Raw genomic sequence first — 72,089 nt, forward strand, 5'->3', positions numbered from 1 at the left:
AGAACTATTTTTTCTGTAATCTGGAATAGGCGCAAGGTACATCTTGCGTCCTTGCGCCTTGTAAGGTGCTTGGACGCAAGGTACATCTTGCGTCCTTGCGTATTCGTGATTGTGGACGCAAGGTACATTTTGCGTCCTTGCGTATAGATGGATTTGTGACTAAACGTTCTTTCTGTTTCAGATCTTGATCCCAGTACACTTTAGACACCCAGAACATTTCTTGCTGCTATCATTAAAGTTAGAAGAAATGAAAGTTTATGTGTACGACAGTTTACCCGATCTTGCAAGTGAACAGCTACAACATGTTGTCACAATGTTGTGTGAAAACTTGCCCGTCTACTTGCACGCGATTGACTACTATAACAAGACGCCAGAATCACAGCTTGAATATTACTACCAAAACAATGAGAGTATGGAGTTGATGATTGAAACTGGTCGTAATGTGCCAGTGCAGACAGGAGAAACCAGTGACTGTGGTGTTTGGGTGTGCATCCATATGGAGAGACTGGTGTTTGCATGGGAGGGGCGTGATGACATTGGAGATCCAAAAAAGGCTGCACAGGAATATAGGAACAGAATGGCAAGGACGTTCTTCCGTGCACGTTTTGATACACTACCGCCACCACCAAAGGAAAAAGAGCAGACAAAGGATGCTCAAAAGGATGCTCCAAAGGCTGCACAGGTTGTATGATTGTTATTACTGTTTAAATACTAATTAATTAATTAATTAAGTTGTGTAATTAAAAGTGTGTAATTTTTTGTATAATTAATAGTCTAGAATGGGCGCAAGGATGGATTTGCGACCGTGCGTATGGTTCAATGTGGTCACAAGGTCTATATTGCGACCTTGCATGTTGGGACAATGTGGTTGCAAGATCTATCTTACGACCTTGTGTATTGTTTTGCGTACGCAAAGTGTGTATTGGGTCTTTGCGTATTTTCTAGCTAAACCCCATTGTAGATTATCACACATAAAATATATAAACTTCGAGAATTTATTACAACGATTGATACGACATAAAAAACATACAATAGAAAAATAAACAGACACTTGGATATTGGTTTACTAATTATCGCTCGCTAGATTGCACGTTGCATAAAACTGAGACTGATAAGCATGAAACGCTTCTTTGTCAGTGAGTTTCTCCTTACCCTTCTTCGACTTTGAAGTTGAGGCCGATGTTTTTACTACCCTTTTCGTGGTTGGTTCACCAGTTCGATCAACTGAAGATCTGCACGTATCCCTACTATGACCTGCTTCTTTGCAACGAGTACATGTTCTTACTGTTTTTTCGGTGTCTTCACCCGTTGACAGATGACGTTTTGTTGATTTTGGGCGTCCGGGAGCTCTTTTCGGCTTAATGGGAGGGTTTACAATTGGTAGGACGTTCGGCCCCGGATCCGACCATTCAGACCGATGGGGCAAAGGAAGGATGTGTTCCATATACGTATTTATATAAGTTTCTGTCGTGAACCATGAGATACAAATTGAGTAACATCAGCCACTCCAAAGAGTCGTGCTGCTGCAATAACATGTCCGCAAGGTATGCCTGATCCCTGCCACTGCCCACATGAACAAACTTTATTTGCTAGATTAACGAGGCCAATTTTTCGTCAATCGCGCACTTCTACTAGATTGTTTGTCGATGGAATTGCTTGCCATCTTCTTGACTTTTTCGTCCTCTTGGCTAGTTTATGTTCAGCATGTGGAGTAACAGTTGAAGTAAGACTAACCGATTGGTTGCGATGTTTGAAATACCAATCTTGTACCGAAGCGCGAAAAAATTCCAATAACATGCAAACAGGTAGTTTTCGAGCATGTACGGATAGTGCATTAACAGACTCTACACTGTTGCTAGTAAGGTATGAATACCTAACATGTTCAGCTCTACTTCTGGACCATTTGTGGAACCCAACATCACTTAAAATTTTGTAAGACCCTTTCAATCTTCTTCGAAATACATTAAGATGATCCTCAAAATCCGACGCACGATAAGCTTTGACCATTTTCCAATAATGCCATTCAAAATATTTGAATTTGTTGGATTTACTTTTAATGCTTGCAAACAAATGACGAGCGCAGAAACAGTGAAACGCTTCGGGGAACACGGTTGAAACACCATGTGCTATTGGCAAACCTCGATCAGAAATAAAAGTAAGCTCTGACATACGATCACCCATTCCACAAGTCATTAAATGGTCTCGTAGGTTGCCCAAAAACCAATCAAAAGACTCGTTTGTCTCGCCGCCAGCAATTCCATAAGCCAATGGCAAAATTCCATTATTGCCATCCATCGCAACAGCAACTAAATTTGTACCCAAATATCCTGCCTTCAAATGTGCTCCATCGACGATGATTATCGGGCCACAATGTTGAACAAATGATCGAACCTGCAGGAATGAACAATGTTAAAACAAATATTTTTTAATAGATACGCAAGGAACGCAAGGTCGCAAACAAATGGTAATAGTGATACTTACAACTACGCCAAGGGAATAATAACACATCAGAAATCTATTTTCTTTGTCTGTGATCAAATTCGTTACGCTTCCGGGGTTGTGAATCTTAATGTTATATAGGTAAATAGGAAGCATTTGGTACGACTCTTCACTACTCCCACGAAGCATCTGTAATGTATGACATTTGGCCCTCCATGCTTGATTGTAAGATATGCTGACACCGAATCGGTTGCGTATATCCGCACGTATATCGTTTGCTTTATATTTCCGGTTTGCAGATTTGAATGAATCCACAAGCATACTACCCAACACCTTTTTGGTTGCATGTTTATTGTTTCCCATAATTAGTGTGCGTGAGCATGTGTGTACGTCATGCAGCTTCTTTACCATAAAGTTTTCAGTGAATCGTATTCTGTAAGCACTACATTTCCACTCACAGTTTGGCAACACACATTTAGCGGTGTACCGAGATTTTTCTGACTTTACAGGCTTTATTTGGAAGTTTTCTTCAAGACATTTTGTAAATAGGGTGTTTATAAACTCTTCTTTGTTCAAGAAAGTTTGACGAACTTTTATTAAATCTGACACCCTATACGTGGTTGGTATTTCAGTCGTATGTTCGCGCTCTTCCTCATGCTGACTCAAAAGAGTTGGCATATTCCAGAACGGATCTCGCTTTTCTTCTTCATATTGGAATTCTGCGTCTCCGTCTTTTCCTCCATCTGAATCACTATCTTCGACCAGAGGTACCTCAAACGGGTGGCTTAATTCTTTAATTTTACATACGTTTTCAAGACCATAGTTATGCAAATCAAACTCTTCTGTGTTTGGAAGTGGCAATTCAGGTTCTTCCACTTCGAAATTGTTACTTGCGAGGTTTTCTTCGGTATCATGTTGTAGTAACAATTGTCGTGGTTGGTGTTTTGGTGCTTTTGGTTTTTTTGGTGTTTTGGTGGTTTCTTGGTTTTGTTGTAGTAGTGGCTGGTTTGTCGAGTATTTTGTTTCTGGATTTCGTTGTGGCTGATGCATTATTACTCTATCGACAATATAAATATCAATAGGAGCATTTACAATTGCATATGGTAATAACTCTTGAATGTCTTCATCATCATCAGTAATATCAAAAGCATGATTGTTAAAAACGTATCTCATTGAAACAACTGCATTGGGTAGGAATTCAATCTTTTTAAGAATATTTTTTAACAATATTCTCCGATTCATTGGTTTTACGGGCGCAATTGGGAGTCTTAACCGAATTCTAAAACAATCTCGTGGCATATATATGGGTATGTTGTTAATGTACTCAAAATAATCCCCACAACATATATTAACAACAAATTTATCATCATTAACACAATTCATAATGACAAAAATTAGTGAAAAAATGGTTAAAATAGTACCTTAACGTGGTATAAGCTCTGCATTGAAAACTTTTGAAATTGTTATGAGACTGTCATTTCAAAGTCTCAGGGTCAATCTAAATATAGGGACAAAATATTATCCGTAAAAATCTAGGATATCTGACGAAATCTTATCCACAAAATCGTATTTCTGATCAGATAAGGTCGCAAGCTCGCAAGACGCAAGGACGCAAGCTTGCGCCTTGCGAGGGCAAGACGAAAGTCTTCTTGCGTCTTGCGAGGGCAACCTGGCAATTATTTTTTTTTTGGCTCCAGCGCAAGAATATGTTTGGGAATGAGCATTTTGGCTATAATCCGCTACTGTATATAAGAAATATGCATTATTATTTCTCAAAATTTGGGGCCCTATAAAACTTTGGGTCCTGCTCAGTTGCACACTCTGAACATTTACCAGAAACTTCAATGGGTTTAGTCCACAACTAACTCAAGAGTTTTTCTTATTATTATTGTACCCAAGGTTACACGAGGTTATGCTTCCACTCATCTTTGTTTGTTACGCTTTCACTCATCTTTGTTTGTTACGCTTCCACTCAAAGTGCCTATCACTGCCTAGATCCAACAACGGACAAGCTTTATACATCTCACCATGTTCGGTTTATTGAGGATGATTTTCCCTGCCCCTCACTCACTATTGCAGTTGCAGGTTTTATCAATCTGTAACCACCTTCGATGTTCTTGTTATTCCTCCATCCTTTACCACACCTATTGTTACTGATCCTTCCCCGATCCCTATGCCACATTCATCATCTTCTCATGGACATGATCCTTCCCCAACCCATATGCCACCAGATAGACTTTCACCCTCACATGAAAACTCGTCATCCTAACCCTCCACTAGTACTTACGCACCATCTATTATTGTTACCCGTACAAAAAAATCACATTTTCAAACCTAACCCTAAATAACCACACCACTCTATAATCTCGTACACTTGAACCCGTGACAGTTACCCAAGCTTTACTTGATCCCATATGGAAAGACACCATGATCATTGAATTATCTGCTCTTCATAAGCTATGTACATAGTGTTCAATCATACAATGCTCACGATCTGGTCAAATGTCGATGAGTTTTCAGATTAAATACAAACCTGATAGTTATGCTGAGTGCTGTCGGGCACGCCTAGTTGGTAAGGGTTTTCAATAACGACCATGGGTTTATCATACTTATACTTTCAGCGTTATTGTTGTTGTTTCGGCAACGATTATAACACTTCTTTGTCTTGCGATTACTTAATACAAGTCGCTTCTCTAATTAGATATCAATAATGTGTTTCTGAACGGGACACTTTTAGAAGAGGTTTACATGTTCCAACCCCTGGCTACACTGATTCATCCTTTCTAACCATGTTTGTAAGATTTGAAAAGCTATTTCTAGTCTCCGACAGGCTCCAAGAGCGTGGTACACTAAAATCGCCACCTTTCTTCTTGGTTATTGCTTTAAATGCTCGCTAGCGGATGCGTCATTATGCATTAATAATTCTCGGGCTGCTCCACTTTACCTCGTTGTTTATGTTGATGACATAGTGCTTACTAGTCCCGATTCACGTACTCTAGATGACTTTATTGGGTGCTTGTCACGCTATTTCGCGCTAAAAGATCTTGGGTCGTTATTTTTGCGGGTGGAAGTAATTCCTTTTACATATGGTTTGTTTCTTAGTCAGTGAAAGTATATTATTAATTACTGGGACGCGCTGACATGCTATATGCAAAACATGTGTCCACGCTGATGGCTAACTTTACACATTTATTGTAACTTCTTTCATAAAAAGGTAACTTTACACATTTATTCAATTTTTTTTCACTAATATATTTTTTTTTGAAAGACAAGGTAAGTTTTTATTATTATCTTGAAAGAAATTACAGTACAAGAGATCACGAAGGGAACTGCACAAGCATTACTCTATTTAAATTCTAACAACAATAACGTTCCCTAGCAAAAAATCCAATCGAACAAAAACTTGCTGAGGTAGCAAGATATAGATCATGACAGATTCAGGTAGACTTGAGGATTCATGAGCCAATCATTCCAATCGATCCGAGTTCCTTTGATTCTACGCGAGATCCAATCGAAGCTAGTAACTTGTATTTCACAAAGAGCGGAAGGGCCATTCCATTGTTTATTCTTGAAAATTTTATTGTTTCGATTTTTCCATATCATGTAACCGCACGTCCATTCGACCGCTTGCCATATGTTTACGCCAATGTTTGAACTCGGTCCATTTATGTGACCATTGAAGGCCTCGGTTAAGCTTAAATTGGTAAAATTCCCCAATCCCCACCATTTGAACACCCGGGACCACAAATCAAAAGCTTTGTTGCAAAAGACCAATGTGTGTTCAATTGATTCCAAATCGTCTTCACAACTAGGACATCACACCGAATGCACATCTATACCGCGTTTATCTAATTCCATGAGTACCGGAAGTCGTTTGTGTAGTACCCGCCAAATAAATACCTCAACTTTTTTCGGCACAAGATTGTTATGCATAGTTTTGAGATTACCCTTGAACTCGAACAAAAACTTCTCCTCTATAATTGAATGAAGCTTTTTTGTCGTAAACCGACCACTCGAGGATAGCCCCCATCTCCAGCCATCTTGATCAGAAACCTGCCCCCTGTGCGCTTTTAAGGCTTGCTCTAAAACCTGTAGGTCCCCCAAAGCCCGCCCAGTTATGTTTCTGCACCAATTCCAGTTAAAGATACACTCGCCATTACTCCAAGAAACCCGATCAGCTACTAATGCGCCCTGATTGGTGTCTAATCGATATAGCCTGTTGAACCGCGACTCCAGTTTCTCCTCTCCTAGCCACCTTTGTTTCCAGAATAATGTTGACATACCATTCCCAATTGCCCTTTGGAAAGAATTTATAAAATTAGTGCGATGAAAGATCCTGCCTTTATGATTTTGCTCCAGGTGCCTGTATAAGAATTATTTACAGCAATATGAAGGTTAAAGAGACCCCCATCAGGCCCATGTAGGCTTGTGATGATTTTGACCCATAATGAGCAAGGCTCATTAAGGAAACGCCACCACCACTTGCCTAGAAGTGCCAGATTTTTGCATTTTATGGACCCGAGATTTAATCCCCCATCCGAATAGGGGAGAAGAATTTTTTTCCACTTTATCCAACATATTTTTTTTTCCCGACCCGTTTTCCCCCCAAAAAAATTTTCTCCTCACTCTCTCAAGCTCACTTAACACACAAGGCGGGGCTAAGAAGATCGAGAAGTAATACAATGAAAGACTCGATAGGACCGACTTTATAAGAGTGACACGACCCCCGAAAGATACCGAACGCGCTTTCCAATCCGAAAGTCTACCTTTTAGTTTTTCAACCACAACCTTCCAATCACACAATTTATTCATTTTTGAACCAATTGGAAGCCCTAGATATGTGAAAGGAAAGGTTCCTACACTACACCAGAAACTACTCGCAATTGCAACCACCTCGTTATGATCTACACCCACTCCATATATCCGGCTTTTGCTCATATTAATTTTTAGTCCCGAAGTCAACTCGAAACATTCAAGTAGATTCATGAGATTTCTTAAGTTTTCATGCTCCCATTTTCCGAAGAAAATTGTGTCATCCGCGTATTGAAGGTGCGAGACAACCACATTATCATTTCCCACCTTAATGCCTTTGAATAGTTCCTTCTCAACCGCCGCTTTTGTGAGTATGTTTAGACCTTCCACTGCTAGAATAAAGAGGAAAGGCGAAAGTGGATCGCCCTGTCTAACACCCTTACCCATTTGAAATTCATTTGTAGGCGACCCATTTACAAGGATTGAGACAGAGGCCCATTGAAGACACGCTAGAATCCATTTACACCATTTGTTACCAAACCCCATGCTCCTCATAACTTCTAATAGAAAATCCCAATTGATCGAGTCAAAGGCCTTTTCGAAATCAACTTTGAAGATCAAACCTTTTTTCCGGGTTCTTTTTAAAAAATCCACCGATTCATTTGCGATAAGCACCCCATCTAGAATAAATCAACTTTGAAGATCAAACCTTTTTTCACTAATATATACATGTTTATCTTTGGACTTAATTCCACAACCTTTAAGTTGGATGTATTAGCTCGATACTTCTAAGTTAATGGCCATTGATAAATGACATTAAATTTAAATGATTATATTAATTTCAAACTCAAGATACATGCATAATGGCAAAAAGCTATAAACAGGTACTTGAACCGAATAGTTTATTCAATTCTCGTCATATTTTATGGGTAAAAGGACTCTCAAAATAAAGTCAACAATAACTATGGATCAAGAATTTTGAAAATGTTAGCTGTTTAACCTAAAACAAACTATTCGGAATAGTTTATTATCGTCATCTTTTATGGGCAAATAAACGAACCAATAAAATAAACTCTACCAAAATGAGACAACTTGTGATGGTTTTGTCTCAGGGGCGTAGCGTTGACTCAAAACAAACGTGTTCTTATCATACCAGTCACGAATCCAGCAATGTAAAATGGTGGGTCCCACGTCAACTTTTATTTAATATTTTGTATGCCGTTAATATGTAGATTAATTCATATTTAAAACTTAAATTTAACATAAATAAATTTTAATATCAAAGATAAAAATTAAATAATGAAATTTTAATCCTAAAAAAATATTTATAATTTACAATTTATTCAGAATATAGTATTCTACTTATATATAAAAAATATATATTATCGTTTGACCATTTTAAAAAATAGATATTCCTGTTAGTTGATCGCTGAATAATCTTTTCAAATCAAACAACAAAATTTATGAATACTTAATCTACTCGATAAGTAGAACCAACTTTATAAATATTAAAAACCACAACAAAATTAAACAGTTTTACTTATATACACGTTTACAAACATTAAAGTAGCGACATACTAAGATTAATCGTGTCTTCTATTGATATGTGAAACTTAAAGCAATTATGGTCATTGTGGCTACGTTTAGTCGGTAAACTGTTTATTCTTGTAGTACGTGATAATACTCGAAATTAATTACGTCATGTAGCTAGTATGAATGTGCAAAAAAAAAAAAAAAAAAAAAAAAAAAAAAAAAAAAAAAGTGGGATCCATTTTTCATAAGTTTAAACAAGGAGGTTATTGGTAGAATGCCACTTGACAATCTTTTCCAAAAAGCATTATATTAAATATTAAGTCATTACAAAACTGAACAATAATATTTAATAATTTAAAACATGAAAATTGTAACTCAAATAATTAAAATATAATCCCATACTCATTTCTTCCTATATATTGCATGCATTCTGCAATCACAATGAATATCCCTCTTCTCATTGTATTCCAACAAAACATGGCTCATAAACTCAGTCTACTGTTTTCTATTCTCATTGCTGCTCTGTTAATGCAGTTTCGAGCTCTTGCCGATCCACAAGTCCCGTGTTACTTCATATTTGGAGACTCGTTAGTCGATAATGGCAATAACAATGGACTTAACACAATGGCAAAAGCGAATTACCCGCCTTACGGGATTGACTTTCCACAAGGTGTCACGGGTAGATTCACCAATGGTCGAACGTTCGCAGATATCATCGGTCATTCTCTCCCTCTAACACTTTCGAAAAAAAAAATCACTCGGTCCCATAATAATAATAATAATTATTGTTGTGTTTACCATATGTTTACTGAATTTCAGTTTTAACCTTATATTGAAGTTAAGTTTAACTATATTAAATTAAGAATAAATGAATGAGAGTCACAAGTAAGCAATAGCACGTTATTGATGTAATTCATGCATGTCAATATTTTCATATACAATTAAGGATCACTACAAGAAATGTTAGAAATCCGTACGTCACTTTTTCGAACGACATTATGTTGTTCGAAAAAAAGTTACATTTTTTGTCAGCTTTTCTGAAAACTTTATTATTTCCTTAATTTCAGGTCAACTTCTAGGCTTCTCCATGTTCATTCCACCTTACGCAACCGCAACTAACCAAGAAATCAGCACTGGTGTAAACTACGGTAGTGGTGCAGCCGGTATTCGAGAAGAATCCGGAAGTCATCTGGTAATATTCGCACGTGTGGATCATTATTATAACTTAATATGACTTCATCAGACCAGTATTTTTAAACTGCTACGTACTTACATCCTCGATGTTATGTTAACCAGGGTGATCGAATCAGCTTGGATCGACAATTACTTAACCATGCATCCATAGTTTCACGCCTTTCGCTCTTTCAACGCAACAGAACATTCACCTACGAATATTTAAAAAAGTGCATTTACATATCAAATATGGGAAGCAATGACTATATAAACAACTACTTAATGCCTAACAATTATCCATCAAGCCGCTTATATAGAACCCCCGATCAGTATGCAGAAGCTCTTGTGCGACAATACTCTCAACAACTAATGGTATGTATACACATTTGATTAATCTCCCCTGCCTTTTAGTAATGGCCCAAAATGTTGCTTGGTGAACTAAAAAATCCAACTTACACTAAAGGGCCATTGACCCAACAGTATCGAAGTGACCCTTCCAACTAGGAGGTTGAGTGTTTGAGTCATGTTTAGGACAATTTGTGTATATATATCGTGGTTAATTTGTTTAGTGGTGTGTGTGAGTTTGCCTTTCAAAAAAATAAATAAATCCAACTTATGGTTCATGTTTTGATTTGTAACGCAGACTTTGTACAGATTGGGAGCAAGAAAGATTGTGATATTTGGTTTGGGTGCGATAGGGTGTGCGCCTGCTGAGATTGCAATGTCCGGTACTCTAGCGTGTGTTGAATCAACTAATAACGCCGTTAAACTATTTAATGACAAGCTTAAACCCCGTCTTGATGAGCTTAACAAAAGCTTCTCTGATGCAAGATTTACTTACATTAACATTACAAGCATTTCGTCACCACAAGGAGGTAAAGTTAAAACACAACAAATTTCTATTTTCGAATTGAGTATATACTGTAATATATAGATGGTTTTTGTTTATAACTTAAATACTTGGATTTGGCTTTTGTAGGTGCACAATTGCCAATTACTCCTTGTTGCCAACTAAGGTCAGATGGACAATGTGTTCCAAATTCAACACCATGCCCTAATCGCGGTTTGACTCTTTTCTATGACGGATTCCATACTACGGAAATTGCAAACTTGGCCCTTGCTTCAAGATCATACGTGGCACTCGCTCCTATGGATGCATCTCCTTATGATATTAGTCATTTGGCTCGACTTTAACTTTAAACGCGATTGTGTGCATGATACATCACATTGTTTTGTGATTCTTTGTATGCAATACAAATAATAATAACCAGTGACGTAATAAGTTCTTATTTCTTTTGGAACTGCGGAATATTATTAACAAACACAACCACACCCTCCTAGTAAGACACTAGGAAGGGGGCAAAAACGATTACAATGGCTTAACAAGCCATGAGTTCCAACTACAATTACATTTGCTTCTACTAACAATCCAATTAAAAGAAAAATTTCTTATGGAATCGAACAAAATATCTTTTTTCAATCTAGGCGAACCATAAAGCACCGAATTGCGAAATCTCCAAATATGCCACAAAGTAGCACCGACAATCACGTAGAGCTTGATCTTAGCGTCAGCGGTGAGACGCATATTATTATACCAATCGAACCAAGAAGCCCATGATGGTGAAATAGGGATGTTGAGATCGACCCAACCACGAATCTTAGACCATAAGTCAAGAGCTAACGGACATTCGAAAAAAATGTGATCAACCATTTTCATAAGGCAATTACAAGTAATACATCCTATATCATCAATCTCCATTCCTCTCTTATAAAGATTCGATCGAGTAGGCAACCTATCCCAAGAGACCCGCCACAAAAAAATATTAACTTTTTTTAGGAATTTCTTTAAATCCAAATGAAAGCAACATCCGTCGATGGCATCATGCAATCATCCAAGTGTTTGCGTGTGTCGCTAACATTAAATACACCGTCTAACGCAACAGTCCATTCCCATGAGTCCAAATTGTCATGAAGAACAATCAGACCCAATTGATCTACTAACCGATTCAACGAAGCTGCATTCATGGGTCCAATTTCTCGAGCCCAATCCTAGGCCCATGCTTCATCAACTACCCATGAACTAAGCAGACAATCCGGGTTTGAATCGAGGTGCATGAGGCGATTAAATTTAGAAGCAAACGACCCGTCTCCTTTCCAATTATCCTTCCAAAATTTAATAGAGTTCCCATTTCCAACTTTAACTCGTAAAACATTAGCCGGAAGAGAGCCATCTGTTTTGAGTTTGTGGAATAGTTTGACAATATTTAACCAAACACCTGAACCTTTGTTATTACCGTAAATACCACCTTCATTTCCATAAATCGCTTTAATGACTGATACCCATAAGGCATCGTTATTCATGTAGAAACGCCACACCCATTTTAGTAATAAAGAATGATTAAAAGCGCGGGTGCTACCAATTGATAAGCCTCCATTTTCTTTCGAGGCTAGGACTTGGTCCCATCTAATCCAATGCATCATACGATCATCACTAGAGCTTCCCCAAAAAAAAAGATGCACGAATTTTTTCCACTTCACTAATAACAGTTTCTGGACATACTTACAAAGAAAGATAGTAAATGCCCATCGATCCGAGAATCGATTTTACTAAAGTTGCACGACCGTCAATAGATAATAAATTTGCTTTCCACCCGGATAACTTTTTTTTAAACCGATCGATAAACCCATTCCAATTATTGACCAGATTCATCGAAGCACCCATTTGAAGACCAAGGTACGTAAAAGGCAACGTTCCTTTATAACAATGGGCAATATCCACCATATAATCTAGCTCAGTTTCGTTCGCCCCAATCCCGTATAAAGCTGATTTAGACAAATTGATAGCCAAACCGGAAGCCCCATGAAACGTATCAAGGACTTGAAGAATGGCTACTAAATTATCTCTTTGCAGTTACAAACAAAAATGACATCATTGGCAAAAAATAAGTGAGAAATAGGAAACGAGTGATTACCCAAAACAGCACAACGTAGAGGACCATGAAGGATTTTTTTCTTTAATGCAAATGTGTAAGCCTTCCATCACAATTAGAAACAAGAAAGGACTTAAAGGATCACCTTGGCATAATCCCCGACGAATTATGAATTCGTTCGTAGGGCTACCATTAACGAGGATCGAAGTACGAGCCGAAGTTAAAATCATTCTGATCCATGATCTCCAAATGAGACCGAACCTCATAATCCTCATCATATAATCAAGGAACTCCCAATTAACGGTGTCGTAAGCTTTCTCAAAATCGACCTTGAAAATCATAAGTTTCTCCTTTTTCCTTTTATACCACTCGATTGTTTCGTTTAAGATTAAAGGACCATCTAAAATTTGTCTTCCCGCTATAAAAGCCGATTGTTCCTTACTAATAATATTGTCTACCACCTTTGCCAATCTATTCGCCAATATTTTAGTAACGATTTTATAAATCACTCCAATTAGAGAAATTGGACGATAATCCTTAATAAACGAGGGATTTTTCACTTTCGGAATTAAAGTGATAAAAGCGGAACCAGACCCTCTCGGCATACGTTTGCTTTGAAATGCTTCAACAACTGTTTTCACCACCTCTACTTTTACAATGTCCCAATACCTTTTAATAAAACCGAAGTTAAATCCATCCGGACCCGGGGCTTTATCGCTACCTCAATCCTAAACCGCTGACCGTATTTCTTCCTCTGAAATCTCTTTCTCAAGATCATTTACTGCCATAGCTGATAGTTGACTTTCTGCTGTCCAATTTAAGTCGATGGTGTGCGTATACTGAGCAGCAAACTTATTAGCGTAAAATTCAACAAACGCTTGTTTTATAGCACTTGGATCTGTTAGCCAATCGCAATTAACCGTAATACCTTAAATCATTTGATCGTTCCTCCTTTGTTTCAATACACAATGAAAAAACTTGGAGTTTTCGTCCCCATCCGCGTCCCATTTCACCCGGCACTTTTGAATAATATCCAGGTCTTCCACTTTGTTTAATGTATCTAATTCTTGCACTAAATCTCTTCTTTCATTACAAATTGCATCAGTCACGTTTCCTTCTTCAATCAAAATATCGATATCATTTAATCGGTTAAACACTTCTTTTTTCCTTGGAATAGTATTGGCCTTTTTGTTTTTAACCCAAGATTTGATCTTCTGCTTCATTAACTTCATTTTATCATGGTAAGAAAGCTCACTGCTATCCATAATTTCTGCAGCGGCATCTTTTATCATCGTATCAAATTCTGAAAAAGTGTACCAAGAATTAAAACACTTAAAAGGTGTAGGACCAAAGTTGTGTTTAACATTCTGGAGTAACAGTGGTAAATGATCGGAGTAGCCTTTAACAAGAGTAGTAAGATTCAAGTCTGCAAAATATTCAAAAACGTTAGGAGAAACAAGAGCACGATCTATTCAACTCATTTTCGAGGCCGATTTATTCACCCAAGTGAACCTTCTTCCGCCAAGAGGGATATCAACTAATCCCGAGTTACCAATAAAAGAGTTAAAAAAATTAGCCCCGTCCGGATGAAAAATCTATCCAAATCTCTCCGATTCCTCCCTAACCTCATTGAAATCGCCAAACAACACGTAATCACCCATGTTGTCATTCATGAAGTTAAGCAGTTTATCCCAAAGCAACCTCTGTTGTCTAGCATTATTCGGGCCATGTAAATTCACCATAAAAAACCAGGAGCTCGAGGAGGACCATTTACCTTTTACAATTAAATAATTCTCGCCACACCAGATACGATCTTTCGTAAAATAATAAGGATCCCAAATTGAAATCAAACCCCCCGACATACCTCTAGATAACGAGCAAGCATAATCAAATGCATAATTACCCCACATCGACTTAACTCTGAAAAGCTCCAACTTTGTCATTTTCGATTCTTGAACCCCTAAAAATTGTACATTATTGGCAAAACACATTTCTTTAATCCAAACCCTTTTACACCTCTTCTTACTACCTCGTATATTTATCGATAATATATTCATTGATTATTAGTTAAAACCCCAATTTGATCGATTAACTGAGCGAATAAGATACGCATTTTTTCATCGTTCATACCTGCTTTCGCTACATCTCGAGACACATTATCAATCTCTTGTGCAAAAACATTTGAATAACCCTTAAAAAAGAGTGAGTTTCATACTTATTTGTATCTTCATGTTCATGAGTGTGGTCCCCTCCATTTTGCACAGGAGTCACCTTTGGACTCTCATTCTTCCTATTCTGGGAATTTGGAATCACTTCCCCATCATGTTCTTTTTCTGTGGCTTTAACGCTTTTTGTTTCACTAATGGATGGGACAGTTGAACCTTCTTCATCCGAATTGTCTAAGTCTTCAATTTCAAGCTGCACTTTCCATGATCCAACTTCTTTAATAGTGACATCAAACACCACCCCATTTATGACCACCGAAACTTCTTCTTCTATATAGCTTTTATTCCTCGTGGCCACGCAAATTCGACCAAAACCAATATCCTGTCCTGCTTCATGATCAAAGAACATGTACCTTCCCGTTACCGCAACTACCTTTTTGAATGCCGATTCTTTCCACGCACATAGCGGCATACCAGAGATCTCTACCCATGCCATTCGTTCATCTACAATGAAGTTCTTAGTAATGGGTTTGATGTAAGCGTAGAGAGATCTCATCATGTCATTCATTTTAAAAGCAGTACACGCGTCGATAGATGGGAACGAACACCATAACCATAGACCACCATGTTGGAGTATGGAGACATTTAAACAAAACTGGAAAAAAAAGTCACTAAAAACTGTTTAAACACTTGCACGGATATCGCAGATTTCGGTAAGCGTGAAACAGAGCAATGCGGCGCATCACTCTATGGATGCGGCGCATCCATGCAGCAAAAATGTACGAGAGTTTTGGATGCGGCGTTTTAAAGGGATGCGGCGCTTTAAAGCTAACCGATGCGGCGCATCATAAGGAGATGCGGCGCATCTCTTGTCTGCCAGCAAGTTGTCAACTTGCACTCATGGGATCTGAACTTGATTGAGTCAATTAGCACTTTAGGTGCTTAGTGGGTTGCTTTACACCACCAATTGTGGCTGTGATCATGCCATTAGTGGGTGTAAAGCATGGCTAGTTGGTTTACCTTTGATGATTACTAGCACACTTGAAGATCAAGTTGAAGTTTCATGGTGTTCTTGTTTTCTCTATATATAGAACTCATTGTATGCAATTGTAACACACCACTCTCAAATATTCAGTAAATAAACGATCTCTAGTTGGTCCGTGAACTAAAGTAATCACACCGATTGCATATAACCACGTTATATCTTGTGTCGTTATTACATTTTTCGCATTTATTATCTTTCGTTCATTAAGTGGGTTGAGTGATCTTGATAGTATCACTACTCGGCTAGTAGTCTTGTAGAATTACTAGCGTTGTTTGGGTCCTAATATCCTAACACACCAACATGTCGTATCGCAACGTCTTCAAAACCCTCTTCTTTCATAATTGTGTGAATACTACCCATGGTAGCAATTTCTTTCAGTTTGATGAGTACCGATTCCATGGAATTATTAATTTGTAGAAGATCTTGATCAAGTAACGTGATTTGTTGTGTGGGCTTTTTGTTCTGATTAATACCCTTCACAGAATTCACATATGAGTTTTCACCTTTGTTACAAGAAGAGTCTGCTCGTCTACCATTATCAGTCATCTGTGGGGCTCGATTATTGGCCGATTGTACCCTAGGATGAGGAGCGTTCATGTACGATTTTTCGTTACGACTTCTAGTGTTATTGGTATTTTGAAATCGTGCAACAGAAGCATAGATCTTCTTGTTTTCGATCCGAATAGTAGATAATAATCTAGCGAATGTTTCAGCATCCTTCGCTTCTTCAAACGATACAAATCCAAATCTTTGACCTTGTTTAGAACGTTTATAAGCTACATAAGTATCAACGATCTTACCATACGATTCGCACAAATTCCACAGACCGCGTCGATCCATCTTATCTGGCAAATTAGTAACGAAAAATTTTGACCTACCGGATCTTTGAACCCTAGCGCCGTCGTTATTGTTGATAAATGAGCGAACACTTCTGGTGCTATTCTTCACCTTGTGGTACCATCCATCTTCTTTCTTTCGAAAAACCGATCTTCCCATGTTTGATCGTTGAATGATGCCGGAAATTGATGAAATCGCCTCCGACGCCTAGTTATCGTTAGCTCCAAAATTGATGCACATCGTTTCGTTTATTTATTGGATGTATAATAAGTTCTTATAGTAGAGCATTTGTTATCTATATGAATACATTATTTGCAACATTCATAAACTACAAAATGCGTGCAGTGCCAAACTTATTAATTTTAACTGCAACTTATATTGGCTTCTTCATTATGATTATGATTAAACTTTATAGCACTACCTTAAAAGTTAAAAGCAATGATTAGTAATAATTCACATAAAAATAAATAGGTAAACGGTGAAAATTATTGACTCCTATTCAAGGAAGACAAGTATGTTACTCAGATGTAAGCACCCTAAATTCCGTAACCATTTCCGACCACTTTTTTGCCAACCTAAGATGTGTTGTTAGTGAGTTTTGAACTCAAGACTTCTTATGAGAATATCATGACATCAAACGGTAGGACTTCTTTTGAGAATATCATGAGATCCAATAAAAATAGGTTCTTATTATTATTATTATTATTATTATTATTATTATTATTATTATTATTATTATTATTATTATTATTATTATTATTATTATTATTATTATTATATTATTATTATTTTTTTAAAAAAATTGTTACACATGTATGCTTTTTTTAATAAATGAGCCAATCACACCGATCGGCTTGCACTAAATTACACCGATGATCTTTATTTTTTGATAATTATATGGATTATCCCTAACTTTGCAAGGATTGCATAGTATCATTAACTTCTGTTAAATCATTTTCGTTGAATCTAACGTGTGGAGGGTAAGAAAGTTTTTTAACTTACCTTAACAAGTAAAATCCCACTACATGTTTTTAATTCTAACTACTATACACTGCCCAGCTTTACCTTCTTTCTGTTTCTTTTAAGTATAAAGTACATCTTTTGCAAAGTTAATCTCATCCTTAAACTTTTATACACAAAAAGAGCATGGGTCGTGACTTCGGCCGAGTACTCTCCTTCAATATATTAGTAATCTTATTACGATCCGCAACGTTTGTAATCTCTTACAAACCACAAGTTCCATGTTACTTCATATTTGGGGATTCATGGGTTGATAATGGTAACAACAATAAACTCGATACCAAGTGTAAAGTCAATTACCCTCCTTATGGAGTCGATTTTCCTGATGGCAATACCGGCAGGTTTACCAATGGTCGAACGACTGCAGACATTATCGGTATATCTCTTTCTATCTCTCAAACATGTATCGTCGTACGCCAAATTTATTTATTTGATCTCTTTCCTTATTCGGTAAAATCGAATTTTGTTAAAATTCCAACAAACATAAAAGAATTACCATGCGTCATACCATTAAACTTAAGCCAATTTGTACATTTTTCCACTTGTATATTTGAAAATTAGTGGGGACTAATTGTTATTGAGTTGTTACATGGCTCTCCGTTGTTCTTACTTGTTCCTCACTTTAATTTACAATTGGCCAATTTAAGGTATTCTATTATACTACTATTACCACCTTAATGAATGTGTTATACTCTATTAATGTGATGTGATATTTGTATGGTTAGAGTTCTGATGACAAATAGAGATGCACACTTTTCTGTTCAACAAGCTATAGTAGATATCTTAATTTGTTTGTCTACCATAGGACTTTTGGCCAACTGGTATGTAAGTAAAAGAACACCCGATCTTGCAAATGTAAAGCATTGGACGGTAAAATGTAGAGGATCATTTCTTAACCTTAGAAAGAAAGACCCATTCCTCTACCCTTTGTCAAAGAAAATCATTACTAAATTTGAGACTGCTTTCAAATAGACCTTCGTCCAATGCCTAGTGGTACGTAAGTAGCTCTCTAATTTACAAGTTGAGTCCAACTCTTGGGAGAGGCTAAGGATTGTTTATATCCGTCTTAGATAGAATTAGCCTTAAAGAAAAAGGAAGAGGTCAAGAGGACCTACGGAAATAAATTGAATACCTAAACGTTTTTCGTTGCAAATGTAAGAGGGGTAGGTATGACGATGGATGTTTCATCCATGAATATGCATATATCCGATCCAATCCATTTATCATAGATATGAATGGTTTAAATGGACGAATAATGGATATGGATATGGATATGAATATTAATGACGTTAATATTTTATGAATCGGATATGTATGATAATTTATCATCAATGAATGTATTAATTATCACCCGATCTATATATACGCACTAAAATATATGCATAAACATCTACATATCGATATACATATACATATAACCAAATAAATTTTAAAGGTATTAACAAATATAAGTGTTTAAAAAGTTACAACTATTAAATTGTTATCAATAACATTAAACGTTATATATTTAGATTGATTTAATCATATCATATATATATATACTTATATTAAAACGTATTTTGTTCAATTGAAGTCATACTCGGCGAAAAATTACAATCAAAACATGTGTGATAAACCAAAAACATAAAGATTTTAACTTTACATTTGTTATAATATTTAATTTACAGAATCGTCATTAGATTAATATTTTATTGAATATTTAATCGAATTCGTTAGATTAATCCTGTGGATATGAATATGGATTAATAAAATAAAAGTAAACGGATATGGTAAAATTAAATGGCTGTGAAAGTGAATATGGTCTGAGAACAAGAGCGCCAGAATCTAGGGGTTGATATTGTGTTCGGCGGTGAGGATTTGGGAGATGAAGGTTTGCGATTTTCAAAACACGATATTAATTTACATCCACCGCCATCGCTAAATTCTTCTCATTCAGTTGCTTAAGAGACCAAAAGTGATTGGATCCTCAACCACAAGTTCATCATCAGCAGGGGCATAGTAGTAATCTTCAACAAGATGCTACTGCGTTGCCTCTGTAACATGTTTTCATTTTCCCTGAAGCTATTATGGTTTTTTTTTATGAACCGTCAAAATTCTAGTTTGATGTTCTTGGGTTACGGCAGTTGCAACTGCCGGTGTTCATTTTTTTTATTAGTGATCTGTTAATTCATGATTCTTTAATTAGTGATTTCACGGCAACACTTTTAATTATAATTTGTTGTTTTATTGTTTTGATACTAGTGGGCAACGCCCGTGCGTTGTACGGCTTGTCCGAATTTCAATTTTTAAAATTTTCCGTATCGAATTGTTAATGTCAGGGCAAGAGTTGGCTAAATACATATTGACCGTGTAGTGAAACTTGATGTTAGTTCCATTCTGGACGTGTTTAAGTAGGATTTTATGCATACCTGCTTGTGTGAAATTGTACATTTGAGTCTCGTGTTATAGCGCATGATGTAATTATATACATGTGATCATATGCTCTTTAATGGTTAAACTACATACATTGATAAGCTATTTGTCTAGATAATAACCACAATAATCATAAGTCAAAATAATCATACTTTTATTATAAGTTGAGCTTATATAAATTATACAATAAATTCATTTGTTACATCAGCAAACAATATGATCAGGTAATTTGTTTTGCATTTAAAAATATTATTCTCTACTAAATAATGCAGTAAAATTTAAATGCTATAGACTTAATATATAAATATTAATAATAATGCTACCTAGATGTTTGTAACATTACCGAAATAAAACTCGTAAACTACCAAAGTACAACAAGTATCTTCACAAAAAACTGTCAAACTTCTAAAATACAACAATTCATATAATCAAGTAAATGAAAATTTAAATGCTATAGACTTCAAATATAAAAATTATTAATAATGCTATTGAAATGTTTGTAACATTACCGAAATGAAACTCTCAAACTTCCTAAGTAAAACAATTATCTTCTCATAAAACTCTCAAACTAAAAAAAAAAAAAAAAAAAAAAAAATCTCATATTAACTATAAAACCACAACCCATTCTCTTTTCAATTGAGTTTGTCTTCAATACGTATGTCTGTTGTGCTCATTATTCTTCTTATTACGTCATAGAGTCATAACTAAAAATGGAGCATCTATATTCTAAAATGAAAAGATAGTAGGTATTTTTTGAGTTTTGGGTGTGATCCTAACACTCATCAAATTAGTGATGATCTCATGAAAGTGGTTCATATATACGCTTTCATTTATCTCTTATTAATATTAGTTTTAAGAGTTACATTTGCAATTCATATATGAAATAATTTCAAGAAAATGAAAAGATGATTTCACGAAAATAAAGTTATACATATATGTGCCATTAACTGACTTTTCTCATATCTTTTATTATTACATTTGAGAGTTATAATCAGTATTCAAAATTTGTAATAATTGCAAGAAAATATAAAGATGTACGTAGGAATTAAGAGTTGTATATTGCGCTCAACCTTTTAAACAAAGTTCTTATCGTTTATTTGGTTAAGGGATTTAACTTTTTTAAACTAATTTATTCAACGTAGGAATTAAGTGTTTAAATTATATTCAACTTTCTAAACCAAGTTATTATTTATGTGCTTTTACTATTCTTATAACATTACGTATATAAAAAGATTATACATATGATATGCAATGATGTTTACCCCTCCATGTGACCCAACTCTCCGTTATCACCGTTCAACTATATTTCATACATGCACAATTAAATAAATACCAGCACATCCGTATTGTATGAATTAAGATATAGATTGAAAATACCCCACAACCAAATGCTTGCAAATATAAAATACAATCGACTCTAATGTGATTCTAATGAACACTAATGGCTACAATCAGAAACGTTGAATTATCACTCTACTTACCAACATGTGCATCACTACGGAATGAGCCCATTGGAGTAACATGTATTGTCGTTACATGAACCAACATATAACCTCTATATTTTTCATCACTCTCTTTATAATATTCGAAAAAGACTTATATATTCACTCTTAATTTTAAATTTCTGTAACTCGATGATTGATATGCATCAGCAAATAAAGAATTGAGTATTTATAGACATAAGACTTAATAGTGTAAAGTTAATTTTATTTTTAATTGTTCATTGAAAATATAAAAAATAAGTATTAAATTTCAAGAAACTAATGAAATTAAATAATGAATTAATAACAATAATAATAGATACATTATGATAATATATTTTATGAATTAAATAACTAATTTGGGCTTTCTAAAAATTGAATGTACAAATTAAACCATCATTACACGATTTCAAAGTTAAATTAGTTATATATATATATATATATATATATATATATATATATATATATACTAGGTTTTTGAGCTCGTGCGTTGCACGGGTGTGTAAAAATCCGTGCAAATAAGTGTAATTTGCAGTTTATATATATATATATATATTTCTTTAAGTATAATCAATAAATAATATATATATATATATATATATATATATATATATATATATATATATATATATATATATATATATATATATATATATATATATATATATATATATTCTAGGTTTTAGAGCCCGTGCGTTGCACGAGTGGGTAAATAACTGTGCAAAATCAATTGAGTTTATCATACAATTACAGAGTATTTTTTCAGAGCTAATATTTTCAATAAAATGATAATAACTGATAAAATTATTTAATTGCTAACACTTTATAAAATAGTTAGTGTATGGAGCCCGTGCATTACACGGTAATTAAAACATAATTAAGATCACTTTATAATTTTGCTATAATAGGTTTTAGAGCCCGTGGTATTGAAAAATTTTAAAAATTTATTTTTATTAATAATATTAATTAGTAAATAACTAACTTAGTTATTTAATTAATTTAGTTATTATTCTATTATTAACTACTCATTATTAACTAAATTAATAATTAATAATTAGTAGGATAATAAAAAAAAAAAAAAAAAAGTAAACGGAGTATATTATATCTTATCTAAATGTACGAAGTATATCTTATCTATTTATATCTTAGAGAATTATGGAGTAATATTTATTATTTTATATATTAATTGTAATGTATACAATTGGAATTAAACGATAAGTATCCTAGATAGTAACGATAATAATAGATCATAAGCCTTGTCACTTTGGCAAATTTAAATGAGGGGAAATATGTTAAAGAAAAATATCTGTTGAGATTTACAAATTAGTCATGAATTGGTTGTAGAACTCGTGTATTAAGAGATCAAACCTTCCATTTTTTTTTTTTTTTTTTTGGTAGATATCACAACCAAATTCAAGTCTAAAAATACATGGCACCAATTATGCAATCTACCTCACCAAATACTCGGCATATGTATCTATTTATGAATATATATATATATATATATATATATATATATATATATATATATATATATATATATATATATATATATATATATATATATATATCCATAAATAACTTTCAACCACAATCAAGAAAAACTTTTTGTTTTATATATATATATATATATATATATATATATATATATATATATATATATATATATATATATAACTAATAACAATGATGCAAACACATAATATATCAATTTACTTGTATTTATATTTATATTAAGAGTTAAAAGTTAAAGTTATTAATAAATCACAAAGAAAAATGGTTATTATCTAAAATATATTATTTTAGTGTCATTTTTTTCACCAATAATCAACATATTGGTTAAATTGTTAAGTAGAAATCAAATACATCATCATTGTACATTGAGCCGAGGTGAAGAGTGTCTTTTGATATTTTTAGTACATTGAATATACTAAACTAAATATATCAACGTATAATAATATCAATGTTTAATCCATGACAACGTTATCTTACTAAAATCACGTATTGTCCACTTATAAAAAGTTGTACTCCGTATAAGTATAACTTTATATATTCATCAAGAAAACCTCTAAAAACTCATGTAAATATTCGTGGTAAAGTGGACTGATATATGTCTGCTTAAAAAAGGGAAAAAAACATCTCTCAAAATATACATATTATTTGTAGCCCGCTTTCACAATAGTAAAATTACTATTATTATTAGAAATATTTTTAACAATTTACCTATAGCGAACAACATACATAAATATAAATATATAGTTATAACCAAAAAGATTAAAAGTTACCTATTGTGAGGAGGCATACTTAAAAAAATAACTACATACAATAAGGTTGTTTAGTAAGATACAAAATAGATAACTATATAAACTATTATTATATAATATAGTATAATTTTCAATAATAATACGTAATACGTAATGCATAATGTATTTATATTATTATAAATTAATATTTTTTATATTTAATATTTAGTCAAATAATCAATTGTTACTCGTATATCACAAAATAAATCAGAAACATCAAAATAATCTAATCAATCATTTTTTTTATTAAGTGATACTATTACATCTTTATTCTAATGAGTTATGATTACTGATAATTACAATCAAATCAATAAAAAATTATTACTAATATTTCAAATTCAAACAAAACATTTCAACATTTCGATCACCAAAACTAACGAAACTTCATCATACAACCTTGAATAATAATTGTTCTAAACAACATAAAGTAATTTAGTAACATCCAATAATGAAATACCTTGAAAAATACCTAACATTTGTTCCATGCTTTCAAATTAATTAAAGAACCATCAGCACTTTGAAAGCACTAATCTACATAGACATCATCTCATCTTTTAATCAACCACCTGTAACAATAAACAATCACATAGAAACAATATAAAAAGTAACATTAAAACAATGAAAATGAGCAAGTTTGGATTATAACATAATGACTTACTATTGGTGGATATTAAAAAGAAATCTACAACATAAGCCAAAGTATGAAAAATTGAGTTATTTATAAATTGTTTATAGAGTCCTTTTAGTTGCATATATTAATTAGAAAATAAACGTTACATTGAAGTGAATTAATATCAATAGTAATTTAAAAGTCGTACAATCATTGCATTGAAATGATATGATGATAAAAGCAAGTAAAAGGTCATACGAAGTACATTTTCAAGTGATTTAGAATTAGAATAATATTAGTTCTACACTACACCATTCATTAACACGCATGGTTAAAAATCTCGTTTTTTTTTTATCATAATCACTAATATGGAGTACATATTAGTTGATAGTGAGAATTAATGAGATTTTAAACCCTTATAAGTTATTATTATGGGGTAATTTCAGAGATAGAGATTATATAGATATAGATATATAGATTATATAAATATAAAAAATCAAAGTTTACTCACCTCATTTATTGGTCATATTTACTTCCCTATGACTCAATGTATATACGAAGTACATTTTCAAGTAATTTAGAATTAGAATTAGAATAACATTAGTTCTACACTACATCATTCATTAACATGCATGGTTAAAAATCTCGTTATGTTATCATAATTACTAATTTTGAGTACATATTAGTTGATAGTGAGAATTAATGAGATTTAAACCCTTTAAGTTATTATTATGGGGTAATATTTAGAGATAGAGATTATATAGATATAGATATATAAATTATATAAATATAAAAAATCAAAGTTATTCACCTCATTTATAGGTCATATTTACTTCCCTAAAACTCAATATATATATATATATATATATATATATATATATATATATATATATATATATATATATATATATATATATATATATATATATATATATATATTGGTGAGGTTTGATTTTATTTAAAGGGGCTTTGATTTATTAAGAAATTAGGGTTTATGAAAACTGTGGGGGAAAGATGAAAGCATGTGACGCGATTTAACAGAATTTTTAACATTTGACATACGAACGGACTATGTTTACAAACCACAATAACTGTCCTTGTCAACTCATTAAACCAGCTCGGGATGGTTCAGCATTACACCATTCAACATCATCTGTCATTCAGAGGTAAAAAAAAAAAAACAAACGCGTTGAATGCTGAATGGTTCAGCATTCAGCGCTGAACCATTCAATTAAGAGGTAAACAAACGCACCTTGAATCTACAATTGATACAAACCATAGGGAATGTTTCTTTAATTTTTTCCTTTATTTGACACTGCACCTGAGGTACTGAACTACATTTTGGACCCATTTCGATCCATTTCAGCCCGAGTATATAGCTCTGAACGACGTAATCTAATTGGGCCGATACCAAGTGAAACGGGCCATTAGAGTCTAATTATATTTGAAGTAGCCTATCAGTCTACTAAAGACCATTATCCTTTATTTTATTTAATTAAGGAAAACTTACACGCCATATACAAAATTTTTTACATGATTATTTACCGTTGTCTACTGCTTTACTCGAACTCACAAACCTCTTAATTGGAGGAGCTCCTTGATACCACTAAGTTAATAACCGTTGGATGACCATTATCCTTTATTATATTAGTTTAAGTAATTAACATGTTATCACATTCTCTCAAAAAAAATTAATAAATAAAAGGGAAATTGATCAAAATACACCTTTTTAATGTTTTCAACCTGTTAGTGCATAATCCCGAGTTCTATTATGTAATACGTTCTATTAGTTTTGTATTTCGTATTTCAGTCATGTTTGAACATCGTCATTAATACTTTGTATGTGAATTGCTTAGTATAATGTCGTGAAATGGTTCAGAGCAGTTGGTTGGCTGCTCAGACCATCGACCGATGGTAGGGACCATCGGTCGAGGGACTCTCACCATCGGCCGTAGGTTTCAGACCACCGGCAGATGGTCACTGAAGATATATATATATATATATATATATATATATATATATATATATATATATATATATATATATATATATATATATATACGGGTTTTGTGGTTTATTGTAAGGTTACACACCAAAAACCCTTTAGCCGTCGTATAACTCTGTGTCTATCGTCCCAGACCAATCCCCAACCGAATACAAGGCTCTAGGCATCGATTATATCAACTATTTGTTGGTTAGATTGATCCCGATAGTTAATTAAGTATTCGACTCGCCCTAGTTATCGTTTCTGCCGTTAATCTAGGTTAATACGTTTGATCTAAGGTCCCTAGTTCGTCTACAAAGTGGTATCAGAGCGTAGAGTTGCTGATCCAAACGTATTGGAGTCGATTTTATAGTTTTTCTTGTTTTAGGGTTTTGGTCTAAACGGGTTTTCAATCAAAAGTTGAGATTTTTACGTTTAAATCTTGTGTTTTCGAGTCTATTTTTGTTCAAGGGTGTTTTTCTGAGGTTTCTGTCGGTTTTGTTTAAGTCTAGAACGTCAGATTTGATCAAGATTGAAGTTTTTGTCGAAAAACCCTAGTCTTTTCTGCCCAGAATTCGTAAGAACTACCATCGGCCGATCGTCCTAGACCATCGACCGTTGGTTACTACCATCAACCGATCGTCTATCAGTGAACCAGAGGACTGTCTTTCATAACTTAGAACCGTTTGACTTAACCATCGGCCGTTCGTCTTTTGTCCACCGACCGATCGTCTTTTACCATCTGCCGACTGACTCTTCCATCGACCGAAGGTCCTTACGCTAAGATTGTGATACTCAGTTTTCACCATCGGCCGTCAGTCTTAGACCTCCGACCGATTGTCACAGTCCTCCGACCGATCGTCTCGTCCTTCGGCCGATCCACTTTTGAGACAGAATCTTTTAATTGAACTTAAGTAATCTTAATCAATTCTAATCAGTCAAAATGTCTGACACTAATGAACATATGACAAATGAATACATCGCGTTAGTAATTGCACCTGGACTACATAAACTGTTACTTAACGAAAGTGAATCTGGATCGACAAATAAAGTACCTCGACTTGACAATCTTAAAGACTTCTTGGACTGGAAAGTTAGGTTTGTTATTTACTTAAATGGTGTTGACTCTAGACTTTGGGAATGTATTGAGAATCCATTTGTTTGGCCTTGTGGAGGTGATGGTGAGCCCAAAGAAACTCAACAGTTTAGTCCTACAGAGCGTGAACAATATAATCTTGAGTGTAGATGTTATGCTCAGCTAACGCAGGCGTTGTCAAAAGACATTTTCCAGCAGTTCAAAAACCGTAACAAGACCGCGTATACTCTTTGGTTGGCTCTTCAATCTGCAACGGAGGGTACTGCTACTTATCGGGCAACAAAAGGTAAGGTCTTGAAGGATGAATGGAGGGTGTTTGCTGCTCTTCCTTCAGAGTCACTGGGCCAAACTTTGGAGAGATATCGTTTACTGGTAGCAGAGATGGAGGATTATGGGATTGATGTACCTGATGATAAGGCAGTCAGGGTGTTGAAAGATGGTCTTCTAGAAAAGTGGGACCATGAGATTGAAAAGATTCAGAACATGTACAGCACATCAGGTCGTACGTTAACATTGACAGCTTTTACTTCTAAGTTGATGGAGAAGGATATACAGGTAGAAGCTAAGAGGAAGAGACTTGGTTCGATAGTTGCTTCTGCATCCACTTTAGCTTCATCTTCTGGTCATGCTCCATTACAAACAGCCTACACTACAGCAAATGCTTCTCAAATGTCTGCTCTACAATCCCAGTCTGGCTACTTTAATGTTAAATCACAAGATCAGACTCAGAATTCTCCTTCTCATCAGACTCAAACTCAGACTCCTGTGTTTCAAACTGAGAATATCAAGAAGAGACCCATCGAATTAATTCAGGAAGATATGGCATTGGCAGTTATTGTTGTTAATTCATACAACGATATGATTAGTGGACAAGTGATCAATAGTCATCTTGAAAATGAAGACTATGATCAGATTGATGAGGACGATATTGAAAGGATGGATATACTTTATTGCATGGGTAGCATTGTTAGACGGGCTATGAAGTACTTGAAGAAAACCGGACAGAGATCTTTGAATTTGAATCGAGATTCGAAGTTTGGTTTTGATATGTCAAAGGTTAGGTGTTTCAATTATGATGAGCTTGGTCATTTTAAGAAGACTTGCACGAGGCCACCCAAGACTGGTTTTTCTGATCCTTTTCACAATACAACCATTTCAGTTACTCCACAACATGTTATTGTTGAGAAAGAATCTTCGGGGTCTACTCAATCTAAAGCCTTGACGACCACGTATGCTGATGAAGTGTGTGACTGGTCCATAACGGCAGATACACATCAAGCTAATGTTGTGTTTGTAGGTAGAACTGAAGCTGAAATTGAAGAAGAAAGAATTGCTAGGAGAAATGCAGGTTGTACTGGAAAAGATAATCCGAATTGCACCTGCTATGTGTGCAAATGTGATGCTAGAATGAAAAGAGCTGAGGAGATTATGAAGTTGTGCCTCAGAAAGAGGATTAAAGATCGACTGTATGATAAGTTTCGCCAAGCTCGAGACCTATCAGATTTTGAGTTTACGACTGATTCTTCCTATGAGGATGAAGAAAGAAGTTGTCATGTTGGTACTTGGTTCAGACAAGAGTTGGGACACTTGCTCAACTGTGATCTTAAGAGTGGTGACAAGAAGATTGTTACAGTTCGGAGTCCAGTGTGTTCAGACGAAAACGAGAACAAAGGAGGTTATGAGGCTGACTACGCGGACAGTACGAGTTCAGAGTCTGAATCAGAATCAGATGAAGACACTCAGGTTGGAAGAAATACCTATGCATTTATGGCCAACACATCCGGTAACGATAAGGTATGTAATGATTCAGTTTCTAAATGTTCTAGATGCGTTGATTATGAACAGGAAATTGAGAGGCTCGAGTGTGTAATTTCAAAGCTTAATGAGATATCTGTTACATGTGAGACCTGTCCTAAGCTTTTAGTTGACCTTAAGGATCTTAGATTGGAGAATCAGACTAATAAAAAGAACTATGATGATGCACTTTTCTACCTTAACAAACAGAAAGACTATGTTGATGTTATTAAGTCTTTAGAGAATCAGGTAGGTCACTAAAAATCAACTGTTATAGATGATGGAAAAGTGATTACTATGTATTTGGGCCAGATAGAGACTCTTAAGGCTGAAAGGGATTCATTTAAGTTGAAATACGAGTCTGAAAAGGCTAGGATCGACAATTGGCAGAGGGTGTCTTATGTGAAACAGACTTTAAATCCTCCTAAAATGCAGGGTTTAGGTTACAACCAGGTTGCCCTGCCACTTTTAGGTGAGTATATTAACAAACCAGTTGAGAAAAGTAAGGGTCATGTTGTAGAACTAGAATATGGTAAACCTAAAGAATCACCTGTTGAGAGTACAGTTAAGATAGTTGCGTCGGAGAAATCTTTAGATGTTGTCTATGAAACAGAGTCATATACTGATATCGACACTGAGAAAGACAGCAAACCATTTGAGCTGGTCACTAAACCAGTTACCATTCTGAAAAATCCTGTTAAGGCAAGTAAGATGACTGAGAGTAAAAAGGCTCAGTCTAAGAAAACTGTGACTCCCAAACAGAATAAGAAGAAGAACACCCAGGGAGTGTCACCTAAGTTTGTCAGTAAGGGCAGATTAGATGAATCAGGTCCTAAGGTAGAACAATCACCAACAGAGGCAAGTTCCAAATCTGGGGGTGTGTCCAAGTATGTTCCGCCTGGTCGTCGACAGACTGTTAAGCAACAAGTCTCGTCATCCCCTACGACTAGACAACGTATTGAACCACCTAGAAGACAGTTTTCACCAATTAGACGCAAAGTGTTTAATTCTCATGATTTTGATAATATTAACTGCTTTAATTGTGGGAGGTTGGGACACAGGGCTATGAATTGCAGACCCATTCGATAGACACCAAGAAGTAAGGTTGATCTTAGTCCAAATTGGTTCTTTAATAGGAGATCACCGTCACCGGTGTTTAATTCTTTTTCAGTGCAAACAAATGATAAAAAGGTTTTTCAAACTAATGATTATTATAGAAAGCCATTACCGAATAACACAGTTTGGAAACCTAAATCAGAAGTTAAAAGTGTTCAGCATCCTGAAGGTCCTTCTGGATCTAAAGGACAATGGGTGGAGTTGCCAGTTGTTGGTGTTGATGGGAAACCCACTGCCATTAGGGCATGGGTGGCCCTTTCTAACTAATCCTTTTACTTTGATGTGCAGGTCGCCTACAATCCACGCTGCAGTACTTGGATTGTTGATAGTGGGGCGTCCAGGCACATGACAGGGAACTTGTCTTTGCTGTCTAGTGTGAAAACAGTAGATAGAGGACCAGTTTCTTTTGCAGGTAGTGAAGGAGGATTTATTACTGCTCAGGGTGTTATTGCTAATGAGAATGTAAGCTTTGATAAAGTTAACTATGTAGAGCAGATGCTTTCTGTTTCACAAGTTGCTGATAAGAAATATACTGTTGCTTTTGATGATAAGTTTTGTTATATTTTAAGAAAAGAGTTCGTAATTCCGGAGGACATGATTCTGATGACTGCTCCAAGGTGCAAGGATCTCTATATCCTTGATATGAGTAAGGCTCATGTTAAGGCAGCTACAGGCCATCAGGCTTTTATCTCTAAAGCTACTGAACGGGAGTCGATTATTTGGAACAAGCGTATGGGTTATCTGAGTCTGAGGAAGATGAATAATCTAGTCCATAATGGATTAGTTGATGGTGTGAATGTTAAAAGTTTTCATATTCCTGAGGTTTGTCTTCCGTGTAAATAGGGGAAGCAGACCAGAAAGTCACATACTACCAAAAAGCATCATTCTGTCAATATTCCTTTGGAGCTGTTACACATGGATCTCTTTGGTCCAGTTAATTGTAAAACTCTCACTGGAGAATCATATTGCTTGGTAGTTACAGATGAGTATTCCCGGTTTTCGTGGGTTGTGATGTTGAAACTCAAGTCAGACACGTTTGAGCATATTAAAGTGTTGATTCTGAAGCTCGAAAGTCTGTATAACTTGAAGGTAAGAAAGATTCGTACTGATAATGGTACAGAATTTAAGAACATTCAGATGCAGCTGTTTTGTAATGAGAAAGGGATACAACAACAGTTCAGTCCGACTTATACACCTCAATCAAACGGTGTTGCTGAACGAAAGAATAGGACTCTAATCGAAACCGCAAGAACTATGCTAGCTGATTCATGTCTTCCAATTGTTTTCTGGGGAGAAGCCGTGAGTACTGCGTGTTATGTGATGAACCGAGTTCTGGTGGTAAAGAGACATGGTAAAACGTGTTATAAGCTGTTGCACAAGAGAAAGCCTAATATCAAACATTTTGAACCTTTTGGTGCTCCTTGTACTATTCTGGTACGAGACGCTGGAGGGAAATTCAATTCAAAGGTGATCTCTGGTATCTTCTTGGGATATGGGAATCCAAACAAACAAGTATATAACACTGAGTCTAGGCGTGTGGAGGAACGTTATGAGGTGGATATTCAGCACAATGCTCCACCTCGTGTCAGTAAAGGGTTCGCTTGGCAGTTTGAATATGATAAATTATTTGATTCCTTCAATCTTCCACCCGATGCTACAGAGGAGGAGATTTTAACTCAGGTTTTATTTGATTCTCAAAACTCAACTGAGAATGTTGTTACTATTCCATCGCAGATTCAGAATCCGGTTTCTAGCTTGCAACCTAGTCCACAGAGAGTGACAGATGCTTTTGATTCAAATGCGGACGGGGTAGTATATACAGATGACGATAGTGATCTTGAAGATGATGAGGAAGTTAACCGATCACGATTGACAAAGGAACATCTTAATCCTCTATATAATCAACCACCAACTGTGACAGTACCTGAACGGCCAACTGAAGCAGGAGGGGTGAGAAGATCCAATCATTTTATTTTACCGCCTAAACGTCTACAGGATTATTATGTGGACGCACGTGGAATTCCTCATATTAATATTCCCCAGAGTACAACAACAGAGGCATCAACTTCTGAGGTTTTGACCACATCAGAGGTCCCTGTGATTAATAATAGTTCAACAGCAGCAGATGATGTTCAGACTGAAAGTGCGAATATGGTAACAGCATTTTATTCTTTGCTGAATAAGACAGGTAGGATATTTGTGCATGCTCACTCATGCTATGTATGTCAAATTGAATCGAAAGATGCGTATGAGGCACTGAAGTATGATGAGTGGGTTAGTGCAATGCAAGAGGAGCTGACAGTTTAAACATTTGAAGGTTTGGAAACTAGTCAATCCACCGCATGGTTGTGTGCCCTATGGTCTTCGATGGGTTTTGAAGAACAAGAAGGATGAACAGGGTATAGTTATCAGAAACAAAGCTAGATTGGTGGTAAAGGGATATCAACAAATCCCTGAAATTGACTATGATGAGGTTTTTGCTCCGGTTGTACGACTGGAAGCAATCAGGATTTTTTTGGCATTTGCATCCTTCATGGGATTTAAAGTTTTTCAGATGGATGTTAAAAGCACGTTTTTGTACGGAGAGATCAATGAAAGGGTGTTTGTTGAACAACCACCCGGTTTCGAAGACCCTCATTTCCCAGAAAAGGTTTATAGACTTGAAAAGGCACTTTATGGTCTTCACCAAGCTCCTCGAGCGTGGTATGCAACGTTGTCCAATTACATGATTAAAAACGGTTTTCGAAGAGGTGTCATTGATCAGACACTTTTCATCAAAACTAAGGGACAACATCTTATGTTAGTGCAGGTTTATGTTGATGATATCATATTCAGGTCAACAGATCAGGGTATGGTTGATGAGTTTGAGAAGGTCATGCAGCATAAATTTAAGATGAGTTCAATGGGAACGATTAAGTTCTTCTTGGGTCTATAGGTAGCTCAGACAGATAAAGGCATCTTCTTGCATCAAACCAAGTATGTTGTTGATATTCTATAGAGGTTTCAAATGAAAGCAGAAAGACCGACTAAGACTCCGTTGTCTGTGAACCATGGTATTTCACCTGAGTGTGAGGGTGCTGCAGTGGACCAAACGTTATACAGGGCTATCATAGGTTCTCTAATGTATCTTACAGCTTCTCGACCAGATATCATGTTTGCGGTTTGTCTGTGTGCTCGTTATCAGGCAAATCCTAATGTTCATCATATGTTAGTGGTTAAGAAGATTATGAGGTATTTGAAAGATACACCGAGTTTAGGGTTATGGTATCCATGTGAGGATGGGTTTGATCTCACAGCTTACAGTGATTCTGACTATGGAGGATGCAAGAAGGATTTCAAGTCAACATCAGGAGGTTGTCAGTTCCTTGGCAGCAAACTAGTTACATGGCAGTGTAAGAAGCAGACAGCAGTGGCTCAGTCCACTTGTGAAGCAGAATACATTGCCGCGGCCAGCTGTACATCACAGGTCATCTGGATTCAACAGCAACTACGTGACTACGGTTTGAAAATTTCTAACACTCCTATATATGTTGATAATACTGCTTCCATAGCTGTCACTAAAAATCCCGTAAATCATTCTAAAACGAAACACATAGGGATTAAATACCATTTCATTAGAGACTGCTATGAGAAAAAGTTGATAGATGTTGTGCAGATAGACACTATGTTCCAGAGGGCTGATCTTTTCACTAAAGCTTTTGATAAACCGCGTTTTAATAACTTGTTAAACGAAATAGGTATTAAATTGCTTTCTGATGTGATCCCTGAAACGGAGGTTCCTAACACAGAGGAGCCAAACCAAGAGACTGAGTTGTGAAGGGTTTGCAACTTCTTGTATAGTATGCGTAGCATTGCATGGTCGTTGGTAGGTCATTTGCATGTTTACTTTTCATTTGCATGATAGTTTAGCTTTGCTGATATTTCTGCATGTTTGTTTATGTTTTTAGATAAATTTATGCGTTTGTACAGAGAAAATCAAAAAGCCATAGAAAAAATAGAAAAACCGAAAAACAAATAAAAATTGAAAAATGGAAAATCCATAAAAATCGAAAAACTTGAAAATGAGTTGCTTATTATGTTTGAGGGGAAGTGATTGCAATACTGAACTGACATGTAAGTTGTATAAAACGAGTAATGAAGGATGATTGATAATGTGTTAGTAGACTTTATTGACCTAACTCTAGATAGAGATGATCACACGAACAAAGTATAAATATCATGATAAGGAAATCATGGAAAGGTTTACAGCGGTTGAGGGTAGTCACCTACTTATCACTGAATATGTACTGAGAAATGGTTGTTCAGAAACTCAACAGACGGTTGAGGTCTCCCCTACTACGATTTATACTCGGTAGCAAAAGGATAATTTTGTGAGTCCCCAAGGTGAGCATACTTTGTCTAGGATGCATACTTGTTTCTATTTACCTTTATTACTTGGACCGAAATCCAACAACGTACATATCGGATACCCAAAGGGAGGTGTTTTATCTTGAAGGGTTGAGAAGTGCAGTCTTGTATCACAGCCATAGAATGATGTGTATATTGCAATGTCATCGGGTTCTAGATTTCAATATCAGAAGATTGGTTTTCCGTGAAGTTACTACTAACGTCAAAGACAGTAGTGCATCATCATCATGTATAGTTGTATTTACTTATTTATTTTGTTTGTTTTATTTATGGAGAAAAGGCAACATCAGAAAATCCAAAAAAAATAAAAAAAAATTATGGTTTGTTTATGTTTATTCATTTAAGGTTGTAAATAATTTGATGTGCCACCTAGCTGCAAGAGCATCATGGATCAAGAATTGAACAAAGCTTCAGAGATTCCTAGGTTTTCTATGTCTGCGACAACATATATTCCAATCGGAGACTTATTATGAACATTTTAGTTGTCTACATCCGAGGGAGAGAATTTATCAGATCATCAGATATAGAAAACTTAAATCATTCAGTTCAACTTACAGTTGGTGATCTGTACTTCTTTTGTCTGTGGTATGGGATTGTGTCTATTGACCTGGATAGAGAGAATATTTTCTGGAGGATATCTTAGCGTTACATCACTCAAATATATGTATCACTACCATCCATCCAACATCATACATCATACGATTTCCGTTTAAGTATGGGGTTTATAGCGGCCGGTATGCGTCTTTTCAAAGTATGCAATAAATTTGAGATTCACAAGGTTATCTGAAACGAAAAGTGTAAGTTTAAGGTAGAAGCTCATGGCTGACAGGGTTGCTAGAAACATCGTGAGATGGTTCTGTTCAATAAATTGAAAGTACATTGATGTGATAAGAGGACAGCATCAACATGTTGTGCTCAATTGTTCTACCTGAAACATCGTGCGATCTCAAATGAGGACTGACTTCGTGATCAAAGTCTAACATTGAAAAGTGTTAAGGTAATTAATATAATGTGATCATCGAAGTCTGGGGTGAAAGTTGATAAATGCTTACTGATATATTTGAAAGTTGTTCTGTACGTGCTTTATCAAATCAGTTAATGAACGAACTGTGAAAAATATGTCAATGTAGTTCAGTTCTGATCCCCGAATCAAAAGATTTAATCAATTTAATGTGTCAACTCACAAAAAGATGTGTCTTACTTCTTGAAGTGTGATTCATGATAAGCAGTTTTATCTGTTCCTATGCTGATAACATCATATATTCTTCTTATGCTATTGTTTAATGAAACTGATGTTAGAAGTTATTTTATTTCAGATCTAAAAGGTTAATTGTTACTGATTATGTCTGTTATAATGTGGATAATCATGACACACTAGATCTTGTACAGTTTTTTTTGCTTTGTGTATTTGCATGAGCAGGCATATCTGAGATAGTTTGCATTCATAAAATTAGCTGCATGTGCATTTCTGTTTATGTATTTAGCCAAACAACTCAGTTCTCGGAAAGTTTTACTGTGAAAGGAATCTTATGTTCTCCGTGTTGACGTATACTGTGGAGATCAGTCCCAGGGGGAGTGAATGAGAAAAAGAAGGTAAAGTTTGAATGCGAAAAGTGTTAAGTTTTTAAAAGCATAGACCACCGGCCGAATGAAATTACCCTCGGCCGAAGGACTAAGACACTCGATCGAGTGTCTGGACCATCCGACCGAAGGATTCGACCATCAGCCGATGGTCACTGACAGGGTATAAAAGGACCCAAAGTCCAACGGGTCAGTCACTTTGTGCAAATTGTGTGATTTTACCATCGATTTTCAAGTTTGAGGAACGAGCTTTTGATTTTAAGTCGTAGATACAGCTTTTTATTGTGATTCTAGCGCCGTTAACGAGGAAATCTAACTCGTTTTGATTCAGTTTTAAATCGTTGATTGTAGATTCGTAGTTTGTTTTTTAAATCGATTGTTTTTTTGCTCGATATCTGTTGAAATTGTTGATATATATATGTTAATCGGCCCCTTTAGCAGATATTGTGACCAGAAATTGAACCAGAAATAACAGATTGATCGATTTGAACTTTTTACAGAAACAGATCTGATGAACTACCTCCGGCCGATAGTCTCTGACCATCGACCGATGGTGTCTCACACTCGGCCGGATGACCCTTCACTCAGCCGTAGGTCCCATCTTGATCAGTTTGTAGATGTGCTTTAGACCAACTGCCGTAGGTCTAGACCATCGGACCGATGGTCCAGTCCATCGACTGATGGTCACCTGATTGAACCGATGGTCGTTTTTTATGTTATATTTGAATGAATTCTTTTGGTCTCTGGTAATTTCTGTTGTGCTTATCTAATGCTAGTGCTTGTAGTCTGTATTAGGATGTCAGGTGGATCCTTTGTTGGGCAATGGATGTTTAACATTGACCGTAGAAGAATTCTAGCTAGTGGACGACCCATTTTAGTGGAACAAAAGGTCATTGCTACTCGACAGGCCTATAGTCTTTGGGAACAAATTGGATGTCAAGCATTCTTAGACATTGGGGATTACTACTGTCCTGAATTACTGTGGGAATTTTATGCCAATCTTGCCTTAGAAGATGGTAAGAAGAAGTTTGTGCACTCAGGTCTATTTGACCATCAGTTTAAGTGGACTATGGAGGAATTTTCAAACCTATTGAATGTCCCGCACACTGGGGTTAAAATTTTGTATCCTAGCAAAGATATACGAAAGATTCTCAACAGATTCAGACTATCTGACATAGTTGCAAGGTTATGCAAGCCAGGGAAAGTAGTTAATGCTGGTAGGGTTGAAATTAGTGATGACGATGTATCACAACAACATGAGATACACTTGAGAATCATCAAAAGGAATGTGACCTTTAGGAAAGAAGGAGATAATTTGTTGTCTGGTACTGAAGCTATGTTTTTGTATTGCCTGCTAGAAGGTATTCAAGTGAATATGGGCCATTTTCTCATTCATGTGATGAAAGATTTTCTTGAGATGGAAGAACCATTTCCATACGCAGCTTTACTATATACCTTGTTTGAGAAACTTGGTGTAATTCAACATGAGGAAAAGCTAGTGCCAGAGGATTCCATTATGGGATGAATGATTCTGAATTTATGTTTATGTGTTTGTTTATTTTCAGCTTGTTATGTAATTTGATAATGCTAGCTTGTTAGCATTAATACACTATTCTATGTCTGTATTAATTCTACTTCGGACATGTAATCGGTAATCGTGTAACTGAGATCCTGATCTATTAGTCTTTATAATGTAATATCTTCTGTGATGATCATTTTGTGATATTGTCTTTGTGATGATGATTTGAATTGTGTTTGCAGTTATTTTCATAATGTCAGGTGTTCAAGCTGATCCAGAAAACATTGCACATGAATCTGATACTGAGTCATCGGGAAGTCCATTTTCTATTGATCTTCCAGGATTGAAAGCTAACAGTGGCTCTAATCTCACTGCATGTCTAAATGAGAAGGGTCCTAATGCTGGTAAGTACAAGGGGGTAATTGAGTTTCTGAAACGTTCAAGAGTATTTGCAGCTATCTCTATGCCTTGTACAACATATTACTCACATCAGAAAGAGTTCTGGGAACGTGCAAGAGTTGAGACTGTAGATGACAGGAAGGTAATTATAAGTACTGTTTGTGGTCAGGAAATTCAGATTTCTGAAGATACAATTCGAAACACTTTCTTGTTTGAGGACGATGTGAATATGCCGAAGAAGTTGTCAAAGACAAAGATTACTGGATGTGTGTTAAGATGCAAGTATTCTGGTGATATTACGAGAGCAACGATTAAGAGAAGTGGATTCACACCACCGTATAGATATTTGTCACTTGTTGTGTTGAGGTGTTTAAGTCCGTTGCAAGGAGGGTTTGATGAACTGAGTGAGATCTATCAAGGAATGTTTGCTGCTTTAGTTTTGAAGGTTGATTTCAATTTCTCAGGAGTTATCTTTGATCTACTGATGGAGAATGTGACGAGCAAGTCATATCTGATTTATCCAAGGTTCCTACAAATTATGATCAACCAGCAAACTGTTGATTTGCCAAGATTGAGGAAAGATGCCATTGATTTGAAACACATGACAGATCTTACGTTCAACCGATTGAATCAGGTGAAAAGTGCTAGTGATGGCAAGCTGGTGTGTCATCTTGCTCGAGAGGATTATCGGTGTCCACCAGGTAAGAAGTGGAGAAACGAAAACAGTTTATCTGATCGAGAGCCTGATTTTGAGGTAGCTAACAGTGATGAAGAAGTTGATCAACCTGTGAATACTCAAGCTGCAGGTGGTTCAGGTGCAGAAGGTTTAGTTGATGAGATTGGAAATATTATTCCTGATGTTGGTGAAGAAGCTTCAAGGGGATCAAAAAGAAGAATAGTTGAAGATGAGAGTTCTCAGGTTTCAACTAAACTAAAATTGAAAAGAAGGTTCAAGCTGGTTTATAAAGATGCTGGTGGATCTTCAGCTGGAACTCAACCAGTGACACCGATACCACAGACTCAAGGATAACAAACTTCACAACAACAACAACGTCCGTCGGTGCAACAGTCACCACCCGTGGTTCAACAGGTTTCTCAAGAGACTGTTTCTACTCCAATTCCTAGTGCTCCATTACGTACAGGGGGAGAAGGAGGTGTTAGCTCATCTACTCTTCAAAATTTGAATGATTTATATGTTCAAGCGATGGCTGATAACCTGAGGTTGAGAAAGGAAATGGATGAGAAGGTTGAGAATTTGAAGGAAGAGAATCGTGTGAAGTCCGAGGATGTTACTCGGTTAAGTATGCAAGTTGAATTGCTTCAGAAGAAGGTTGGTGATCAGTCGTTGTTATTGACTGATGCGAAAAGAGAGGCTTCTCAAGCTAGGAAGTTGGCTGAATCTGCTCTAGCAAAGGTTACAGCTTGGGAAGAAAAGTTTGATTTGATTGAATTGCCTGAGGGAGAGACTAATAATCAAATGGTGGAGGCACCTGGTTCCTCCAAAGCTACAACACTGTCAGTAATTCCTCTTAAAATTGATTATAGTTTTAGTGATGTCTTTTCTAAACAGGATGAGCTCAAGCATTCTGTTGTTTATGATGATATAAAAGAGGGAGAGATCCTTCACAACTTCACTAGAGCTGAGCTGTACGAAATGGTGCGTCTAGAGCAAGAAGAAGCTAAAGCTGCTGACGCACAGTCCGATGATCCTCCATCAGAGGATGATTCTTTTGGGCCTGAGATTTCTGAAGATCTTGATGATCGGGATGTTGATGATTTAGTTGAGGATGTTACTCATGAAGATTTTCCTATATATCAAAATGATAAGAATGAAGATCTTCTGGGTTTTGAGAAGTTGTTTAGAACTGATGATGAGATTTTAAATAGAATGTGTAAAGAGTAGGAAAGGACAGAGGTTTTGCCTGAAGGTTTCTTGCCAGTTAAGTATAATGATGAAGTTGTTGAGAAGTTAGAAGCTGATTGGCGTGATATATTGAGAATCAGAAAATACTGTGAGAAACCGAAGCATGAGCCAAAGTATTTGAAAATGATTAATTTGAGAAAGAGTGCGAAAGGAAGAATTCTTTCCTGGGCGTACATTGAAGAATTCAACATGTTTGCGATTAAGAGAGAGTTTGGTGTTGATTATATTAAACATGGTCACGAATTCAAATCAATGCCGTATTTTGAGCTAATGCAGATTGCCAGGTTAAGAATGTTATATTGTGGATTTGGTGATCGATCTTCGTTGCTGGTGAAGAAGATCCGAATTGCTTTTAATTCAAAGAATTGGGAAGGTTTTAGGCCACAATTTCCTAGGATTAGTTTCAAGGTTAATCCTAGAACTGGTGAATCTCGAAGGATTGTGAAGTATAAGCGAGCAAAGACTATAAAGAAGGTACCTTTAAGGAAGTTGCCGCAGAATTGGAGTCAGAGATTCAGATGGTGGTTTTATGATGATCGTTCAGAAGAAGCTGTGATTGTTTTGGATAAGCTGAAAGAAGATGATATTGATTGCATTCGTGTGTTGGATCCGATTTGGTTAAAAAACTGTACCGAGGCTGATATTTTTACATTGTATTACAATCGTATGCTCTATCGTCGTGAGAACAGGGTACAGGCTGAACAGTATGTGAAAGTAGCTAAGCTGTGCTACTTGAACAACATGGTAATCGATCCGTACGAATGAAGGAAATAATGACTGAAGATTTTTGAAATAGAACTAGGTCTTAGGGGGAGTTTGTTGGTGCATAATCCCGAGTTCTATTATGTAATACGTTCTATTAGTTTTGTATTTCGTATTTCAGTCATGTTTGAACATCGTCATTAATACTTTGTATGTGAATTGCTTAGTATAATGTCGTGAAATGGTTCAGAGCAGTTGGTTGGCTACTCAGACCATCGACCGATGGTAGGGACCATCGGTCGAGGGACTCTCACCATCGGCCGTAGGTCTCAGACCACCGGCCGATGGTCACTGAAGATATATATATATATATATATATATATATACGGGTTTTGTGGTTTATTGTAAGGTTACACACCAAAAACCCTTTAGCCGTCGTATAACTCTGTGTCTATCGTCCCAGACCAATCCCCAACCGAATACAAGGCTCTAGGCATCGATTATATCAACTATTTGTTGGTTAGATTGATCCCGATAGTTAATTAAGTATTCGACTCGCCCTAGTTATCGTTTCCGCCGTTAATCTAGGTTAATACGTTTGATCTAAGATCCCTAGTTCGTCTACACAAACAAAATACACTTTTAAAAAAAATTGTCCTTTTACACCGTTCAGTAGACGGGAATTCTGTCTACCACCTTTATCTGTCGTCGACTTCTAGTTTTAACAAGGTAGTCGACGGTTTTTTCGTCGACTACTCAATACATGTGGTCTACAATATAGTAGACGAAGTTATAAGGCAATAGACGTAACCCTGGTAGACTACCTAAAAAACGTTTAAATGTTATCTTTTGTTGCTTAGGTCAATAACACACATTTATATAATATAAATTACAAAAAAAGAAACACATGTTTTCTTAAACCATAACAAGATTGTGACACATAATAAAGACACATATATTAGATTTACATAAGCAACTAATCTCGATAATAACCGTCCGCATCTGTCTTTTTACGATAAATTTCAATTTTGTCAATACTTTCTTCATCGATGTATGTAAGATACAATACAATTCTCTGGCCCGTTACCTTGTGCATTTGTTTTATATTATTCCAATCTTTCTCACACATAAGAAGCCTTGTTTGGTTGTCTCTAACAGTGTCTACCTCCAAATAAAAATTGTCATTGTGCTTCCAATCAATTTTTTCTCTAAAAAATGCAAACAACTCCTCTAGACCAAAATCACCAACATCAACATCTACAAATGATTCTATCAACCCACCTTTGTCATTGTACTAGTCGACACCAACAACAAGGTGTTTCTTTTTTTGTAATTTATATTAAATAAATGTGTGTTATTGACCTAAGCAACAAAAGTTAACATTTAAATATTTTTTAGGTAGTTTACCAGGGTTACGTCTACTGCCTTATAACTTCGTCGACTATATAGTAGACCACCTGTATTGAGTAGTCGACGAAAAAACCGTCGACTACTTTGTAAAAATGGTAGTCGACGATAGATAAAGGTGGTAGACAGAATTCCCGTCTACTGAATGGTGTAAAAAGACAATTTATTTTAAAAAAGTGTATTTTGTTTGAAGGCATTAAAAAGGTGTATTTTGATCAATTTCCCAATTGTAAATAAAATTACAATATCCATCTAAATATAAACATGAGTTCAAAAGGTTAAATACTTGTTTAATTTCAGGTCAACTTTTAGGGTTTGAAGAGTTCATTCCACCATATGCAACTGCAAGCGACAAGCAAATCAGCAGAGGCGTAAACTACGGAAGCGGTAGTGCTGGCATACGAAAAGAATCAGGACGTCAATTGGTAATAATCACCACTTATGGTCTTTAGTGTTGCGATTACGAAATATTTTGTAGCATGTTCTGTTTAATTTTGTCACAGGGCGAGCGGATCAACTTAGATATGCAACTACGTCATCACAAGTCAATAATTTCAAGACTATACCACTTGCGAAAGAACAACAAGAAAATTCTAAGAAAGTGCATCTACCTCGTAAATATGGGAAGCAACGATTACGTAAACAATTTCTTTCTTCCAGATAGTTACAATACAAGCAACATGTTTACCCGCGATGAGTATGCGCAAGTCCTTATACGCCAATACTCTAAACAACTAAAGGTACTTTTCTTGTACATTAGTCTTTTTATAAATTATATTTCTTAATACTTGAACAGAATCAAGATAGCCGGGTGGTTGAGGTCTTCATATCCTCACAAGAGGTCTTAGTTCAAACCTCAATAGCAACATATATTATTATGGTTATGGAAAGGGTCAGAACGGACAATCGGTTAGGTTGTGTACATCTAAATAAAAATACTCCTCCTCGACCTTATAGAACCTTATTTGTTTACTTGCTTACTAGTTTCTTAATACTGGATGTATGACAGACTTTGGTTCGATTGGAAGCTAGGAAGATTGTTGTTTTTGGTCTGGCTAAGTTGGGGTGCAGCCCCGTTAATATAGAAAGGTTTGGTACTAAGGGAAAACCGTGTGTGGAGTCAATAAATAACGCCGTTGACATATTCAATCATCAACTTATTTCTCTTATTGAAGACCTCAATGATAATAACTCCGATGCAACGTTCACATATATCAACCTAGCAAGCATTTTAGCACCACTAGGAGGTATCTTTCGTTGATCGGGTTAAACATCATTCTACCAAGTTCATTACGGTGTATTTAATAAATGTGTTCTTATATTTTCTGGAAAAATTTCAGATGTGCCATTGCCAAGTGCTCCTTGTTGTAAGCTAAGGGAAGATAGGCAATGCATTCGAGACTCAGTTCCTTGCGCTTATCGTGATTTGTCTATTTTCTTCGATGGTTTTCATCCAACAGAAGTTGCTAACATGATCATTGCAATGAGATCATACGCTAAGTTCTCTCCGTTGGACGCTTGCCCGTACGATATAAGTCATTTAGCTCAACTTTAATTTGATTTGATATTGATATATGTACAAGAATTATTGGTACCATGATGAACTGTCACTAAATTGGCACGAGTATAGAATCGAATATGACTATAAGTTCAGGGAAAAATGCTATCATAATGAAATGCTATTTTATACTGTATTAAAGAATGGCACAAGTACTTTCACAGATTCTGTAACCAGTGGCGGAACTTGAACTCAAAGACAGATGGGGCGGATGTGAAAATTTAATAAATTTTTCATTTTCAGCGGGGGTAAACACTAATAAAAATCTTATTTTTTAGTAAAAAAAAATTTTTTTTAGTATAAAATTTTTTTATCCGTTAAATTCAGGTGGGGCGGATACTCCCTTTGGGTTCCACTAAGATCCGCCCCTGTCTGTAACAGGGGGTATAAATTTAGTCTTACACACTAAAGAAAATCCAAATTTATGCCGTTTTGTATTCAGGCCATTGTCGTGTTCAATCGGATGCTAGACACATGTGAGGCTATGTGATATCCCACTTAGCTCCCCTTGACTCCTCCTGTATATTTAAAAAAATGTGTTTTTCTTTTCTTTATTTTATTTTTTTCCCACAAGTCCATTCTTGCTTTTCAATTGTTAAGCTGCTGAGTTCCTTTCGCATTTCCAAGGGTTTCATTGTTCTATCAAATCCACCGTTTTCGAGCAAAATCACAGCAACGATTATCGACCACTGATCATGCGTATATTTCCCAAAGGTCAATACACACGTTCAATACATTTAAAGAGGTTTAAGGATCTTAGAACTTGGCTCTCCGGTCCGGCTACCGTGAATAACCCTGGCCGACATGATGATGTCGGGAGGGTGGCTAAGTGATTAAGTCCACCTTCAATGACGGCCGTCGATCGGAAGGCCCTAAATAAGGTTGTAGGCAACAGTCGTGAAAGAACTAACCTGTTAACCTTAGAAGATGATGATAGGTGTTACGTGAGATGTGCTACGTGAGATCTGGTCTTTAGAATGACGATTAAGGTTAGCATATATAGGCAAACCCTAATTCTAGAATCCTCCACGATTGTGGTAATCCTTTCCATAACTAACTCCCCTATATCTCGGATATAATTATGGAAAAGATTACCGAACTTGGTCAACAAGTAACCGCCATACCGAGAACAAAGTATTCAATGCGCTACCGCACACCGCAGAGATTCCATGCGCTTGCGCACACTAGTGCTTGCCCGCGTATAGCATGCGCTTGCGGGTCGCGGTATCATTATGTCCCCCCAGTTTGGTGTTATGCGACACAAGACGCATGATAGCAAACTATTAGGCAAAAAGAAAAAGAAAACGCAGAGCATTAAATGCTCCACAATCGGCCCGAGACCATTTAATGCCTGTCGCTGCCACAGAAGCCTGTTCAGCTGACAAGACATAAAGCAACATTGATACAGCGCGCGTGATCCACTCGCCCTGTATTGGGAACGGCAACCAATGATGATTCATGGGTTGTAATTAATGACCATTAGATTGAAACACGTGTACGCCAACGATGACATTGCCACCCCACGCTTGCCTATAAATACACGCAAAAAACTTTCATTTCTACTTTTTCAGCCAAATCATCTCCAATACGCTGCTTAAATCAATTCCGATCAAACTACGTGTATTCCGGCAAGTCGTAAAAGGTCAGTAATTCTCCGATCACTCTTATTAAATGACGAAAGCGAATGAAACCTTTGTAGATAGTGTAGTATCTGTCATCGAGCAGAAACACATAGATTCCTTGATTAAACAATATCCGCCATTAGAACAGTATAACCCGGTGCCACCCCTAGCCAATCAACGTGCCCATGAACCACCAGAGAAAAAGGTAGCCATTTATGAACAAGCTTTTAAGCACGGAAGCTTTAGGGTTCCACCGTCAGACTTCTTTCTAAGCGTTTTAGACCATTACCATGTAGGATTAGGGCAGTTACACCCATACGCCATAGGAAAGATAATCCTTTTTGAAATGTGGTGTACTGCGTTAAACAAAGTACCCATGGTCAACGTGTTTTGCCATTTATACTGCCTTGCCACTCATCATAAGTCCTGGTTCACTTTTTTCGCACGCCAAAATTTCATGAAAACCCCCAAATCCAACGCTGGTCAATGGAAAGAAACCTTTTTCTTCATCGACCAAACCGTTGTGGGCACAAAATTTCTGCAGAACTTAGTTTGGTGCGATGGCGTAGCAAAAGATGTAAACAAAACCCCAAAACTGGATGATGAGGAAGCCAAGCTGCTTGCGGAATGCGCAAACACACAGCTCGTCCACCGCGCTTATGGTAATGTGATGCTACGGTTGGGAAAGATATCTGCCCATTGGCCATGGGAGAACCTGCGACCAGCCATAGTCGCACCGAATGGCAAGGGTAGGAATAGTTACACGTACATTTATTTTACGCAGCCACATATGCCTGTATTTAACCTGCGTGTTTGTGTATACAGATATGAGGATGAAGAAGGTGCTAACCATGGAGGAGATTGCGGAAATCTCCTTCCGCAAACAGAATGTGGAGGAGCCATTGGAGCAGGAAAAGACTGGCGAGAATGAGGTATCCGCTTCGCAGACCTCGGCCAACAAACACAAGGCCGCCACAACCCCACAAACGAACCAATCCAAGAAGAAGAAGCTCACCTCTAAACAAAAAGAGGATATGCGGAATGACAACTTCGTTCCCATATAGCAGCCATCTGCAAACCTGCCTCCTCCAGTTACTGGTAAGCATTTCATTACTCATTCAACATACGCATTATGTTTCCTACCTTATGCGTCCTTGCAGAGCATATTGATGATACGCATCAAACACCGCCGCTGGTGAATCCTGACCTTGAAGCGACCGCCACCTCCAAAGACCGGGCCATAGACCTGGATTCAAACACCACACCAACACCACCGCGCGGTTGAAATGACCCGTCCTAATCCATCCGGACAAAGTCCATATTGATTACAAACGATTCACAATAGTTGGTTACATCGCGAGGTACTTGACCTCTATATGTTACATTTTACAAACATTGCATTTGTTTTTAAAAGACAAACTTGCTTTATATCGAAAATTGACGACATGCAAATCATTTCATAATATATTCAACTATAATTGACTAAATAATAATTTTGATGAACTCGAAGACTCGAATGCAACATCTTTTGAAATATGTCATGAATGACTCCAAGTAATATCTTTTAAATGAGCAATTGCACAGCGGAAGACTTCTTTCATACCTGAGAATAAACATGCTTTAAAGTGTCAACCAAAAGGTTGGTGAGTTCATTAGTTTATCATAACAATCATTTCAATATTTTAATAGACCACAAGATTTCATATTTCAATTTCTCATAAACATACGTCCCATGCATAGAGACAAAAATATCATTCATATGGATTGAACACCTGGTAACCGACATTCACCATATGCATATAAGAATATCCCCATCATTCCGGGATCCTCCTTCGGACATGATATAAATTTCGAAGTACTAAAGCATCCGGTACTTTGGATGGGGCTTGTTGGGCCCGATAGATCTATCTTTAGAGTTCGCGTCAATTAGGGTGTCTGTTCCCTAATTCTTAGATTACCAGACTTAATAAAAAAGGGCATATTCGATTTCGATAATTCAACCATAGAATGTAGTTTCGATTACTTGTGTCTATTTCGTAAAACAGTTATAAAAACAGCGCATGTATTCTCAGTCCCAAAAATATATATTGCAAAAGCATTTAAAAGGGGATTAATGAAACTCACGCATATAAATATTGTAAAATAGTTATAAAAACATTGCATTTATTCTCAGCTCAAAAATATATATAAAAAGGGAATAATGAAACTCACCTAATGTATTTTGTAGTAAAAATACATATAACGAAACTGAACAATGTATGGTTGGCCTCGGATTCACGAACCTATATTATTTGTATGTCTATTAATATACATAATTGTAACCGAAGAAATATATATATAAATTTATTAGTTATATTCTTTTTATATTATTAATATATATATGTTTCATAAATTCATTTTGTATATAGATATATTAATTTTGTTATGTTATATGTATTAAATATGTTTTTAATATATATATATATATATATATATATATATATATATATATATATATATATATATATATATATATATATATATATATATATATATATCATTTACATATTAATAACAATAGTTATAATAATACCAAAATAATATTAATGGTGGTAAAAATGATAATGATTATAATACTTAATGTTTCTAGTAAAAATAATAAAGTTAATAATAATATTAATGATAGTTTTTAATCATAAATCTTATAATGATAATATCAGTAGTTTTTAATAAAATGAATCATTTATTAATAATGGTAATAAAATAATAATCTTTGATATTAATACTTAATACTTAATAATAATAATTGTAAAAATTTTATTATTAACGGTAATCTTAATAATAATACTTTTATTAATGATATTAATAAGAATTCTAAAATGTTTCTAATACTAATCTTAATGAAAATAATAGTAACTTTTATGATTTTCATAATAATAATAATAATAATAATAATAATAATAATAATAATAATAATAATAATAATAATAATAATAATAATAATAATAATGATAATAATAATAATAATAATAATATAATAATAATAATAATAATAATAATAATAATAATAATAATAATAAAAATAATAATAATAATAATAATAATAATAATAATAATAATAATAATAATTCTATTAACAATAATGATAATAATACATATTTTAGTAATAATAATATTAATAATTATAGCACTTGTAATGGTAACAATAATTAGTAATAACAATGTTAGTTATAATAATAATCTTAAAATTCATCCTGCTTTATAATAATGAAAATACCTACTAATACTTAGTTACAATAATATTAATCACAATTATAATAATTAAAATCATAATAACAATAATGATTAAAAAAAATTTGGAACTACCTCAAATAAGCCACACAAAAAAAAATGCACCAAGCGAGGCTCGAACCTCCGACCTCTCGTTACCCGACACCACCCTCTAACCATCCGTTCTGTCCTGTCTTTCTGTGTTTATACTCCAGTTAATATTATTTAACCTGACTCAATTGTTTTCCCTATTTCACCTTCTTTGTTTTTCTCAAATTGATCGACCAAAACATGTATCAATCCAAACCAGTCATGAACCAATTTTTATTAGAATATTAATACGAATTGTAATAACAAAATGTAATTGAATTTCAAAAAAAAAAAAAATAAAAAAAAAAGACTGCACCAGCAGTCTGTTCATTGTGAAACGGAAACAACAAAAAAAAAATATTTAACTCATAATTACAGATTAAATGGAACAAATGGAAAACATAACTAATTCATATTTTATGAATACAAAAAGGTTTTTAAGATTCCTCAACAAACTTACACGTTTAGTTGGAGTTTGGAATTAAAAAAAAAAAATAAAGAGCAGCAGTAGCAACGAAGCAAGATGAACACCATTTGGTGATTTTGAAATTAAGGCTGTAATGGCTTGTGATTATAAAATGAAACAGGTCATAAATCGTTCATGAAAACTTTCTGAAATATCAATTTAACTTGAAACATCCAAACAAACTTGATTTTTAATGAAGATCAACCTTTTGACTTTTTGAAATAAAGTTTTGACTTGCAAAATTCGAATTCGATAAGGAAAATTGGGTCGTGAGACTTTACAGGTAGTTTGAATGAAGGATTTCAAATGTAACTGCATTTTTACGTTGCGGAGTTTGATTCAAAATCGAATATTTTCCAAAAAGTTAAGATAACAGAGGTGCCAACGGTTTCTTTATCTCTTTCTGCTTTTAAATTCCAAATTGGATTAGTTGAAATTGATATTTGACAAAGATGATAGAAGAATTGAATGATTTAAACCAATTCACTGAATAATTCGTTTTCCTAAATACATGTAAGTGATCGACAGAATTATTTAAACAGGGATAATTAAAATAAAAAATAAAATAAAATAAAAAATATCAGAAAGGGACTCGATAAGTTTAAAAGCTTGGAAATGATTTGTACAATTTTGTTGGATCCAGTCTGTGAACTGAAGTGGACATATAACAAATTTTTAGATGGCAACAAAATTAGATAAATTTGATAATGACTTTAACCATTTATATTATTAATTAATGTATATACAATATTAATAATTTATAAATAATAATACATTAGTAATAATAGACTTTAATATTACTAAATAAAAATATTAATACAATTTTCTTAATAAATCTGTATTTATTTTCATATTTAGATAACTCTTTTATTTATATATTTATTTTTTATAGATTATAATTTATCTTACTAATAAATATAAATATAACTATAATAATAATACTCCTAATATTACAATAGTAACAATACAAAAAAAAAGATATAATAGTAATAATAATATTACTAATAATAATGATAATAAAAATAATGATTTTTAATGATAGAGTTAATAATAATATCTAATAATAATACAAGTAATAATTAAGATACAACAAGTTACATGTATTAAATTTCATATTAGAACAATAATATTAATGATACTGATGTTAATATTAATAATAATATTAATGTAAATAATAATAATGAAAGTAATAATAATAATAACAACTTATATTATAGCTTGTAACTAATATTTAATATATTAACATTACATATTATAAATTATGTATTATTTAATAACTATATCTATAATAACATATAATATTTATATCTTTCATATATAATTCAATATATATATTATAATAGTTATTTATAGAATTCATACATATTTATATAGCTTTATTTTTATAACCAATTCATTATTTTGTATATTACTTTTCATAATTAATCTTATTGATCTATCGTATTTTATTATTTAAATTTATTATACACACTTTTATTTATTTATATATATATTTTTATTTATTTACAAACACTTGTTCGTGAATCGTCGGGTTCGGTCAGTAGTTAAATGAATCCATGAAAAATATAGTTCAAAATTTTCGAGACTCAACATTACAGACTTTGCTTATCGTATCGAAATCAATAAAGATTAAGTTTAAATTTGGTCGGAAATTCCCGGGTCATCACAGTACCTACTCGTTAAAGAAATTTCGTCCCGAAATTTGAGTGAGGTCGTCATGGCTAACAATAAATATGTTTTTCTTGACAAATATGAGCTGATAAATAGAGTTTTCATCAACACAGAATAATACAGATAAAATAATTCGATTATTCGAAGAGCACGAATGAAACTATCATGAGAGAGGTCCTAACGGGCATCGTCCACCTTCGCCCAAAAACTTGCCCAAATTTTTTTTTTAACCGTTAGTAAAAAAATTCCAACGACTATCCCAACGGTCACTTTTACACTATATAAACACCAACCATATACTTCATTTTATACACTCAAACATATATTTCTTTTATATTTCCATCTTTCTCAAGATCAAAATCAAACACTCCCAACCTGCAAAATGTTAACACTTCCCCCAATGATTGTTTCATTCGATGTTCATTACGGAGGTGATTTCCGTAATCAAATGAAGGAATATGAGTGGGGCGACAGTATTTCATTTGAAGATATCGACATTCGTGATGTTGGTTTACAAGATTTGCTATCCTTTCTGAAGGAAAAAGTTCCGTGTGAATTCACGTCTGTGTTCTTTTATAAAGATGATTATGATGCGGATTATAGGGAAAGTTCTCTGTGTACCGATGATCAATGGTACTTTATAAAAGATACCATTGAAGATCGCGGTAAACACATTTCTTTGTATGCGGTTCTTGAAGATGAAGAGACGTTGGGTTATCGTTACCTCGATGAATCAGCTGAAGCAGCAGTTAAGGCATCAAGAGAAATACCGATGTCTCCGGAGTACCTCACGGATGGTGAAATGACTGGTGAACGCTACTTTTCAGATGACAATTGACGACGATGAGTAGTTTGATTGTAATCTTTTAAATTTTTAATTCTCGTGATGTTTTAATTTTTAATTATTGTAATTTCAGTGTTGTTGTCGAGTTTTATATCTTCCTTTATGTTTCGGAGCTCTTCGTCTTTTTAATCTCCTCTCGATCTCTAGTAAAACGAGTAATGGTCTAGAATTTATAAGTATGGAGTTTCGAATGAATTTAAGGTTATAATCAAGAAAAAAACGTAATATCACGATTTGTTTCGTCAAATTACAAGAATCATTGAGAATAGAGCTATCAAGAATATACTTTCTTGATATGTTCAGAAGTTAATTAGAATGAAAGAGTTATGTAACATGACACATGATGGTGGTATGATCTACTGTGAACCATCATGTCCCATTAGAACTCAGCATGACTTACTGTAATATAATCACGTTGATCAAGTGTCATTATATTATACTAACTCATGCTTCAGTTCCCAACATTACTTCAATAACATTCATATTTTAAGTTCGTAAATTTACAGAATATAGAAACTAACAGTTTCTATATAATGTAACTCTGATAGCACTACTAGATTAATGATTTCAGATAAGAATAGTTATGAAAATATCTTCAGAAATATGGAGGATATTTATAATGAAAGATACGATAATATCTCAGAATATCTAAGATCATAGGATGATAGAAACTATTGTCTGCAAGGGTTTAGAATAATGAGCAAGATATTCATTAAAGACTTTAGCAGACATTGAAGCATTTGGATTCTTTGAAGTCAAACTTATTCTTTGTGATTTGTCCACGAATTTCTTCATAGTTTCGCATAATCTGCTTTTCGGTACTAAATTTTCTATTGAATGTTTCCAATATAATGATACACAGGAAGCACGTAGAGGTATATAATTTCGGACGAGAATATTTATGAAAATATCCTCAGAAATATCGAAGATATTGATGATGATATTTTTGGAATTTTTAAGTTCGATGGTTGATGAGGAAGATTTTCCGCAAGATTTTAACATGAGTACAGAGCAAGGTATTCGTTGAAGGTTTCATTGGATCCAGTATTACCTGGATTCTTTGAATATATGGTATGGTCCTTGTATTTGTCCTTGGTCTCTTTCGTGGTTAGCTCAATCCGTTTTCCAGTTCCAACTTTTCTGAGCTTTTCCAACCTACTATTTTTTATCATTAAACTTCCGACGATTAAGGTCGTTTACGGTTGTCTACAGTTTCTGCTGCTTCATTCCGCTTTTTCAACATTCAGAGTATTGATTTGTAGACTGAGTGCTGTTCAGAGTTTCAGAATGAAAGGCCGTAATTCTAAAAGATAAATGTCATACATATAACTGTTGATGTAGATATAATGTGAGTTTTCAAAGTACTGATTGCTGATTCCCGGTAATTGGTATGGCAGTTCTCGTTACAAGATGCCGATGAGTATATGATAGAGTTTCAATGAATAAATATAATGATTTGTCAGAGAGATCTAAGCCAAGAAGCAATGAGGTTGCTGGTACGTCTGCTGGTAATATGGTGGAATATAAAAGAATTCTCCGATATCAAAAGGGTAATCGTATATATATCAGGATAATAGTAAGGTTACTTCGAATGAAAAGTCGAAGTTGAATTGCTGGAGTTGTGACAAAATTGGCTACTTTGAAAAGGGATCGCAAAATTATTTTTGCTAATAAATGCCAAAGGATCTAACGCGGCTACGTGTTAAACTTTTACTCAGTTGTCGAGAGTTTCTCAGGTGCATAACTATATGCATAAATCTTTCCTTCCGTAGATAAAGTGCAGTTGATTCATCCTATCGATTGAGGTGTTTTCAAGAATCATGAAAGGTTTGAACGCAGATTGTAATCGTCAAGATACAAATGAGATTTAAGATGAAATCAAGTGGCAAACTTGAAGAATTGTTTAGTTTCATATGTTATAATCAATATTTTAATTCATTTTTAATTGTCCAATCTTATTAGTTCACAGTCGATAGTCCACAGTTGACAGTTCAATAATTCATATATATTGTTTAATATATAATATTCGAATTAATTAATACGTGTCGTGGCCCGTATACGTCTCAGACTCGATCACAACTCAAACTATATATATTATTGTAGAATCAACCTCAACCCTGTATAGAGAACTCGATCATTACTGCATATAGAGTGTCTATGGTGATTCCAAATAATATATATAGATGCGTCGATATGATATGTCAAAACCTTGTATACATGTCCCGATATTTAAAGTGCGTAAAATAAATACAGAAATTAAATGACGATAAATAAAATGCGTAAAGTAAATAACAGAAATTAAATAACGATAAATAAAATTGCGAGAATATAAATTGCGATAAATAAATTTCGATAATTAAATTGCGATAAATAAATTGCGATAAATAAATTGCGATAAAATAAAATGTGATACAGAATTAACAGTTAGCTAGGAACAGTTAGCTAGGATCTTGTTAGCGTGGTTTCTTAACAAAATTACATATTGTTAATTATTCTGTTTCTAATCAATTTTTATTGTGTCCATTATTTCTTCATTATGCCACTTGTTGGATTCTGATAGGTCAAAATCCAAATATGAAATTGAATGAAATGGTTATTCTGTGGTGAACGCATACGTATATTGGTGGATGTAAGTAGGATAGTAAATGACTGTTGAATTAGATTGAAAGAATGTACCGTGTAACTTATTAATGTGAAACCTAAATACTCCTCGGGTATTACCTACCCGTTAAAATATTTTCACCATTAACAGTTTGTACAAAAGAATTTTTAATTACAATCTTTGTGAAAACATATATATATATATATATTTTCTTGAGATGTATTCATGGATTTAATGAGTTAATATGATATTAAACTCATCTGCTTTTCGATTGGAACTAGAATAAATAATCTCTAAAACTTTAGAGATTACATATTCGTCATGTCAAACGAAGATAAATGAGGTAGAACGATACGTAGAACGATGATCATACTCAAAGTACAGATAGTGATATTGAAGCATGGATTGTTGATGGTACTGGTGCTGTTAATGATGGTACTGTTGGTGCCGGTGATGTTGCTGAAGCTGGTACATTTTGCACCATATTCTACGAATTGATTTTTCGATCGCGAAGTTCGTTGACTTATTACTCCAGGATGATGGTCGGTCGGAACGAGCGGATGAATAAGGTTCAGAATTGTGGATAGAATATAATCTTATCGAGTTACCCTGGAAATGAGACTGAAAATGGTGTCTCGAACAGGTTCGCCGGTAAACGCTTCAGGTTCATTGTCAAGAGGTGAATTCGGTTGGTGAAAGGGATTGCCTTCTGCGCGTTTCCATTAATTAAGTCGACTACGAATGTAGTGACCCGAACTTTTCCATGTTTATATATATTCATTGAGATTGATATTTATATGATTAAATGTTTCCAACATATTAAGCAATCAAACTTGTTAAGACTTGATTAATTGAAATATGTTTCATATAGACAATTGACCACCCAAGTTGACCGGTGATTCACGAACGTTAAAACTTGTAAAAACTATATGATGACATCTATATGGATATATATATAGTTAACATGATACTATGATAAGTAAACATATCATTAAGTATATTAACAATGAACTACATATGTAAAAACAAGACTACTAACTTAATGATTTTTAAACGAGACATATATGTAACGATTATCGTTGTAAAGACATTTAATGTATATATATCATATTAAGAGATATTCATACATGATAATATCATGATAATATAATAATTTAAAATCTCATTTGATATTATAAACATTGGGTTAACAACATTTAACAAGATCGTTAACCTAAAGGTTTCAAAACAACACTTACATGTAACGACTAACGATGACTTAACGACTCAGTTAAAATGTATATACATGTAGTGTTTTAATATGTATTTATACACTTTTGAAAGACTTCAATACACTTATCAAAATACTTCTACTTAACAAAAATGCTTACAATTACATCCTCGTTCAGTTTCATCAACAATTCTACTCGTATGCACCCGTATTCATACTCGTTCAATGCACAGCTTTTAGATGTATGTACTATTGGTATATACACTCCAATGATCAGCTCTTAGCAGCCCATGTGAGTCACCTAACACATGTGGGAACCATCATTTGGCAACTAGCATGAAATATCTCATAAAATTACAAAAATATGAGTAATCATTCATGACTTATTTACATGAAAACAAAATTACATATCCTTTATATCTAATCCATACACCAACGACCAAAAACACCTACAAACACTTTCATTCTTCAATTTTCTTCATCTAATTGATCTCTCTCAAGTTCTATCTTCAAGTTCTAAGTGTTCTTCATATATTCTACAAGTTCTAGTTACATAAAATCAAGAATACTTTCAAGTTTGCTAGCTCACTTCCAATCTTGTAAGGTGATCATCCAACCTCAAGAAATCTTTGTTTCTTACAGTAGGTTATCATTCTAATATAAGGTAATAATCATATTCAAACTTTGGTTCAATTTCTATAACTATAACAATCTTATTTCAAGTGATGATCTTACTTGAACTTGTTTTCGTGTCATGATTCTGCTTCAAGAACTTCGAGCCATCCAAGGATCCGTTGAAGCTAGATCCATTTTTCTCTTTTCCAGTAGGTTTATCCAAGGAACTTAAGGTAGTAATGATGTTCATAACATCATTCGATTCATACATATAAAGCTATCTTATTCGAAGGTTTAAACTTGTAATCACTAAAACATAGTTTAGTTAATTCTAAACTTGTTCGCAAACAAAAGTTAATTCTTCTAACTTGACTTTTAAAATCAACTAAACACATGTTCTATATCTATATGATATTCTAACTTAATGATTTAAAACCTGGAGACAAGAAAAACACCGTAAAACCGGATTTACGCCGTCGTAGTAACACCGCGGGCTGTTTTGGGTTAGTTAATTAAAAACTATGATAAACTTTGATTTAAAAGTTGTTATTCTGAGAAAATGATTTTTATTATGAACATGAAACTATATCCAAAAATTATGGTTAAACTCAAAGTGGAAGTATGTTTTCTAAAATGGTCATCTAGACGTCGTTCTTTCGACTGAAATGACTACCTTTACAAAAACGACTTGTAACTTATTTTTCTGACTATAAACCTATACTTTTTCTGTTTAGATTCATAAAATAGAGTTCAATATGAAACCATAGCAATTTGATTCACTCAAAACGGATTTAAAATGAAGAAGTTATGGGTAAAACAAGATTGAATAATTTTTCTCATTTTAGCTACGTGAAAATTGGTAACAAATCTATTCCAACCATAACTTAATCAACTTGTATTGTATATTATGTAATCTTGAGATACCATAGACACGTATACAATGTTTCGACCTATCATGTCGACACATCTATATATATTTCGGAACAACCATAGACACTCTATATGTGAATGTTGGAGTTAGCTATACAGGGTTGAGGTTGATTCCAAAATATATATAGTTTGAGTTGTGATCAATACTGAGATACGTATACACTGGGTCGTGGATTGATTCAAGATAATATTTATCGATTTATTTCTGTACATCTAACTGTGGACAACTAGTTGTAGGTTACTAACGAGGACAGCTGACTTAATAAACTTAAAACATCAAAATATATTAAAAGTGTTGTAAATATATTTTGAACATACTTTGATATATATGTATATATTGTTATAGGTTCGTGAATCAACCAGTGGCCAAGTCTTACTTCCCGATGAAGTAAAAATCTGTGAAAGTGAGTTATAGTCCCACTTTTAAAATCTAATATTTTTGGGATGAGAATACATGCAGGTTTTATAAATGATTTACAAAATAGACACAAGTACGTGAAACTACATTCTATGGTTGAATTATCGAAATTGAATATGCCCCTTTTTATTAAGTCTGGTAATCTAAGAATTAGGGAACAGACACCCTAATTGACGCGAATCCTAAAGATAGATCTATTGGGCCTAACAAACCCCATCCAAAGTACCGGATGCTTTAGTACTTCGAAATTTATATCATATCCGAAGGGTGTCCCGAAATGATGGGGATATTCTTATATATGCATCTTGTTATTGTCGGTTACCAGGTGTTCACCATATGAATGATTTTTATCTCTATGTATGGGATGTGTATTGAAATATGAAATCGTGTGGTCTATTGTTACGATTTGATATATATAGGTTAAACCTATAACTCACCAACATTTTTTGTTGACGTTTAAAGCATGTTTATTCTCAGGTGAATATTAAGAGCTTCCGCTGTTGCATACAAAAATAAGGACAAGATTTGGAGTTCATGTTTGTATGATATTGTGTAAAAACTGCATTCAAGAAACTGATTTCGATGTAACATATTTGTATTGTAAACCATTATGTAATGGTCGTGTGTAAACAGGATATTTTAGATTATCATTATTTGATAATCTACGTAAAGCTTTTTAAACCTTTATTTATGAAATAAAGGTTATGGTTTGTTTTAAAAATGAATGCAGTCTTTGAAAAACGTCTCATATAGAGGTCAAAACCTCGCAACGAAATCAATTAATATGGAACGTTTTTAATCAATAAGAACGGGACATTTCAGTTGGTATCAGAACGTTGGTCTTAGAGAACCAGAATTTTGCATTAGTGTGTCTTATCGAGTTTGTTAGGATGCATTAGTGAGTCTGGACTTCGACCGCGTTTACTTGAAAAATGATTGCTTAACAAATTTTGTTGGAAACTATATATTTTTAACATGTGAATATTATGTGATATATTAATCTCTTAACGCGTTTGATATTATGTGATAGATGTCTACCTCTAGAACAAGTCCCATTGACTCACCTAATAATAATGAAGAGTCAAATGTAAATTGGAATGATTCGTGGACTGATTCACAAGTTCCCGAAGAGGAACCGGAAGAAGAGTCGGAACCGGAAGAAGAATCGGAACCGGAAGAAGAATCGGAACCGGATGAAGAAATAGAACCGGTGGGGGAAATAATAAAACGGTTAAGTAAAAGAAAATCCTCAACCAACCGACCAAGGTTAATTATGGTCAATGGTGTTTCCGCCAAGGAAGCAAAATATTGGGAGGATTACCAATTCTCCGATGAATCGGATTCCGACGAGAATTCCGATGATGTTATAGAAATTACCCCAACTGAATTTAAAAAGGTAAAAGAAAATAATAAGGGAAAGGGCATAAAAATAGAGAAATCTAATTCCAACCCCGATGAACTTTATATGTATCGTCAACCCCCGAAGTCCTTAAGTTGTAACAATGACCCGGGAACCTCTAAACCATCAGGTTTTTCTAAACCAATGTGGATAACGACGGCTCGTATTAGGGGAACATCATATATCCCTAGAAACTTGGCAAAACGAACCAAAACCGAAGAAGAAGAAACAAGCGAGTCGGAATAAGATAGTTGTATTCGTGTGGTGTAATATAAGTAATATAGTGTGCTTATGCTTTATGATATATGTAAAAATTGCTTGTATTAATAAGTATTTTTTTATGAATCTAACTCTTATCTATTTTACAGCATAAAAACACAAAATGGATAGACAACCCAATATTTTAAGAGACCTACCCGGAGACATGATTGATGAAATCTTGTCTAGAGTCGGTCAGAATTCTTCGGCACAACTATTTAAGGCGAGATCAGTTTGTAAGACATTCGAAGAACGTTCCAAGAATGCCTTAGTTTATAAAAGGCTTTCGTTCGAAAGATGGGGGATATCACATTGGGAAATCCATAAGTTACGATGTGTTTACTTTGACGCATATATTGCGGGGAACCCAAATGCAATTTTACGTAATGGGTTAAGAAATTATTTTGACTCAATATATCCGAATATTGGACTTCGTGATTTAGAAAAAGCGGCTAACATGCAACATAAAGAAGCATGTTATGCTTACGGATTAGTAATGTTCGCTTCTCACCAAAGTGAGAACAAGAACATCGGGCTAGAACTATTAAACAAAACGTTCCCACAAGTGACGGAGTCGGTAATTGGGGTAAGAAATGAGGTTTTTAGATTGTTACGGGACTGTTGGACATTACGTAACCCTCGTCCCTTTGACGACGTTACAACACGCTGTCTTATCAACGGCCATAACGGTTATGTTCCACAAGACCAAGGATGGGAAGTAGTCCTAGTAAAACCAGAATGCATGACTTGTTTCTGGACGTATGAATTACGTGTCTTTATTGCCTTTGCTGAACGACTTGTGTACTAGCTAGAATTATCTTCACAACTATCTTGTATCAAAGTTATTGTCTGCTATATTTCATGCTTTATGTAAAATAAGCGGTATTGTAAGTTTGTAAAATATTGTATAAAAGTTTGAACGCGAAATATTATTACAATCAGTTTTTCATATAGAATTGTAGTAGTTGAATTGTATATTAGCTACTAAGTATGAACTTAACGGGTAGGTACTACCCGAATTTAAACTTATAAAACGCTAATATGAAGAAAAAGCTTTTATAAATGAGTTCATATTATGCTACGAAATACTATTAACTACTCTTAATATTCTGTATGATTAACTTGTTCCATTTGACTATTTTGAAGGAAATGGCACCGACTACTCGACACACCGTGAATATGAATGAAGAGGAATTCCGTACTTTTCTAGCTTCAAACATAGCCGCAGTACAGGCTGCGCTACATACCAACAATAACCTTGGATCTGGCAGTACAGGAAATCGTGTAGGATGCACCTACAAAGAATTCACTGCCTGCAAACCTTTAGAATTTGATGGAACCGAAGGACCGATCGGATTGAAACGGTAGACCGAGAAGGTCGAATCGGTGTTTGCCATAAGTAAGTGTACTAAAGAGGACAAAGTGAAGTACGCTACGCATACCTACACAGGTTCTGCGTTAACATGGTGGAATACCTATCTAGAGCAAGTGGGACAAGATGATGCGTACGCACTACCGTGGTCAGCATTCAAGCACTTGATGAACGAGAAGTACCGTCCCAGAACCGAGGTCAATAAGCTCAAGACAGAACTTAGAGGGTTACGAACCCAAGGATTTGATATTACCACGTACGAAAGACGATTCACAGAATTGTGCCTATTGTGTCCGGGAGCATTCGAAGATGAGGAAGAGAAGATCGAAGCGTTTGTGAAAGGATTACCGGAAAGAATCCAAGAAGATATAAGTTCACACGAGCCCGCCTCCATACAACAGGCATGTAGAATGGCTCACAAACTAGTGAACCAGATTGAAGAAAGAATTAAAGAACAGACTGTTGAAGAGGCCAATGTGAAGCAAGTCAAAAGAAAGTGGGAGGAAAACGGTGATAAGAATCACCAATACAACAACAACAGCAATTACAACAATAATCGCAACAATTATCCCAACAATCGCAACATCAATCGCAACTACAACAAACGGCCCAACAACAACAACAACAACAACTACAACAATCATCCCAACAACAATAATAACTGCAACAACAACAACAATCAGAAGCAGCTATGCCAAAGGTGTGAAAAGTATCACTCGGGGTTCTGCACCAAATTTTGCAACAAGTGTAAAAGAAATGGTCATAGCGCGGCGAAGTGTGAGGTCTACGGACCAGGGGCTAATAGAACGAAAGGAACAAATGGTGTCGGAACAAGTAATGGCGGAGCAAGTAGTGTCGGAGCAAGTTATGCCAATGTAGTTTGTTATAAATGTGGAAAACTGGGCCACATTATTAGAAATTGCCCGAACCAGGAGAACACGAATGGACAAGGCCGCGGAAGAGTTTTCAATATTAATGCGGCAGAGGCACAGGAAGACCCGGAGCTTGTTATGGGTACGTTTCTTATTGACAATAAATCTGCTTACGTTTTATTTGATTCGGGTGCGGATAGAAGCTATATGAGTAGAGATTTTTGTGCTAAATTAAGTTGTCCATTGACGCCTTTGGATAGTAAATTTTTACTCGAATTAGCAAATGGTAAATTAATTTCAGCAGATAATATATGTCGGAATCGAGAAATTAAACTGGTTAGCGAAACATTTAAGATTGATTTGATACCAGTAGAGTTAGGGAGTTTTGATGTGATAATCGGTATGGACTGGTTGAAAGAAGTGAAAGCAGAGATCGTTTGTTACAAAAATGCAATTCGCATTATACGAGAAAAAGGAAAACCCTTAATGGTGTACGGAGAAAAGGGCAACACGAAGCTACATCTTATTAGTAATTTTAAGGCACAAAAACTAATAAGAAAAGGTTGCTATACTGTTCTAGCACACGTCGAGAAAGTACAAACTGAAGAAAAGAGCATCAATGATGTTCCCATTGCAAAAGAATTTCCCGATGTATTTCCGAAAGAATTACCGGGATTACCCCCACATCGATCCGTTGAATTTCAAATAGACTTTGTACCAGGAGCTACACCAATAGCTCGTGCTCCTTACAGACTCGCACCCAGCGAGATGAAAGAACTGCAAAGCCAAATACAAGAACTTTTAGAACGTGGTTTCATTCGACCAAGCACATCACCGTGGGGAGCTCCTGTTTTGTTTGTCAAGAAGAAAGATTGTACATTCAGGTTGTGTATCGACTACCGAGAGTTGAACAAACTTACCATCAAGAACCGCTACCCACTACCGAGAATCGATGACTTATTTGATCAACTACAAGGCTCGTCTGTTTATTCAAAGATTGACTTACGTTCCGGGTATCATCAAATGCGGGTGAAAGAAGATGATATTCCAAAGACTGCTTTTAGAACACGTTACGGTCATTACGAGTTTACGGTCATGCCGTTTGGTTTAACTAATGCACCAGCTGTGTTCATGGACCTTATGAACCGAGTGTGTGGACCATACCTTGACAAGTTTGTCATTGTTTTCATTGATGACATACTTATTTACTCAAAGAATGACCAAGAACACGGTGAAAATTTGAGAAAGGTGTTAGAAGTATTGAGGAAGGAAGAATTGTACACTAAGTTTTCAAAGTGTGCATTTTGGTTGGAAGAAGTTCAATTCCTCGGTCACATAGTGAACAAAGAAGGTATTAAGGTGGATCCGGCAAAGATAGAAACTGTTGAAAAGTGGGAAACCCCGAAAACTGCGAAACACATACGCCAGTTTTTAGGACTAGCTGGTTACTACAGAAGGTTCATCCAGGACTTTTCCAGAATAGCAAAACCCTTGACTGCATTAACACATAAAGGGAAGAAATTTGAATGGAATGATGAACAAGAGAAAGCGTTTCAGTTATTGAAGAAAAAGCTAACTACGGCATCTATATTGTCATTGCCTGAAGGGAATGATGATTTTGTGATTTATTGTGACGCATCAAAGCAAGGTCTCGGTTGTGTATTAATGCAACGAACGAAGGTGATTGCTTATGCGTCTAGACAATTGAAGATTCACGAACAAAATTATACGACGCATGATTTGGAATTAGGCGCGGTTGTTTTTGCATTAAAGACTTGGAGGCACTACTTATATGGGGTCAAAAGTATTATATATACCGACCACAAAAGTCTTCAACACATATTTAATCAGAAACAACTGAATATGAGGCAGCGTAGGTGGATTGAATTGTTGAATGATTACGACTTTCAGATTCGTTACTGAAATGTCCCGTTCTTATTGATTAAAAACGTTCCATATTAATTGATTTTGTTGCGAGGTTTTGACCTCTATATGAGACGTTTATCAAAGACTGCATTCATTTTTAAAACAAACCATAACCTTTATTTCATAAATAAAGGTTTAAAAAGCTTTACGTAGATTATCAAATAATGATAATCTAAAATATCCTGTTTACACACGACCATTACATAATGGTTTACAATACAAATATGTTACATCGAAATCAGTTTCTTGAATGCAGTTTTTACACAATATCATACAAACATGGACTCCAAATCTTGTCCTTATTTTAGTATGCAACAGCGGAAGCTCTTAATATTCACCTGAGAATAAACATGCTTTAAACGTCAACAAAAATGTTGGTGAGTTATAGGTTTAACCTATATATATCAAATCGTAACAATAGACCACAAGATTTCATATTTCAATACACATCCCATACATAGAGATAAAAATCAATCATATGGTGAACACCTGGTAACCGACAATAACAAGATGCATATATAAGAATATCCCCATCATTCCGGGACACCCTTCGGATATGATATAAATTTCGAAGTACTAAAGCATCCGGTACTTTGGATGGGGTTTGTTAGGCCCAATAGATCTATCTTTAGGATTCGCGTCAATTAGGGTGTCTGTTCCCTAATTCTTAGATTACCAGACTTAATGAAAAGGGGCATATTCGATTTCGATAATTCAACCATAGAATGTAGTTTCACGTACTTGTGTCTATTTTGTAAATCATTTATAAAACCTGCATGTATTCTCATCCCAAAAATATTAGATTTTAAAAGTGGGACTATAACTCACTTTCACAGATTTTTACTTCGTCGGGAAGTAAGACTTGGCCACTGGTTGATTCACGAACCTATAACAATATATACATATATATCAAAGTATGTTCAAAAATATATTTACAACACTTTTAATATATTTTGATGTTTTAAGTTTATTAAGTCAGCTGTCCTCGTTAGTAACCTACAACTAGTTGTCCACAGTTAGATGTACAGAAATAAATCGATAAATATTATCTTGAATCAATCCACGACCCAGTGTATACGTATCTCAGTATTGATCACAACTCAAACTATATATATTTTGGAATCAACCTCAACCCTGTATAGCTAACTCCAACATTCACATATAGAGTGTCTATGGTTGTTCCGAAATATATATAGATGTGTCGACATGATAGGTCGAAACATTGTATACGTGTCTATGGTATCTCAAGATTACATAATATACAATACAAGTTGATTAAGTTATGGTTGGAATAGATTTGTTACCAATTTTCACGTACCTAAAATGAGAAAAATTATCCAATCTTGTTTTACCCATAACTTCTTCATTTTAAATCCGTTTTGAGTGAATCAAATTGCTATGGTTTCATATTGAACTCTATTTTATGAATCTAAACAGAAAAGTATAGGTTTATAGTCGGAAAAATAAGTTACAAGTCGTTTTTGTAAAGGTAGTCATTTCAGTCGAAAGAACGACGTCTAGATGACCATTTTAGAAAACATACTTCCACTTTGAGTTTAACCATAATTTTTGGATATAGTTTCATGTTCATAATAAAAATCATTTTCTCAGAATAACAACTTTTAAATCAAAGTTTATCATAGTTTTTAATTAACTAACCCAAAACAGCCCGCGGTGTTACTACGACGGCGTAAATCCGGTTTTACGGTGTTTTTCGTGTTTCCAGGTTTTAAATCATTAAGTTAGCATATCATATAGATATAGAACATGTGTTTAGTTGATTTTAAAAGTCAAGTTAGAAGGATTAACTTTTGTTTGCGAACAAGTTTAGAATTAACTAAACTATGTTCTAGTGATTACAAGTTTAAACCTTCGAATAAGATAGCTTTATATGTATGAATCGAATGATGTTATGAACATCATTACTACCTTAAGTTCCTTGGATAAACCTACTGGAAAAGAGAAAAATGGACCTAGCTTCAATGGATCCTTGGATGGCTCGAAGTTCTTGAAGCAGAATCATGACACGAAAACAAGTTCAAGTAAGATCATCACTTGAAATAAGATTGTTATAGTTATAGAAATTGAACCAAAGTTTGAATATGATTATTACCTTGTATTAGAATGATAACCTACTGTAAGAAACAAAGATTTCTTGAGGTTGGATGATCACCTTACAAGATTGGAAGTGAGCTAGCAAACTTGAAAGTATTCTTGATTTTATGAAACTAGAACTTTTGGAATTTATGAAGAACACTTAGAACTTGAAGATAGAACTTGAGAGAGATCAATTAGATGAAGAAAATTGAAGAATGAAAGTGTTTGTAGGTGTTTTTGGTCATTGGTGTATGGATTAGATATAAAGGATATGTAATTTTGTTTTCATGTAAATAAGTCATGAATGATTACTCATATTTTTGTAATTTTATGAGATATTTCATGCTAGTTGCCAAATGATGGTTCCCACATGTGTTAGGTGACTCACATGGGCTGCTAAGAGCTGATCATTGGAGTGTATATACCAATAGTACATACATCTAAAAGCTGTGTATTGTACGAGTACGAATACGGGTGCATACGAGTAGAATTGTTGATGAAACTGAACGAGGATGTAATTGTAAGCATTTTTGTTAAGTAGAAGTATTTTGATAAGTGTATTGAAGTCTTTCAAAAGTGTATAAATACATATTAAAACACTACATGTATATACATTTTAACTGAGTCGTTAAGTCATCGTTAGTCGTTACATGTAAGTGTTGTTTTGAAACCTTTAGGTTAACGATCTTGTTAAATGTTGTTAACCCAATGTTTATAATATCAAATGAGATTTTAAATTATTATATTATCATGATATTATCATGTATGAATATCTCTTAATATGATATATATATACATTAAATGTCTTTACAACGATAATCGTTACATATATGTCTCGTTTAAAAATCATTAAGTTAGTAGTCTTGTTTTTACATATGTAGTTCATTGTTAATATACTTAATGATATGTTTACTTATCATAGTATCATGTTAACTATATATATATCCATATATATGTCATCATATAGTTTTTACAAGTTTTAACGTTCGTGAATCACCGGTCAACTTGGGTGGTCAATTGTCTATATGAAACATATTTCAATTAATCAAGTCTTAACAAGTTTGATTGCTTAACATGTTGGAAACATTTAATCATGTAAATATCAATCTCAATTAATATATATAAACATGGAAAAGTTCGGGTCACTACAGTACCTACCCGTTAAATAAATTTCGTCCCGAAATTTTAAGCTGTTGAAGGTGTTGACGAATCTTCTGGAAATAGATGCGGGTATTTCTTCTTCATCTGATCTTCACGCTCCCAGGTGAACTCGGGTCCTCTACGAGCATTCCATCGAACCTTAACAATTGGTATCTTGTTTTGCTTAAGTCTTTTAACCTCACGATCCATTATTTCGACGGGTTCTTCGATGAATTGAAGTTTTTCGTTGATTTGGATTTCATCTAACGGAATAGTGAGATCTTCTTTAGCAAAACATTTCTTTAAATTCGAGACGTGGAAAGTGTTATGTACAGCCGCGAGTTGTTGAGGTAACTCTAGTCGGTAAGCTACTGGTCCGACACGATCAATAATCTTGAATGGTCCAATATACCTTGGATTTAATTTCCCTCGTTTACCAAATCGAACAACGCCTTTCCAAGGTGCAACTTTAAGCATGACCATCTCTCCAATTTCAAATTCTATATCTTTTCTTTTAATGTTAGCGTAGCTCTTTTGTCGACTTTGGGCGGTTTTCAACCGTTGTTGAATTTGGATGATCTTCTCGGTAGTTTCTTGTATAATCTCCGGACCCGTAATATGTCTATCCCCCACTTCACTCCAACAAATCGGAGACCTGCACTTTCTACCATAAAGTGCTTCAAACGGCGCCATCTCAATGCTTGAATGGTAGCTGTTGTTGTAGGAAAATTCTGCTAACGGTAGATGTCGATCCCAACTGTTTCCGAAATCAATAACACATGCTCGTAGCATGTCTTCAAGCGTTTGTATCGTCCTTTCGCTCTGCCCATTAGTTTGTGGATGATAGGCAGTACTCATGTCTAGACGAGTTCCTAATGCTTGCTGTAATGTCTGCCAGAATCTTGAAATAAATCTGCCATCCCTATCAGAGATAATAGAGATTGGTATTCCATGTCTGGAGACGACTTCCTTCAAATACAGTCGTGCTAACTTCTCCATCTTGTCATCTTCTCTTATTGGTAGGAAGTGTGCTGATTTGGTGAGACGATCAACTATTACCCAAATAGTATCAAAACCACTTGCAGTCCTTGGCAATTTAGTGATGAAATCCATGGTAATGTTTTCCCATTTCCATTCCGGGATTTCGGGTTGTTGAAGTAGACCTGATGGTTTCTGATGCTCAGCTTTGACCTTAGAACACGTCAAACATTCTCCTACGTATTTAGCAACATCGGCTTTCATACCCGGCCACCAAAAATGTTTCTTGAGATCCTTGTACATCTTCCCCGTTCCAGGATGTATTGAGTATCTGGTTTTATGAGCTTCTCTAAGTACCATTTCTCTCATATCTCCAAATTTTGGTACCCAAATCCTTTCAGCCCTATACCGGGTTCCGTCTTCCCGAATATTAAGATGCTTCTCCGATCCTTTGGGTATTTCATCCTTTAAATTTCCCTCTTTTAAAACTCCTTGTTGCGCCTCCTTTATTTGAGTAGTAATGTTATTATGAATCATTATATTCATAGATTTTACTCGAATGGGTTCTCTGTCCTTCCTGCTCAAGGCATCGGCTACCACATTTGCCTTCCCCGGGTGGTAACGGATCTCAAAGTCGTAATCATTCAATAATTCAATCCACCTACCCTGCCTCATATTCAGTTGTTTCTGATTAAATATGTGTTGAAGACTTTTGTGGTCGGTATATATAATACTTTTGACCCCATATAAGTAGTGCCTCCAAGTCTTTAATGCAAAAACAACCGCGCCTAATTCCAAATCATGCGTCGTATAATTTTGTTCGTGAATCTTCAATTGTCTAGATGCATAAGCAATCACCTTCGTTCGTTGCATTAATACACAACCGAGACCTTGCTTTGATGCATCACAATAAATCACAAAATCATCATTCCCTTCAGGCAATGACAATATAGGTGCCGTAGTTAGCTTTTTCTTCAATAACTGAAACGCTTTCTCTTGTTCATCATTCCATTCAAATTTCTTCCCTTTATGCGTTAATGCAGTCAAGGGTTTTGCTATTCTGGAAAAGTCTTGGATGAACCTTCTGTAGTAACCAGCTAGTCCTAAAAACTGGCGTATGTGTTTCGGAGTTTTCGGGGTTTCCCACTTTTCAACAGTTTCTATCTTTGCCGGATCCACCTTAATACCTTCTTTGTTCACTATGTGACCGAGGAATTGAACTTCTTCCAACCAAAATGCACACTTTGAAAACTTAGCGTACAATTCTTCCTTCCTCAATACTTCTAACACCTTTCTCAAATGTTCACCGTGTTCTTGGTCATTCTTTGAGTAAATAAGTATGTCATCAATGAAAACAATGACAAACTTGTCAAGGTATGGTCCACACACTCGGTTCATAAGGTCCATGAACACAGCTGGTGCATTAGTTAAACCAAACGGCATGACCATAAACTCGTAATGACCGTAACGTGTTCTGAAAGCAGTCTTTGGAATATCATCTTCTTTCACCCGCATTTGATGATACCCGGAACGTAAGTCAATCTTTGAATAAACAGACGAGCCTTGTAGTTGATCAAATAAGTCGTCGATTCTCGGTAGTGGGTAGCGGTTCTTGATGGTAAGTTTGTTCAACTCTCGGTAGTCGATACACAACCTGAATGTACCATCTTTCTTCTTGACAAACAAAACAGGAGCTCCCCACAGTGATGTGCTTGGTCGAATGAAACCACGCTCTAAAAGTTCTTGTAATTGGCTTTGCAGTTCTTTCATCTCGCTGGGTGCGAGTCTGTAAGGAGCACGAGCTATTGGTGCAGCTCCTGGTACAAGATCTATTTGAAATTCAACGGATCGATGTGGGGGTAATCCCGGTAATTCTTTCGGAAATACATCGGGAAATTCTTTTGCAATGGGAACATCATTGATGCTCTTTTCTTCAGTCTGTACTTTCTCGACGTGTGCTAGAACAGCATAGCAACCTTTTCTTATTAGTTTTTGTGCCTTCAAATTACTAATAAGATGTAGCTTCGTGTTGCCCTTTTCTCCGTACACCATTAAGGGTTTTCCTTTTTCTCGTATAATGCGAATTGCATTTTTGTAAAAAACGATCTCCGCTTTCACTTCTTTCAACCAGTCCATACCGATTATCACATCAAAACTCCCTAACTCTACTGGTATCAAATCAATCTTAAATGTTTCGCTAACCAGTTTAATTTCTCGATTCCGACATATATTATCTGCTGAAATTAATTTACCATTTGCTAATTCGAGTAAAAATTTACTATCCAAAGGCGTCAATGGACAACTTAATTTAGCACAAAAATCTCTACTCATATAGCTTCTATCCGCACCCGAATCAAATAAAACGTAAGCAGATTTATTGTCAATAAGAAACGTACCCGTAACAAGCTCCGGGTCTTCCTGTGCCTCTACCGCATTAATATTGAAAACTCTTCCACGGCCTTGTCCATTCGTGTTCTCCTGGTTCGGGCAATTTCTAATAATGTGGCCTGGTTTTCCACATTTATAACAAACTACATTGGCATAACTTGCTCCGACACTACTTGCTCCGCCATTACTCGTTCCGACACCATTTGTTCCTTTCGTTCTATTAACCCCTGGTCCGTAGACCTCACACTTCGCCGCGCTATGACCATTTCTTTTACACTTGTTGCAAAATTTGGTGCAGAACCCCGAGTGATTCTTTTCACACCTTTGGCATAGTTGCTTCTGATTGTTGTTGTTGTTGCGGTTATTATTGTTGTTGGGATGATTGTTGTAGTTGCTGTTGTTGTTGTTGTTGTTGTTGTTGGGCCGTTTGTTGTAGTTGCGATTGATGTTGCGATTGTTGGGATAATTGTTGCGATTATTGTTGTAATTGCTGTTGTTGTTGTATTGGTGATTCTTATCACCGTTTTCCTCCCACTTTCTTTTGACTTGCTTCACATTGGCCTCTTCAGCAGTCTGTTCTTTAATTCTTTCTTCAATCTGGTTCACTAGTTTGTGAGCCATTCTACATGCCTGTTGTATGGAGGCGGGCTCGTGTGAACTTATATCTTCTTGGATTCTTTCGGGTAATCCTTTCACAAACGCGTCGATCTTCTCTTCCTCATCTTCGAATGCTCCCGGACACAATAGGCACAATTCTGTGAATCGTCTTTCGTACGTGGTAATATCAAATCCTTGGGTTCGTAACCCTCTAAGTTCTGTCTTGAGCTTATTGACCTCGGTTCTGGGACGGTACTTCTCGTTCATCAAGTGCTTGAATGCTGACCACGGTAGTGCGTACGCATCATCTTGTCCCACTTGCTCTAGATAGGTATTCCACCATGTTAACGCAGAACCTGTGAAGGTATGCGTAGCATACTTCACTTTGTCCTCTTCAGTACACTTACTTATGGCAAACACCGATTCAACCTTCTCGGTCCACCGTTTCAATCCGATCGGTCCTTCTGTTCCATCAAATTCCAAAGGTTTGCAGGCAGTGAATTCTTTGTAGGTGCATCCTACACGATTTCCTGTACTGCTAGATCCAAGGTTATTGTTGGTATGTAGCGCAGCCTGTACTGCGGCTATGTTTGAAGCTAGAAAAGTACGGAATTCCTCTTCATTCATATTCACGGTGTGTCGAGTAGTCGGTGCCATTTCCTTCAAAATAGTTAAATGGAACAAGTTAATCATACAGAATATTAAGAGTAGTTAATAGTATTTCGTAGCATAATATGAACTCATTTATAAAAGCTTTTTCTTCATATTAGCATTTTATAAGTTTAAATTCGGGTAGTACCTACCCGTTAAGTTCATACTTAGTAGCTATAATACAATTCAACTACTACAATTCTATATGAAAAACTGATTATAATAATATTTCGCGTTCAAACTTTTACACAATATTTTACAAACTTACAATACCGCTTATTTTACATATAGCATGAAATATAGCACACAATAAATTTGATACAAGATGGTTGTGAAGATAATTCTAGCTAGTACACAAGTCGTTCAGCAAAGGCAATAAAGACACGTAATTCATACGTCCAGAAACAAGTCATGCATTCTGGTTTTACTAGGACTACTTCCCATCCTTGGTCTTGTGCAACATAACCGTTATGGCCGTTGATAAGACAGCGTGTTGTAACGTCATCA

At 35.1% G+C, this 72,089-nt stretch overlaps 3 protein-coding genes across 3 annotated transcripts; 2 read left to right on the forward strand and 1 right to left on the reverse strand.

Annotated features, from left to right (window-relative positions):
* Positions 1-9,201: 9,201 nt before the first annotated feature.
* LOC139864795 (GDSL esterase/lipase At1g29660-like) lies at positions 9,202-11,091 on the forward strand. The gene is made up of 5 exons (XM_071853366.1): positions 9,202-9,442; positions 9,792-9,916; positions 10,021-10,269; positions 10,541-10,772; positions 10,877-11,091. Exons 1-5 carry the CDS (start codon positions 9,202-9,204, stop codon positions 11,089-11,091), a joined length of 1,062 nt encoding a protein of 353 aa, XP_071709467.1.
* A 175-nt stretch (positions 11,092-11,266) lies between these two features.
* On the reverse strand, positions 11,267-11,922 carry LOC139864392 (uncharacterized). Its single transcript, XM_071852970.1, has 2 exons — positions 11,834-11,922; positions 11,267-11,690 (listed from the first exon to the last, which is right to left on the reverse strand). The coding sequence occupies exons 1-2, from the start codon at positions 11,920-11,922 to the stop codon at positions 11,267-11,269; spliced, it is 513 nt and encodes a 170-aa protein (XP_071709071.1).
* Positions 11,923-18,020: 6,098 nt separating this feature from the next.
* On the forward strand, positions 18,021-44,184 carry LOC139864393 (GDSL esterase/lipase At5g45670-like). The gene is made up of 5 exons (XM_071852971.1): positions 18,021-18,270; positions 42,930-43,054; positions 43,133-43,369; positions 43,639-43,876; positions 43,970-44,184. Exons 1-5 carry the CDS (start codon positions 18,021-18,023, stop codon positions 44,182-44,184), a joined length of 1,065 nt encoding a protein of 354 aa, XP_071709072.1.
* The last annotated feature ends 27,905 nt before the right edge of the window (positions 44,185-72,089 follow it).

Source organism: Rutidosis leptorrhynchoides, chromosome 8 (assembly GCF_046630445.1).
Source record: "Rutidosis leptorrhynchoides isolate AG116_Rl617_1_P2 chromosome 8, CSIRO_AGI_Rlap_v1, whole genome shotgun sequence".
In the NCBI taxonomy this organism is placed as follows: domain Eukaryota; kingdom Viridiplantae; phylum Streptophyta; class Magnoliopsida; order Asterales; family Asteraceae; genus Rutidosis; species Rutidosis leptorrhynchoides.

What these genes read in the sequence shown, in the direction of transcription:
- LOC139864795 (XM_071853366.1), top strand. Translation starts at nt 9,202, where the DNA reads ATGGCTCATAAACTCAGTCTACTGTTTTCTATTCTCATTGCTGCTCTG. An exon ending in AAGAATCCGGAAGTCATCTG is followed by an intron (nt 9,917 to 10,020) that starts GTAATATTCGCA and finishes TATGTTAACCAG; the next exon opens with GGTGATCGAATCAGCTTGGA. An exon ending in CATTTCGTCACCACAAGGAG is followed by an intron (nt 10,773 to 10,876) that starts GTAAAGTTAAAA and finishes TGGCTTTTGTAG; the next exon opens with GTGCACAATTGCCAATTACT.
- LOC139864392 (XM_071852970.1), bottom strand. Translation starts at nt 11,922, where the DNA reads ATGAATGCAGCTTCGTTGAATCGGTTAGTAGATCAATTGGGTCTGATT. An exon ending in TCATGGGAATGGACTGTTGC is followed by an intron (nt 11,691 to 11,833) that starts GTTAGACGGTGT and finishes CTCTTGGGATAG; the next exon opens with GTTGCCTACTCGATCGAATC.
- LOC139864393 (XM_071852971.1), top strand. Translation starts at nt 18,021, where the DNA reads ATGGGTCGTGACTTCGGCCGAGTACTCTCCTTCAATATATTAGTAATC. An exon ending in AAGAATCAGGACGTCAATTG is followed by an intron (nt 43,055 to 43,132) that starts GTAATAATCACC and finishes ATTTTGTCACAG; the next exon opens with GGCGAGCGGATCAACTTAGA. An exon ending in CATTTTAGCACCACTAGGAG is followed by an intron (nt 43,877 to 43,969) that starts GTATCTTTCGTT and finishes GAAAAATTTCAG; the next exon opens with ATGTGCCATTGCCAAGTGCT.